General features: G+C 43.9%; 3 protein-coding genes across 8 annotated transcripts; 2 read left to right on the forward strand and 1 right to left on the reverse strand.

Moving 5' to 3' along the window:
• The first annotated feature begins 756 nt into the window (after positions 1–756).
• LOC109907548 (triosephosphate isomerase A) lies at positions 757–19,012 on the forward strand. The gene is made up of 6 exons (XM_020505571.2): positions 757–1,394; positions 7,984–8,107; positions 10,791–11,008; positions 11,323–11,408; positions 17,887–17,974; positions 18,344–19,012. The coding sequence occupies exons 1-6, from the start codon at positions 1,154–1,156 to the stop codon at positions 18,460–18,462; spliced, it is 876 nt and encodes a 291-aa protein (XP_020361160.2). The 5' UTR covers positions 757–1,153; the 3' UTR covers positions 18,463–19,012.
• Positions 19,013–20,224: 1,212 nt separating this feature from the next.
• LOC109907549 (gamma-enolase-like) lies at positions 20,225–42,967 on the reverse strand. 4 transcript variants are annotated; one of them, XR_004203599.1, is made up of 13 exons: positions 42,859–42,967; positions 38,836–39,019; positions 31,959–32,044; positions 31,664–31,759; positions 31,498–31,556; positions 31,047–31,116; positions 30,753–30,886; positions 30,300–30,522; positions 27,168–27,365; positions 26,055–26,256; positions 23,986–24,316; positions 23,776–23,834; positions 20,225–20,891 (listed from the first exon to the last, which is right to left on the reverse strand). XR_004203599.1 is itself a non-coding variant. In XM_020505572.2 (13 exons), the coding sequence occupies exons 1-13, from the start codon at positions 42,866–42,868 to the stop codon at positions 20,822–20,824; spliced, it is 1,500 nt and encodes a 499-aa protein (XP_020361161.1). In that variant the 5' UTR covers positions 42,869–42,967; the 3' UTR covers positions 20,225–20,821. The 4 variants fall into 4 exon arrangements, 3 of the variants coding, with proteins under 3 accessions (XP_020361161.1, XP_020361165.1, XP_020361166.1); XM_020505572.2 differs by having other exon boundaries at positions 23,986–24,094; XM_020505576.2 differs by having other exon boundaries at positions 23,986–24,094; positions 42,744–42,886.
• LOC109907550 (cell division control protein 42 homolog) lies at positions 42,752–60,222 on the forward strand. Of its 3 annotated transcripts, none has more exons than XM_031793646.1 (6): positions 42,752–42,986; positions 44,682–44,786; positions 56,346–56,418; positions 56,826–56,935; positions 58,694–58,891; positions 59,210–60,222. In XM_031793646.1, the coding sequence occupies exons 2-6, from the start codon at positions 44,682–44,684 to the stop codon at positions 59,297–59,299; spliced, it is 576 nt and encodes a 191-aa protein (XP_031649506.1). In that variant the 5' UTR covers positions 42,752–42,986; the 3' UTR covers positions 59,300–60,222. The 3 variants fall into 3 exon arrangements, with proteins under 3 accessions (XP_031649506.1, XP_031649508.1, XP_031649507.1); XM_031793648.1 differs by having other exon boundaries at positions 42,877–42,986; positions 58,694–58,867; XM_031793647.1 differs by having other exon boundaries at positions 42,936–43,082.
• The last annotated feature ends 11,288 nt before the right edge of the window (positions 60,223–71,510 follow it).

Raw genomic sequence — 71,510 nt, forward strand, 5'->3', positions numbered from 1 at the left:
TCGGTAATCCAGGGGGGGAGGAGGGGGGGGGGGGCAAAGGTACAGGTCGGCAGGCAGGCTCAGGCAGAGTGGTCAGGCAGGCGGGCTCGGAGTCAGGACAGGCAAGTGTCATACCAGGTGGTGATGCAACCGGTCAGGATGCTCTCGATGGTGCAGCTGTAGAACTTTAGAACTTTGTAGAACTGAGGACCCATACCAAATCTTTTCAGTCTCCTGAGGGGGAAAAGGTGTTGTCATGCCCTCTTCACAACTGTCTTGTTGTGTTTGGACCATAATAGTTTTTTGGTGATGTGGACTCCAAGGAACTTGAAACTCTCGACCCGCTCCATTACAGCCCCGTCGATGTTAATGGGTGCCTGTTAGGCCTGCCTTTTTCTGTAGCCCGCGATCAGCTCCTTTGTCTTGCTCACATTGAGGGAGAGGTTGTTGTCCTGGCACCACACTGCCAGGCCTCTGACCTCCTGTTGAAGAGAGGGAAAGATTGAACTGTAGGGTCATTGAGGTTGGACGGGGTTGAACAGGGGTTGGAAGGGATTTGGGGGATGGGGGAGGGTCTATTAGAAGTTAGTAGGACTCTTTTTTATTTTCTCAGAAGTACTGAGTTAGAAGTGTTGTCAACCATGATTGACCACACACTCCAGCACATTAGGTGGTGACATGCACCTTTGACGTTTGTTTGCAAAGCCCCATTATATCATAGAAGAAGAAGAAGAAAAAGAAGAAGAAGAAGAAGACGGGGGTAGGGGTGCTCATGTTGCTGGGGTTCCGAAGTGTCCGGTACGAGAGAGGAAGGTTGAAGTGGCAAGAGTCCGAGTAGTGCAGAGGATGTTGAATGCTGATGCAGTGAAGTTGAGGGGTAGTTTCCCATCCTCCCAGGCCGTTGGCATGGTGCAGAAGCAGATAGTGTAAAGGTAATGGAATGGGGGTGGTGGGTTTTAGTGTAGGTGGTAGCTGCAGTGAAATAGGCTACCTGTTTACATGTAAGTATTTTATTGTAGAAGAGGTGATTTGTATTTTTATGAAATAGTGTTATTTAGGTGTAGGGTTAGTTGTTGGTGCAGGTTTTTCCTTTTAGGGACAGGAATAATTAAATTAATTTGACTGGCCTCAAACTTTGGTACAGTAGGTGGCGGTGTATGCACCTTTAAATTGGATGCGATCCGCAAACCAATCCCAAAGAAGAAGAAAAAGACAGCTTCTGTTTGCCCGCTGTTCGTATCAAAAGCATCACCTCCTAGGCCCGTGTCGTCGTTTTTCTAGTATCATCTATCGCCCAGCCATCATGTCGTCCAGAACATTTTTCGTAGGAGGAAACTGGAAGATGAACGGTGACAAGAAAAGCCTGGGCGACCTCATAACGACCCTGAACACCGCAAGCCTCCACGATGAAACCGGTATACAATGTTTTTTTTGTCTCAAAGTATCTTGTCTAGAATTAACCCTAATACGTTGTTTACAGTTCATTCTGACTGATGCCAATATCCAATACTTGCATGTAAAGAGTAAATGTGAAGAAAAAAAATTTACACTATGCGTCAAACGACACCATAACATTGTAGTTTCGTGACATGTATATTTTGACCGCTCCATCCATGCAGGGTTGTTGGCCTAGCGCAAGCTGTGCTCATTGGCCTGAGCATAGTTTATCATATCTGAGTGCATCGATGACACCTGGGCTTTGAATTCCCAATAAGCCTGCTTGTCTCCAATGCCTTTTGACTTGAGAGTGACTGGCTGAACACTGGTCCTGAGTCAATTTTACCACAGTCCTAATCATCTGTCACTTGCAAAGAAACCTTATGCTTGGCCAGTGTTTATGGAATAGGCCAGGGTTCCCCAACTGGTGGGCCGAATTTGGCCCGCGGGTGGTTTTTCATGGGTCCCCATGTTTTCAGATTTAATTTAAAAAATGTATGTCATTGTTGGCCATGAAGACTAAAATCTAGAGGTTGACCGATTTATGATTTTAATGCTGATACCGGTTTGTTGAGGACCAAAAAAAGCCGGTACCGATTAATCTGACTGTTTTTATATATATATTTGTAATAATGACAATTACAACGATACTGAATGAACAAGGAACACTTAAAAAAAACGTAATACAATACATAAATCAAATCTAATTAGTCTCAAATAAATAAGGAAACATGTTCAATTTGGTTTAAATAATGCAAAAACACAGTGTTGAAGAAGAAAGTAAAAGTAAAATGTGCCATGTAAAAAAGATAACGTTTAAGTTCCTTGCTCAGAATGTGAGAGCATATGAAAGCTGGTGGTTCAATATTCCCAGTTCTTCAATATTTCCAGGTAAGAAGTTTTAGGTTGTAGTTATTATAGGAATTATGACGCGTCAACTATTTCTGTCTATACCATTTGTATTTCATATACCTTGACTATTGGATGTTCTTATAGGCACTTTAGTATTGCCAGCCTAATCTCTGGAGTTAATAGGCTTGAAGTCATAAACAGAGCTGTGCTTCAAGCATTGCTAAACGCTGCTGGCAAACGCAGTAAAGTGTTGTTTGAATGAATGCTTACGAGCCTGCTGCTGCCTATCACCGCTCAGACTGCTATCACATATCAAATCATAGACTTAATTATAATATAATAAACACAGAAATACGAGCCTTAGGTCATTAATATGGTCAAATCCGGAAACTATAATTTCGAAAACAAAACGTTTATTCTTTCAGTGAAATACGGAACCGTTACGTATCTTATCGAACGGGTGGCAACCCTAAGTCTAAATATTGCTGTTCAATGTTATGTCATAATTATGTAAAAATCGGGCTAATTAATTACGGTCTTTGTTAGGAAGAAATGGTCGCATATACCCTGACTCTGCTTGCACTGAACGCAAGAGAAGAGACACAATTTCCCTAGTTAATATTGCCTGCTAACATGAATTTCTTAACTAAATATCCAGGTTTAAAAAAACATACTTCTGTGTATTGATTTAAAAAAAGGCATTGATGTTTATGGTAAGGTACATTTGTGCAACGATTGTGCTTTTTTTGCAAATGCGCATTTGTTAAATCATCACCCGTACAGAAGTGGCCATACAGAATATACAGCCTCTGCAGAAGTAAGGGCTTTCATACTACTTAATATATATATATATATATATTTTTTTAACTAGGCAGGTCAGTTAAGAACAAATTCTTATTTACAATGACCGCCTACCAAAAGGCCTCTTTTATCCTATATTTTTTATTTAAAACGCATGACGACAAGAGAGAATGCAACACTACATAAAGAGAGACATTAGGCCGCAACATAGCATGGCAGAAACACATGACAACACAGCATGGTAGCAGCACAACATGGTAGCAGAACAAAACAGACATTGTTGGGCACAGACAAAGGGCAAGAAGGTAGAGACAACAGTACATCACGCAAAGCAGCCACAACTGTCAGTAAGAGTGTCCATGATTGGGTCTTTGAATGAAGAGATTGAGATGAAACTGTCCCGTTTGAGTGTTTGTTGAAACTTGTTCCGGCCACTAGCTGCAGCCAACTGAATAGACAAGCAACCCCGGGATGTGGGTGCTTTGGAGACCTTTTAACAGAACCCACAACCCGGGGTTGCTTGTCTATGTGGAGGATGAGTGCTGCGGTAGATATCTCAGATAGGGGGGAGTGAGGCCTAAGAGGGTTTTATAAATAAGCAACAACCAGTTGGTCTTGTGACGGGTATACAGAGATGACCAGTTTACAGAAGAGTATAGAGTGCAGTGATGTGTCCTATAAGGAGCATTGGTGGCAAATCTGATGGCCAAATGGTAAAGAACATCTAGCCGCTCAAGAGCACCCTTACCTGCCGATCTAGAAATTACGTCTCCATAATCTAGCATGGGTAGGATGGTCATCTGAATCAGGGTTAGTTTTGCAGCTGGGGTTAAAGAGAAGCGATTACGATAGAAGAAACAGTCTAGATTGAACTTTAGGCTGCAGCTTTGATATGTGCTGAGAGAAGGACCGTGCACCGTGTAGCCATACTCCCAAGTATTTGTATGAGGTGACCACCTCAAGCTCTAAACCCTCAGAGGTAGTAATAACACCTGCGGGAAGAGAGGGGCATTCTTCTTACCAAACCACATGACCTTTGTTTTGGAGGTGTTCAGAACAAGGTTAAGGGCAGAGAAACTTGTTGGACACGAAGAAAGCTTTGCAGAGCTGTTGTGAAAGAAGTTGTCTAGGTGAGTTTGTGTTTATACAGGACCTCCCGCCCCCACCTACCGTCAACCAGTCATGTCAATATGAAGCTATAAGGTGCCCTCCGCATAGTCAAAACAACGATGCGGTACGGAGCTCCGTTTGGCCTCCGGAGGCTCTGCGATTGCATCACACTCTCTGTACGCAGCCTACAGATTGCATTTCTGGGGCAAGGATGAATTGGCTTTTACAGTGCCTCTCAACTGATGACTATGTGGGCGATGAAACTATGGAAAGCCCTTCATTTCCAAGCGAAGTGGGCGGAGGACTGTTTGGGCGACGCGAGCATGGGCAAGGGACATGAACTGGGTTGGACCAAAGTTGGGGAAAGCTGAACTTTAGGGTTGCACATTTGTGGAATATTCAGAGGTGGAAACTTTCTATGGGAATAAATGCAAATTAATACCATTTTAAATGTAGATTTATTTTGCATTGGATATATTTACCATATAATAAAGAGACAGAAACATAAACCTTTTACCTTAAGTAGACATAATTGTAAATGTTTAAGTCTTTCCAATATAAATAACAATTTAGTTACGAATTGAACTTTAATTAAATGAGTTGACTCTTCACATGGGATGATTTCACTGAACAACAAAAGAAAGGGAATATTGAATGATCCCCAATGATCCATCACATCTCCCAAAAACGTTTTCAACATACATCTGTAAAATGATAGTCTAGAAACTAAAGCTTTGGTTGTCTTCCTCTCAGGCTTCCATGTGTTCTCCCTGGACCTCCTCAATGTCTACCTCTTGAACATCAGACTCTAAGGCCTCATCTTCACTGTCACTTTCTTTTTCATAAATTTTTCAACCCTTGTATTGGTCAGCCTGTTGCATGCTTTGGTGTGTGTGTGTTCCCAAACAAGGACCAGTTGCACTCTGAGGTGGCTGATATTGGTGGGATTTGGATGATGATGGAGGCAACAGGAGAAAGAGCCTAAGATTCACAAAGGCCCTTCCACCAGGTGGCTGATGAGATATCTTGGCACGACTGCCATATTGCATCTCTATCCCAAAGACCTTGGTTGGAAGTGTACTTCGCCAGACTGCCAAGAAACTTGCCCTCTTCCAGGCCAAGGTGGCGAGACACGGTAGTGATGACACCATAGGTCTTGTTTATCCATGCACCAGACCGGATGCTCTTGCCAGCATTCTTGGGGTCCAACATGTACGCTGCGGCGTGTATGGACTTCAGGCAGAAGTCTTCACGCTTTTTGATGCATTTCAGAACTGCAGTTTTTGCAATAGTCTGCTTTCTCAATGATTTGCTTGATCTTCACTTGAACTCTGCATCCAGTAAATGAGTATATAAAGCATGTCTGATTGGAGTGGTGTATGCTGGGCGAAGAACATTAAGAAATCTCTTCCAATACACATTGCCTGTGAGCATCAGAGGTCAACCAGTTGCATACACAGCTTGAGCAAGACATTCATTAGTATTTATCTGACTACATTCCTCCATTGAGTCAAAAAAAACTTCTGATTTCAGGAGGACCATGAGCTGTTGCTATCGATAAGGTGTCTGATTAATAATTTTCACCTCATAGAAGTAGAGGGACTTTTGTCAGAGGTTACTTGTTGTGAGCGCTGAAGGAACTTTATGCACTTGGCCAGACGATTCTGCATCTTTGTTGCATTCTTCACATATGATTTCGCACAGTATTTGCAAATGTACACAATTTTTTCTTCTACATTGGCTGCAGTGAAATGTCTCCACATATCAGATAGTGCCCGTGGAATTTTCCTGTAAACATTAGTAAAAGAAGTTTAAATATTTACACAATTCTGTGTACAGATAAATAGTTAAGCAGCTAGATTAAACAACTCCTTTGTAAGATAAATGTTTTAAAATGAAAGGGAACACTAAAATAACACATCCTAGATCTGAATGAATGAAATATTCTTATTAAATACTTTTTTCTTTACATAGTTGAATGTACTGACAACAGAATCACACAAAAATTATCAATGGAAATCAAATTTATCAACCCATGGAGGTCTGGATTTGGAGTCACACTCAAAATTAAAGTGGAAAACCACACTACAGACTGATCCAACTTTGATGTAATGTCCTTAAAACAAGTAAAAATGAGGCTCAGTAGTGTGTGTGGCCTCCACGTGCCTGTATGACCTCCCTACAACGCCTGGGCATGCTCCTGATGAGGTGGCGGATGGTCTCCTGAGGGATCTCCTCCCAGACCTGGACTAAAGCATCCTACAACTCCTGGACAGTCTGTGGTGCAACGTGGCATTGGTGGATGGCGCGAGACATGATGTCCCAGATGTGCTCAATTGGATTCAGGTCTGGGGAACGGGCGGGCCAGTCCATAGCATCAATGCCTTCCTCTTGCAGGAACTGCTGACACACTCCAGCCACATGAGGTCTAGCATTGTCTTGCATTAGGAGGAACCCAGGGCCAACCGCACCAGCACATGGTCTCACAAGGGGTCTGAGGATCTCATCTCGGTACCTAATGGCAGTCAGGCTACCTCTGGCGAGCACATGGAGGGCTGTGCGGCCCCCCAAAGAAATGCCACCCCACACCATGACTGACCCACCGCCAAACCGGTCATACTGGAGGATGTTGCAGGCAGCAGAACATTCTCCACGGCGTCTCCAGACTGTCACGTCTGTCACATACCACCCTCATGGAGTCTGTTTCTGACCGTTTGAGCACATTTGACACATGCACATTTGTGGCCTGCTGGAGGTCATTTTGCAGGGCTCTGGCAGTGCTCCTCCTGCTCTTCCTTGCACAAAGGCGGAGGTAGCGGTCCTGCTGCTGGGTTGTTGCCCTCCTACGGCCTCCTCCACGTCTCCTGTTGTACTGGTGGCCTGTCTCCTGGTACCGCCTCCATGCTCTGGACACTACACTGACACTACACTGACAGACACAGCAAACCTTCTTGCCACAGCTCGCATTGATGTGCCATCCTGGATGAGCTGCACTACCTGAGCCACTTGTGTGGGTTGTAGACTCCATCTCATGCTATCACTAGAGTGAAAGCACCGCCAGCATTCAAAAGTGACCAAAACATCAGCCAGGAAGCATAGGAACTGAGAAGTGGTCTGTGGTTATCACCTGCAGAACCACTCCTTTATTGGGGGTGTCTTGCTAATTGCCTATAATTTCCACCTGTTGTCTATGCCATTTGCACAACAGCATGTGAAATTTATTGTCAATCAGTGTTGCTTCCTAAGTGGACAGTTTGACTTCACAGAAGTGTGATTGACTTGGAGTTACATTGTGTTGTTTAAGTGTTCCCTTTATTTTTTTGAGCAGTGTATATTCACCCCACCCAGTATTGTAATCAAACTTACCAGAAAGCATGTGGTCTTTGGCTCAGACAGTGTAGTAGTGTGGGCTCAATAGCATCTCATTAGTGTGCAAGATTTTGAGAATCAGCTGTACATGTGATGGAAGAATGCACTGTGCATGCAGAGGGTTGCAATTCCATTGAATTGGGGATAGTTTAACCAAAATATACCACAAGACCTAGAATTTCCTTAAGTGTATCCCATAAAAAAGGTTCACTTATAAGCAAACTTTTATGAATTTAAGCAAAATACCCGGGCTTAACTTCCCATGGAAAAATTCCAGAAATATACCGGAGAGTTTCCAACCCTTGCAACCCTAGATGTGACACATGCAATTTGATTTGATTTCTTCTGATGTTCTCCTAACTCCTCCTACTGTCTCCCTCTCTTGTCTCCTCACCCCCACCGTTGTCTCCCTCTCCCTCTTATACACTCACACAGAGGTGGTGTGTGGCGCTCCCACCGTCTACCTCGACTTTGCCCGCTCGAACCTGGATGCCAGGATCGGTGTGGCCGCACAGAACTGCTACAAAGTCGCCAAGGGGGCTTTCACTGGCGAGATCAGGTAAGTCTCCACACTTGCGTATGACGACACATCTTCCACTTTGAGACAGAATCTGTGACAGAAAACTTGTTAAAGATGGCCTCCTTATTGGGCGATTTATTTATTTTTCGGTTCTCAGATTGTTCCTGTAAAAGGAACTTCATTGGGGGGAAAAAAAGTATCATAATGAAATTGGCCTATTTAGACCTAACCATGCGTCCTGTAAGATCCTATGTTCTGTGGACCGTACATGATACAGACAACATCTTGGCGTTATTATACTCCTTATAGTTTTAGACATATGGGTATGTCTAGATTCAAAAATACATATTTTCACATTAATATTACTCATTTTCACCCAGCTACTTTTTCCACCAGAGATGCGTTTCCATCAAACAGACTTGCTGCGGATAAAAGGCTGTGCGTGAACACGTAGGGCACATAAACATTTTTCCCGTTAAATTCCCATGTACTGAATGGGAAAAATACCAGTTAAATGGGTTTCTGTGGCATTTTCAACTCTACCGATGGTTTCGTCACAACAGATGTTGCGTTATGTAGCGAATGTGCTCACTCTGGTCTTGATATGTGCTCTCTAGCCAACAGCTGGCCGATACAGTGAGGGTAGGCTACTCTACATGATGACATTTAATTATGGATATGAGCGAGATCATTTTTATTTGTCAAATGCCAGCCAAGCATGGATTATCATGTCACCAGAATAAGACCCTGGATATTTATTGGTAAGGAGCATCGTGCTCATCACCGTTCACTTTCACCACGCTGTGAAGTTGACCACAACTTACTTCATCTGTAACCTAATAAACACTGGTTTTTTTTCCTGAGTCCTAGTGGGAGGAGCTCTTGACTCTAAGTTTACTTCGACATGATGGTTATTACATCAATATTTGCGCATAAAGGCATATCCACCTCCATTTCTCGCAAATTTTATTTAACAGAAACCAGATCCTTCACCATGTCTGTTGGCATTTCTAAAATTGTAACGGCATTTCATGTTTCCATCTGCCCAGTCGTGACTTTTTCCCCCATGCGTCAGGTAATTAATCCACATGAAATGGTTTGCCTGCAACCTGTTTAGTGAATTTGAGGGCTCTACAGTGCGACCATTTATACTCACACTATTAAAAATAGATGTGTGCGAACTGAAAAAGTAAAGTATGAGCACATGTGCGAGTTATGATTTCATAACAACAAAGTATTTCTGCCATTTGTTTCATAAGTGGTAGCTAATCACACAAAGAACCATAGAAATAAGATTGGTTTCTTATTTCTATGTAGGGTCCCATATATCCCACCTGGCGTGCAAGCAACAGTGCCTGGACCGCAGCAACAGTGCCTGGGGTGCTGTGCACACTGAGTGAAGTTGGTTGAATTTACCCAAAAGTCTACTAAAGTGACTTTGTCCTTGTTGCTTGGCTATTTACATTATTTTGTTCATACACTAGGTGGTTATTCATAATTTGAAGAGCAGACATTGTGGCTATCTTATTTACAGTTTTACTGCAAAATATGAATAATCTCAAGAGTAGACAGGTTAAAGGTGCAATATGTAGAAATCGATCTGGCATTTCCTGGCTGCTAGAATCCTAATAGTTTGCCTAATTTCAGTTTGTGACAAAAACAAGCTCTCATTATGCAGAGAATCTTTGTACCATCTAAACCGCTGTGAAATATATTTTCCATAACCCAAAATATTGTATTTTCAGTTTGAAGATGGTGTACAAAACCGCAAGTTAAAGATGCAAAAACTTACGAATGGGAAGCATGGAAATGGCGCACCTAGAACACATCTACCGCTTCTTAGACTTGCTTTCAATGCAAATGACAGATCTATAACTCACATCTTTATGTGAATTTGGTCTGGTTGCCAAAAAAAGTGACATACTGCAGCTTTAAATGTTTTAATGTGCTTTTACTTAGAAAATAGTCCTGATCATATAGGCCTAGACAATATCCAAAATAACTACAAATACACTGAATTCATACATTTCCTGTAATTTAAATGGTAAAGCCATGTCCTTCTACACACAATGCCACAACTGTTTCCAATCTGGATGGTACATTTGATAATGTATTCAATTTTGCGGTGTTTTTCAGATGGAATCGAGGCATTAGAATGTACCAGAGGCCACCAAAATATAGGTCATTTGGCCCGGGAAGGCCTGGCTCACTACTTTTTTTGGGGGGGGCTACACCTGGTGCTAGTGAAACTAATTTCACAGTCCTCCTTTAGGATTGCACATTCAGCAAGTCACCAGCAGAGGGAGTTACCTTTTTGAATCCATTTTCCCATTCACTGTGTTGATGGTGCACATAACATTGATCATACCTTCAGACTTAGCAGAGAGCCCGCACTGGAAATGGGATGTACCTGTAGAGTGTATTGTTCCAAACAATACCTTTAAAATGAACACAATCAAAACAGGTAGTTGACAATTCCTACATTGAACAAATGAATGTGAAAATTTAATTTCAGAATCAAAAATGGCCACTTTCATCATGATTTAAAAAAAATACAAATGGTTTGATACAAATGTAATAAAGCATTTCAAACATCCTTCCTCCCAATGATGTTTGTGAGAATTGCCAGAAAAATATGAGATACCAAAAATGTACTTTGCGCTATTTTCAATTAAATCTACTATTAGTGGATGTATCGAGTCTCCCTCTCTCGCTTCCTCAGCCCTGCGATGATAAAGGACTGTGGCGTGGAGTGGGTGATTCTGGGCCACTCGGAGAGGCGTCATGTGTTCGGGGAGAGCGACGAGCTGATTGGTCAGAAGGTGGCCCACGCCCTGGAGAGTGACCTGGGGGTGATCGCCTGCATCGGAGAGAAGCTGGAGGAGAGGGAGGCTGGAACCACAGAGGAGGTGGTGTACGCCCAGACCCAGGCCATCGCAGGTAACAGCTGGGATCGAACCCTGGGTCTGATGTGCGTCACAGGACTGTTAGTCCTGTGACTAACACGGTAATCTTTCTTGTGATACACCAGCACATGATGTACAGTACAAAGGGTAAATTTGGGGGAATTTTGTGCCTGTTATTCAGGAGGTAGTCAAAGGGGTTGGCAGTAGTTCACTAAACGGTGGTGTTGCATGAATGGAACCCTTGCCTGAGACCTAAAAATTGGTTTACCTACTTTGCCTTATCATTATCTTACCATTATCTACATACAGTGCCGTCCATTATCTTGACAATAAGCTGTTGTGTTGTAGACAACGTGAAGGACTGGAGCAAAGTGGTGCTGGCTTACGAGCCTGTGTGGGCCATCGGTACCGGGAAGACGGCCTCACCCGAGCAGGTACGACTCATCACCGTTTCTTAACAATATTGACTTATTTCCATACATTGTGCATACTTTACTATGTTATTTAATAGTTACAAGCCGCTCTGTGGGGGGATGCATATTGGTTTTGCCCTCCCCACTCAGACCACTCCCAGACAGTCCTAGAAAAATTATTGCTTGAGGAATTGCTCTTTGCTATGAAGACGTTTTTATAATTTGAAAAAAAATTGAAAACAATCACAGTAAAGTACTTAATTGTTAACCAGGAATGATTTGATATTGAGATGGCTGCATTGGACCTTTTCAATCTTTATTTATCCAGGCTAGTCTCAGAGAATCTATTTCTCAAGAGACCTGGTCCAAGAGAGATCTGGTTCAAGTGTGCATGTACCTATTTACTCTACAGTGCATTCAGAAAATATCCATACCCCTTTTACTTTTTCCATATTTTGTTACGTTAGACTTAATCTAAAATTGATTTAAATATTTTTCCCTCAATCTACACATAATACCCCATAATGACGAAGCGAAAACAGGTTTTTAGAAATGTTTGCACATTTATAAAAAAAAAAAGAATGTACACAACTCATTACATTTACATAAGTATTCACACACTTCACTCAGTACTTTGTTGAAGGACCTTTGGCAGCGATTACAGCCTTGAGTCTTCTTGGGTATGACACTACAAGCTTGGCACACCTGTATTTGGGGAGGTTCTCTCTTATCTGCAGATCCTCTCAAGCTCTGTCAGGTTGGATGGGGAGTGTTGCTGCACAGCTATTTTCAGGTCTCTCCAGAGATGATCGATTGGGTTCAAGTCCGGGCTATGGCTGGGCCACTCAAGGATATTGAGACTCGTCCCAAAGCCACTCATGCGTTGCCTTGGCTGTGTGCTTAGGGTCGTTGTTCTGTTGGAAGGTGAACCTTGACCCCAATCTGAGCTCCTGAGTGCTCTGGAGCAGCTTCTCTCTGTACGTTGCTCCGTTCATCTTTCCCTCTCCTGACTAGTCTCCCAGTCCCTGCCACTGAAAAATATCCCCACAGCATGATGCTGCCATCACCATGCTTCACCGTAAGGATGGTGCCAGGTTTCCTCCAGACGTGATGCTTGGCATTCAGGACAGTTGAATCTTGATTTCATCAGACGAGAGAATCTTGTTTCTCATTGTCTGAGAGTCCTTTAGGTGACTTTTTGCAAACTAAGCAGGCTGTTATGTGCCTTTTACCGAGGAGTGGCTTCCGTCTGGCCACTCTACCATTAAGGCATGATTGGTGGTGTGCTGCCGAGATGGTTGTCCTTCTGGAAGGTTCTCATGTCCACAGAGGAACTCTGGAGCTCTGTCAGAGTGACAAAGGTCGTGACCAAGGCTCTTCTCCCCCGATTGCTCAGTTTGGCCGGGCGGCCAGCTCTAGGAAGAGTCTTGGTGGTTCTAAACTTCTTCCATTTAAGAATGTTGACGGCCACTGTTTATTTTATTTTATTTCACCTTTATTTAACCAGGTAGGATAGTTGAGAACAAGTTCTCATTTGCAACTGCGACCTGGCCAAGATAAAGCATAGCAGTGTGAACAGACAACACAGAGTTACACATGGAGTAAACAATTAACAAGTCAATAACACAGTAGAAAAAGGGGAGTCTATATACATTGTGTGCAAAAGGCATGAGGAGGTAGGCGAATAATTACAATTTTGCAGATTAATAACACTGGAGTGATAAATGATCAGATGGTCATGTACAGGTAGAGATATTGGTGTGCAAAAGAGCAGAAAAGTAAACAAATATAAACAGTATGGGGAAGAGGTAGGTAAAAATGGGTGGGCTATTTACCGATAGACTATGTACAGCTGCAGCGATCGGTTAACTGCTCAGATAGCAGATGTTTGAAGTTGGTGAGGGAGATAAAAGTCTCCAACTTCAGCGATTTTTGCAATTCGTTCCAGTCACAGGCAGCAGAGAACTGGAATGAAAGGCGGCCAAATGAGGTGTTGGCTTTAGGAATGATCAGTGAGATACACCTGCTGGAGTGCGTGCTACGGATGGGTGTTGCCATCGTGACCAGTGAACTGAGATAAGGCGGAGCTTTACCTAGCATGGACTTGTAGATGACCTGGAGCCAGTGGGTCTGGCGACGAATATGTAGCGAGGGCCATCCGACTAGAGCATACAAGTCACAGTGGTGGGTGGTATAAGGTGCTTTAGTGACAAAACGGATGGCACTGTGATAAACTGCATCCAGTTTGCTGAGTAGAGTGCTGGAAGCAATTTTGTAGATGACATCGCCGAAGTCGAGGATCGGTAGGATAGTCAGTTTTACTAGGGTAAGTTTGGCGGCGTGAGTGAAGGAGGCTTTGTTGCGGAATAGAAAGCCGATTCTTGATTTGATTTTCGATTGGAGATGTTTGATATGAGTCTGGAAGGAGAGTTTACAGTCTAGCCAGACACCTAGGTACTTATAGATGTCCACATATTCAAGGTCGGAACCATCCAGGGTGGTGATGCTGGTCGGGCGTGCGGGTGCAGGCAGCGAACGGTTGAAAAGCATGCATTTGGTTTTACTAGCGTTTAAGAGCAGTTGGAGGCCACGGAAGGAGTGTTGTACATTGAAGCTCGTTTGGAGGTTAGATAGCACAGTGTCCAAGGACGGGCCGGAAGTATATAGAATGGTGTCGTCTGCGTAGAGGTGGATCAGGGAATCGCCCGCAGCAAGAGCAACGTCATTGATATATACAGAGAAAAGAGTCGGCCCGAGGATTGAACCCTGTGGCACCCCCACAGAGACTGCCAGAGGACCGGACAGCATGCCCTCCGATTTGACACACTGAACTCTGTCTGCAAAGTAATTGGTGAACCAGGCAAGGCAGTCATCCGAAAAACCGAGGCTACTGAGTCTGCCGATAAGAATATGGTGATTGACAGAGTCGAAAGCCTTGGCAAGGTCGATGAAGACGGCTGCACAGTACTGTCTTTTATCGATGGCGGTTATGATATCGTTTAGTACCTTGAGCATGGCTGAGGTGCACCCGTGACCGGCTCGGAAACCCGATTGCACAGCGGAGAAGGTACGGTGGGATTCGAGATGGTCAGTGACCTGTTTGTTGACTTGGCTTTCGAAGACCTTAGATAGGCAGGGCAGGATGGATATAGGTCTGTAACAGTTTGGGTCCAGGGTGTCTCCCCCTTTGAAGAGGGGGATGACTGCGGCAGCTTTCCAATCCTTGGGGATCTCAGACGATATGAAAGAGAGGTTGAACAGGCTGGTAATAGGGGTTGCGACAATGGCGGTGGATAGTTTCAGATATAGGGTCCAGATTGTCAAGCCCAGCTGATTTGTACGGGTCCAGGTTTTGCAGCTCTTTCAGAACATCTGCTATCTGGATTTGGGTAAAGGAGAACCTGGAGAGGCTTGGGCGAGTAGCTGCGGGGGGGGCGGAGCTGTTGGCTGAGGTTGGAGTAGCCAGGCGGAAGGCATGGCCAGCTGTTGAGAAATGCTTGTTGAAGTTTTCGATAATCATGGATTTATCGGTGGTGACAGTGTTACCTAGCCTCAGTGCAGTGGGCAGCTGGGAGGAGGTGCTCTTGTTCTCCATGGACTTCAGTGTCCCAGAACTTTTTGGAGTTGGAGCTACAGGATGCAGACTTCTGCCTGAAGAAGCTGGCCTTAGCTTTCCTGACTGACTGCGTGTATTGGTTCCTGACTTCCCTGAACAGTTGCATATCGCGGGGACTATTCGATGCTATTGCAGTCCGCCACAGGATATTTTTGTGCTGGTCGAGGGCAGTCAGGTCTGGAGTGAACCAAGGGCTGTATCTGTTCTTAGTTCTGCATTTTTTGAACGGAGCATGCTTATCTAAAATGGTGAGGAAGTTACTTTTAAAGAATGACCAGGCATCCTCAACTGACGGGATGAGGTCAATGTCCTTCCAGGATACCCGGGCCAGGTCGATTAGAAAGGCCTGCTCACAGAAGTGTTTTAGGGAGCGTTTGACAGTGATGAGGGGTGGTCGTTTGACTGCGGCTCCGTAGCGGATGCAGGCAATGAGGCAGTGATCGCTGATATCCTGGTTGAAGACAGCAGAGGTGTATTTGGAGGGCCAGTTGGTCAGGTTGACGTCTATGAGGGTGCCCTTGTTTACAGATTTAAGGTTGTACCTGGTGGGTTCCTTGATGATTTGTGTGAGATTGAGGGCATCTAGCTTAGATTGTAGGACTGCCGAGGTGTTAAGCATATCCCAGTTTAGGTCACCTAACAGAACAAACTCTGAAGATAGATGGGGGGCGATCAATTCACAAATGGTGTCCAGGGCACAGCTGGGAGCTGAGGGGGGTTGGTAAGCAGGCGGCAACAGTGAGACTTATTTCTGGAGAGAGTAATTTTCTAAATTAGTAGTTTGAACCGTTTGGGTATGGACCTGGAAAGTATGACATTACTTTGCAGGCTATCTCTGCAGTAAACTGCAACTCCTTCCCCTTTGGCAGTTCTATCTTGACGGAAAATGTTATAGTTGGGTATGGAAATCTCAGAATATTTGGTGGCCTTCCTGAGCCAGGATTCAGACACGGCAAGGACATCAGGGTTAGCAGAGTGTGCAAAAGCAGTGAGTAAAACAAACTTAGGGAGGAGGCTTCTGATGTTGACATGCATGAAACCAAGGCTTTTTCGATCACAGAAGTCAACAAATGAGGGTGCCTGGGGACATGCAGGGCCTGGGTTTACCTCCACATCACCCGTGGAACAGAGGAGTAGAATGAGGGTGCGGCTAAAGGCTATCAAAACTGGTCGCCTAGAGCGTTGGGGACAGAGAATAAAAGGAGCAGATTTCTGGGCATGGTAGAATATATTCAGGGCATAATGCGCAGACAGGGGTATGGTGGGGTGCGGGTACAGCGGAGGTAAGCCCAGGCACTGGGTGATGATGAGAGAGGTTGTATCTCTGGACATGCTGGTTGTAATGGGTGAGGTCACTGCATGTGTGGGAGGTGGGACAAAGGAGGTATCAGGGGTATGAAGAGTGGAACTAGGGGCTCCATTGTAAACTAAAACAATGATAACTAACCTGAACAACAGTATACAAGGCATATTGACATTTGAGAGAGACATACAGCGAGGCATACAGTAATCACAGGTGTTGAATTGGGAGAGCTAGCTAAAACAGTAGCTAAAACGGTAGGTGAGACAACAGCTAATCAGCTAGCACAACAACAGCAGGTAAAATGGCGATGACTAGGCAGGGAGGGTCGGATTAACTACACACAGAGCCTGAGTGCAGCTGGGGCCGACAGATAAAACATAAACAAGCAGAATGGAGTACCGTGATTAATGGACAATCCAGCATGCATCAGCTATGTAGCCAAGTGATCAGTGTCCAGCGGTGGATGGGGCAGGGAAGCTGGACTGGCGAGTATTATCCAGGTAAGGTAAAAGCCGCTAGCAGTGGCTAACAATGACTAAATAGCTTGTAGCTAGTTAGCTTCTGGAGGTTCTTGAGTGTGTTCTAAAAATTACAAATAATAGCGATTCCGTATCACATTGGGTGAGGCAGGTTACCGGAAGGTATAAAGAAATTCAAAATCGAAAAGAGATTGAAAGTAAATATGGGTCCAGTGAGTGTTTGGGACGCGGCGATTCAGACGGTTAGCAGGCCTGTGCTAACAAGCTAACAGTTAGTAGGCCGGGGCTAAACAAGGTAGCAGTTAGCAGACCGGGGCTAAACAAGCTAGCAGTTAGCAGGCCGAATTAGCAAGCAAGGAGATAGCAAGGGCTAGAAAGTTAGCCTTTGGGGGGCGTCGCGATGGGGTGAGTCTGTTTATGCCTCTTCATGCGGTGACATTGATAGACCGGTCGTGGGTCCGGATATTGTAGCCCAGGAGTATGCTTCGGTGGTAGCACAGGAGCTCTGGCCGGGCTAGCTTCAAGCTAAGTGGGTGGAAACGCTAGCCAGGAGTAATCATCCGGGGTTGCGGTTAGCTGTGTTCTTGGGGACCTTCAATACTGCATTCATTTTTTTGGTACCTTCCCCAGATCGGTGCCTCGACACAATCCTGTCTCGGAGCTCTACAGACAATTCCTTCAACCTCATGGCTTGGTTTTTGCTCTGACATGGACTGTCAACTGTAGGACCTTTTTATATAGACAGGTGTGTGTCTTTCCAAATCATGTCCAATCAATTGAACCAATGAAGTTGTAGAAACATCTCAAGGATGATCAATAGAAACGGGACGCACCTGAGCTTAATTTCAAGTCTCATAACAAAGGGTCTGAATTCTTATGTAAATAGGTTATTTGTTTGTTATGTTTAATAAATGTGCAAACATTTCTAAACCAGTTTTTTTGCTTTTGCTTCGTCATTGAGGTATTGTGTGTAGATTGATGAGGAAAAACATTTCATAATAAGAATGTAACGTAACAAAATGTGGAAAAGGTCCAGGGGTCTGAATACTTTCCAAAAACACTGTACATTTGTGTGTGTGTGTACTTCTCGTCTCGCGCCAGGCCCAGGAGGTGCATGAGAAACTGAGGGAGTGGATCAGAGCCAACGTCTCTGAGGCCGTGGCCGACTCTGTCCGCATCATCTACGGAGGTCAGTATGGGACACCCTGTACCCAGCGCTGGGAACCTTATCTTATCAGAGGGTCTCTTCCATTCTCTACAAGGCTGCTGATAGCTAAGAGATAATCCCCAGAGACACTGTTCCTAATGGAAATGTAAAGTATGTATTAGGCTGAGTAGAGATGGGGACAATTAACACTGACAATCAAATGGAGTTTAGAGCATGTATAACGTATAACATTACTTTGGTAGGTATGTACATTGGTATCTTGAGAATGATATTAATTAGTGTTCCTAAACCTTTGATATGCACGAATTTCATAAGTTTTTTATAATATATGTACAGACACATGCTTGTGAAGTTATTTTGTTTATCCAAAGTCCCTCCCTTCTCCTCCAGGCTCAGTTACAGGGGCCAACTGCAAAGAGCTGGGCTCCCAAAACGACGTGGACGGCTTCCTGGTTGGCGGAGCCTCCCTCAAGCCAGAGTTTGTTGACATCATCAACGCGCGTGCCTAGAGCGCACAAGAGCAACCTAACCTGCTGCTAGTAGTGTCCTGTGACTGTCCCTCTTCCCAGAGTCTCTGTGTGACAATGTCTTACCTGTGTTTTTGTGTCTGTTAACAAGGGACTATTTGACTCACTTTGTACTACACAGTAGTTTAGGCCCGCCACAGTAAAAGTCTCCATTGGTTGATGCAGATGGTATTCTATGTGTTGAGGATGGGACTTTTTACATTGGAACGGCCCTTTGGATGCAAGTTCCTAACAACTGCTATATCAGTATACATTCTAAAATATATTCTTCTGATATATTAATAAGCACTGCACTTGATGTTCCACACTGGATATGTGTTCACTCACAACTGTAGAGGGACCAGTACTTAGTGTATTGCTAGTGACTGTACAAGTTGCTAGAAGCACAGTCATGCACGCGCTTGGTTTAGTCCTGCCCTTTCTCTCCTATTGGTTGAAGCACATGTCAATAATTTTTTCCAGCAAAAGACTGTCAAGACAAACCCACAAGGCGGAAGACTACTTGAATAAATGGTTTAGTCTGTGCTGTGAACTTGCCTGTGTTCTCCCTCCTTTGAGTCTGTCCTCCGTTTCTGTGGCTTTTTATTGTCATGTTGTCGACCTTGAGGCATTGCATCATTTATTAGAGCCAACTGAAGTCTCTCCAGTTACTGCATGACTCTAGTAGAAATGACTCCTTCCATCCACCAAAAGCACACTGGATAATCCTTTCATATAAACAAAACAATTGAAAAGGAAAAGGTGGAACAATCACTCACTATTAAGATGTATTTCTGTTGTTTAAACTATTTAAAAGCTTGATGTTTCAGCCATCAAAGGCCTCCATCAGAACCTTTACAATGATTGTGTTTTGTCTGCACCTCTACTCACCTGGTTGAGCACCCTCCACTTCTTTCCATTCTAAACAATCAGGATTTTACTGTTTCCCCTATATTCATTTAGCAGCAGTGTGCTGCTTATAAGATCAGAGTAACAAGTTAAATATCTTCCTCAGAGAAACCTCCAAGGTAACTAGCAAGTTGTCTTGTAATCCTGAAAGTGTATTCAACCCAATTTAAAGGGATACTTTGAGAATTTCGTCTACTTCCCCAGAGAGGTGGATACCATTTTTATGTCTCTGCGTTCAGATTGAAGGAAGCTGCTAACTAGTGTAGCACAAATGCTTACTAGGGTTAGCGCAATGACTGGAAGTCTTTGGGGAACCACTAGCTGTTCCTGTAGACTTCCAGTCATTGCGTTAACACTAGTTAGCATTGGCTCATGAAACTACCTCCAATGGCTGCGTTTACACAGGCAGCCCAAACTCCCTTCAAAGGGCTTCATTGCCAACATTCTGAAATATCCCTTGATATTTTCGAATTGTTAGCTAAGATACAGTAACTTTACACTAGCTAAATAGTTTACAAAATGGTATAATCAATTCACTTGCCAAACATCAGGAAGTGTTTGTCATCTGTTCTGTATTTACATGGGAATGTTGTGTGTGTGGGATAGTGGGAGCATACTGTGGCATCCAGCGCCGTAAATTGGGAACTACACGTACAGCACACAGATGTGCATTGGTTGTAGAACCAGAAAAGGTTTTAACATCAGTAATTTACATTGCTGTGTAAGTAATGATGTAGGAAGAGATTGCCCCCAAATGCTGATCTGTCATTTTTGTATAACAAAAGCTGGGTGGGGGTTGTAAGCCGATCCTAGATTTGTTAAACACTTTGATATTAATACAAAAAAAGAGACTGTGTGGTTGAAACTGTAAATTACCATTTTATTTCACATATGTCCTTTCATGACAGGCGTTCTGTCTTTCAACACAGCAATTCTATTGCCAGGGTAACCAAAGGAAAGAGGAAACGGGGACAAGCATGGAGGAACAGGCCAATTCCTGCAAACATAGCAACACCAGGAGAGCCTTTTGAAGTAACCAAGAAACAACAACAAAAACGAGGGATGACTGCAGAGCCGGGAAAGGAAAGTGGAGAAGAGGACGAAGGAGGGAGAGCGCCGTTTTGGGTCGTCATGGGTGAATGAGAGCAAACAACTGCAAAATACAACGTGTGTTCTTTTTATTCTCAGTCAGCCTGTAGTTAGTGTGTCCTTGTCAGCCATCAGTCGGAGTGTTGCTTTTTTTTGTATACAGCGCTGTGTGTTTCATTTTCTCTTTGACGCTCATACCTGTCTTTCTTAGGTGCCCTTCAGGCTTCATATCTACACTTGTGTGTCTCTATGTGCACGTTTGTGTGTGTCGGTCGGTCTCTTTATATCTTGATCTGTCCATCTGTCTTTGTGTCTCCAAGTAACTGTGCATCTGGTTGGCGGCGATGTGTCTGTCTGTCTGGTCTCACAGGGCAGTGGGGTTTCTGAAGTTATAGCCTGCAAAGCGAGCTTGATCCCCCAACTCCTCCTCGATCCTAAAGAGACCAACAGAATGGACAAGGAGGGAAAAGAAAAAAACAGGTAAATGCATGTGAACAGAATTTGAATCTGACATCCATTTGCTCAAGGTAAAAGCCCGGGCAATCTGATCCTAGATCTGTGGTTAGGTTAGGGGGTGACTTCTACCTGCAGCTATAAACCCAGTGATCAGGGAGTTATAGTAGCTGTTAATGCTGCTGTGGGTGGGCAATCAGATCCTAGATCTGTGGTTACATACACCTCCACCCGCAACTATTAACCCTGTGATCATCATGGGAGCTGTTATTAGGGTGTCATGCAATCTGATTCTAGATCTGTAACTCCTAACTGGAACCATTAACCCAGTGGTCAGGGTGTTATAATGGCTGCTAATGGTGCTGTGATTGGGTAAGAGGCCCTCCCTCCCCTGTCCTGCTAAGAGCCCAATGGGATTACACTGAGCGGATCCCAGGTGCTCTCCGTGCTCTGACTGGCTCTCACACATGGGGTGACACCGGCGTGTCGTTAGCATGCGCGTCACAGCAATTAGCTTGGCGACGCTTGTTTAGAATGGGATAGGTGGGAATATGCTCTTGGCTACGCTCTGGGCTACGGTCTTATATGTAGATACAGGACTAGATTCAGTTTACTGTAACTGAGTACTAACCTTGAACCATTGAGGGTGGAAGGTGAAACTGACCTTAGATCAGTGTCTTGGGGCAATCCTATTCTTCCTTTTAGGGATTGTTGACCAGGAGCTTGTTGGTCTCTACATAGTCCAGCTATAGGTATATGTTTATGCATGCTTGTGTAGCACGTGGGGATGTGTGAAACCTACTCCTCAGTCTGAACTGTCCTGCTTGCGCCGCCTCATTTGAGACGCTGGAGGGAGGACGGTCACGTGTGTTTATGGGCCGAATCGGGAGGAAGGGGTACTCGCGAAGCAAGCAGCGTGACGTCCTTTACACTTACAGTTGAAGTCTGAAGTTTACATACACTTAGGTTGGAGTCCTTAAAACTAGTTTCTCAACCACTCCACAAATTTCTTGTTAACAAACTATAGTTTTGGCAAGTCGGTTAGGACATCTACTTTATGCATGACAAGTCATTTTTCCAACAATTGTTTACAGACAGATTATTTCACTTCACTGTATCACAATTCCAGTGTTTCAGAAGTTTACATACACTAAGTTGACTGTACCTTTAAACAGCTTGGAAAATTCCAGAAAATTATGTAATGGCTTTAGAAGCTTCTGAAAGGCTAATTGACATCATTTGAGTCAATTGGAGGTGTACCTATGGATGTATTTCAAGGTCTACCTTCAAACTCAGTGCCTCTTTGCTTGACATCACAGGAAAATCTAAAGAAATCAGCCAAGATCTCCAAAAAATTGTAGACCTCCACACATCTGGTTCATCCTTGGGAGCAATTTCCAAATGCCTGAAGGTACCATGTTCATCTGTACAAACAATAGTACGCAAATATAAACACCATGGGACCAAGCAGGCCATCATACCACTCAGGAAGGAGATGCGTTCTGTCTCCTAGAGATGAACGTACTTTGGTGCAGAAAATGCAAATCAATCCCAGAACAACAGCAAAGGATCTTGTGAAGATGCTGGAGGAAACAGGTACAAAAGTATCTGTATCCACAGTAAAACGAGTCCTATATCAACATAACCTGAAAGTCCGCTCAGCAAGGAAGAAGCCACTGCTCTAAAACCGCCATAAAAAAGACAGACTATGGTTTGCAACTGCACATGGGGACAAAGTACTTTTTGGAGAAATGTCCTCTGGTCTGATGAAACAAAAATAGAATGGTTTGCCCATAATGACCATCGTTATATTTGGAGGAAAAAGGAGGCGAAGAACATCATCCCAACCGTGAAGCACAGGGGTGACAGCATCATGTTGTGGGGTGCTTTGCTGCAGGAGGGACTGGGGCACTTCACAAAATAGATGGCATCATGAGGAAAGGAAACTATGTGGATATATTGAAGTAACATCTCAAGATCCCATTCTATGGTTTTTACTAGTTTTTCATGTTGTTTGTCTGTCATTTTTGTAATGACTTGGTGCTACCTATCTTGGCCAGGACGCTCTTGAAAAAGAGATTTGAAATCTCAATTAGCCCTTCCTGGTTAAATAAAGGTTAAATAAAACATTTAAATTTAAAAAGTCATCAGTCAGGAAGTTAAAGCTTGGTCGCAAATGGGTCTTCCAAATGGACATTGACCCCAAGCATACTTCCAAAAGTTGTGGCAAAATGGCTTAAGGACAACAAAGTCAAGGTATTGGAGTGGCCATCACAAAGCCCTGACCTCAATCCCATAGACAATTTATGGGCAGAACTTAAAAAGCATGTGTGAGCAAGGAGGCCTACAAACCTGACTCAGTTACACCAGCTCTGTCATGAGGAATGGGCCAAAATTCACCCAACTTGTGAGAAGCTTGTGGAAAGCTACCTGAAAATTTAAAAGCAATGATACTAAATACTAATTGTATATGTAAACTTCTTACCCACTGGGAATGTGATGAAAGAAATAAAAGATTAAATAAATAATTCTCTCTACTATTATTCTGACATTTCACATTCTTAAAATAAAGTGGTGATCCTAACTGACCTAAGACAGCAAATTTTTACTAGGATTAAATGTCAGGAATTGTGAAAAACCGAGTTCAAATGTATTTGGCTAAGGTGTATGTAAACTTCCGACTTCAACTGTACATGCAAAAATACACATACACAAGTATATTATCATTCCTTTCCGATGCAGTATTTATTATGGAAATATGATGATTTATGGTTTTGAGGTGCAGTATGCTTTCACAAGAAGCAATAGAAGCCACTGAGTACAATTTGGAGGGATAGCTAATGAGGATCATGTTTGACCACTGACCTCATGAGCTGGTTGTACTTGGCCAGCCTTTCAGATCTACATGGGGCTCCTGTCTTAATCTGAGAGAGAGAGAGAGAGAGAGAGAGAGAGACATAATTAGAACAGATTTAGTGAAAGCAATACAATGTTGTGGTCAGATTTGTATAATGGTTGGGGTCTTCTGTATGGGATGCTCTGCATATCTTTTTGAGTGAGCGAGTGAGTGTGTACCTGTCCAGTGCAGAGCCCCACCACCAGGTCAGCGATGAAAGTGTCCTCTGTCTCTCCTGAACGGTGACTGACCATCACCCCCCAGCCATTGGCCTGGGCTAGCTTACACCTGTGAGTGTGTGTGTGTGTGAGAGAGAGAGAGAGAAAGGTGGGGGCTCGGAGACAAAAGAGAGGGAGAGTAAGAGTAGAATAAGCATGAGGGTACTAAAAGGAGATTAAAGTAAATGTATGAATGATGGCTATATTAATACATTTTAATTGAACGACTTTGAATGACTGTTGGCTGTACTTACGGCCAAGATTGATGACAACAGTTATAGATGATGGATAGCTGTAAAATGTCAATGATTGTTGGCTATGAGTGTTGTAACATTTGACAAGTATATACAGTGGGGCAAAAAAGTATTTAGTCAGCCACCAATTGTGCAAGTTCTCCCTCTCAAAAAGATGAGGCCTGTAATTTGAATCATAGGTACACTTCAACTATGACAGACAAAATGAGAATAAAAATCCTGAAAATCACATTGTAGGATTTTTTATGAATTTATTTGCAAATTATGGTGGAAAATAAGTATTTGGTCAATAACAAAAGTTTATCTCAATACCCTTTGTTGGCAATGACAGAGGTCAAACGTTTTCTGTAAGTCTTCACAAGGTTTTCACACACTGTTGCTGGTATTTTGGCCCATTCCTCAATGCAGATCTCCTCTAGAGCAGTGATGTTTGGGGGCTGTTGCTGGGCAACACGGACTTTCAACTCCCTCCAAAGATTTTCTATGGGGTTGAGATCTGGAGACTGGCTAGGCCACTCCAGGACCTTGAAAAGCTTCTTACGAAGCCACTCCTTCGTTGCCTGGGCGGTGTGTTTGGGATCATTGTCATGCTGAAAGACCCAGCCACGTTTCATCTTCAATGCCCCTGCTGATGGTAGGCTTTGTTACTTTGGTCCCAGCACTCTGCAGGTCATTCACTAGGTCCCCCCGTGTGGTTCTGAGATTTTTGCTCACAGTTCTTGTGATCATTTTGACCCCACGGGGTGAGATCTTGCGTGGAGCCTCGGATCGAAGGAGATTATCAGTGGTCTTGTATGTCGTCCATTTCCTAATAATTGCTCCCACAGTTGATTTCTTCAAACCAAGCTGCTTACCTATTGCAGATTCAGTCTTCCCAGCCTGGTGCAGGTCTACAATTTTGTTTCTGGTGTCCTTTGACATCTCTTTGGTCTTGGCCATAGTGGAGTTTGGAGTGTGACTGTTTGAGGTTGTGGACAGGTGTCTTTTATACTGATAACAAGTTCAAACAGTGCCATTAATACAGGTAACGAGTGGAGGACAGAGGAGCCTCTTAAAGAAGAAGTTACAGGACTGTGAGAACCAGAAATCTTGCTTGTTTGTAGGTGACCAAATACTTATTTTTTTGTTCAGTGTACATACAGTGGGGCAAAAAAGTACTTATTATACTTATTTTCCACCATAATTTGCAAATAAATTCATTAAAAATCCTACAATGTGATTTTCTGGATTTTTTTTTCATTTTGTCTGTCATAGTTGAAGTGTACCTATGACTAAAATTACAGGCCTCTCTCATCTTTTTAAGTGGGAGAACTTGCACAATTGGTGGCTGACTAAATACTTTTTTGCCCCACTGTAGATGGAAGTAAAGTGTTGGCTATATTCAATATGGCTGATTGATGATCATACGAATGTAAAAATAAAGCTCATTATTTTCTTAATTCAATTATCTTTTATTTAAGTAGGTAACTGCCATTGAGATTGGCATCTCTTTTTCAAGGACTCCCAACCTGGCCAAGAGACAGACTTGATGACTGACGGCTACATAAATGTGCATGACTGACGTCACACTTTACTTGAACCCTACCTACGTCATAAGGACTACATAACCTTGTTATAGATCATCGTAGTGTTTCTCCTATATATTCCCAGGTAATCTCTTTTTCAAGGACAACTTAGCCTGGCCTAGTGACTGAGATTGACTGATTGACATCTATATATCAAAGTGATTTATTGACCGGTCATGTGACGTGGGGTCATGTGACGTGGGTCACTTACGCCTGGATGGCTTCAGTGACAGAGCCGATCTGGTTGACTTTGAGCAGTAGGCAGTTGCAGGCCCGCTTCTCGGCAGCCTTCTCTATCCTCTTGGGATTGGTCACCGTCAGGTCGTCCCCGACAACCTGAATGCCCACGGAAGCCGTGAGGCGGGACCAGGCGGCCCAGTCATCCTGATCAAACGGGTCCTCGATGGACACCACTACAAAGAGGACAAGGGGAGAAGGGTTTAGTGGAGTGCACACTCAGTTAGGACATGTACTCAGTCGTGGTTTGGAACGGAGGTTTTTCTATAGGGAGCAAAGTCGTAGACAGCCATAGAGGAAATGTGTCGTGGGATCTTTCAACGTGAAGGTAGATATAACCTTGAACTTCTCTTTTGAATGTAAATGTAGGATCAGCCTGTTGCCTCTATAATTTAATTTACATTTTTTTCCCATAAATAGTGGGTATATTGTCCATATACCTGCTCACAGCCCACACTGGTGAGTGTAGGCTATACGCAGGTATAAACCATACACCCACCCCCTTTTTCTCCCTAATTTCGTAGTATCCAATTATTAGTAGTTACTATCTTGTCTCATCGCTACAACTCCCGTACGGGCTCGGGAGAGACGAAGGTCGAAAGTCACGCGTCCTCCGAAACACAAACCAACCAAGCCGCACTGCTTCTTAACACAGTGCGCATTCAACCCGGAAGCCAGCCGCACCAATGTGTCAGAGGAAACACTGTGCACCTGGCGACCTTGGTTAGCGTGCACTGCGCCCGGTCCGCCACAGGAATCGCTGGTGCGCGATGAGACAAGGATATCCCTACCGGCCTAACCCGGACGACGCTAGGCCAATTGTGCGTCACCCCACGGACCTCCCAGTCGCGGCCGGCTGACAGAGTTGCCTCTATAATTGAATTGAATTGAATGGATTTGAATTTAAACAAATTCATTGAATCAGTCGAGGGACCCCATTTACTTTTTTTTGTGGTATCCCTGTCTAGTTTTAAAAAATGATGCATTCTGTGTATTTTTTTGTATCTCAAATAAAATGAATCAATAAATCAAATTCATGTCAGATTGAATTAGGAATCCAATAGGTGTCAAGTGACTGTTTGCCTACCTGGGTAGTCGTTAACGAAGCCTTGGTAGATGTCTGACAGCTCCTCTCCGCTGATGTGCCTGTCAGCGTCCGGAGGAGACTTGAAGTCCAGGTCGTACTTCCCCTCGCGGTAGAACTCGGACGCCGCCACATCCATCCCGATCACCACCTTATCCGTGAAGCCCGCTTTCTCGATGGCTGTCTTTATCAGCTCCAACGCTGAGGGGAGGGGAGGGGAGAGATGGGAGGAAAGAAAGATGATAAGTGTTGGGCGGAGGTAGAGAACGAGAGAGGAAGGCTGTAAGGGTAGACTCTACCTAGCCTGTGAACCACTCGCAGAAATAGTCAAGTATCCAGGCTAGAATGTTGGTCGAGAGTGAGTCAGAAAGGTTGCAAGACTACACACACCATTCTGTTCTCGATGCTTGAGAGATACTACAGAGCAAAATCTATTCTAAGAGCCTACAGCTGACAGACCTTTAGGCTTTTCACACTTCTTTTTGATCTTGCCAGTGTTTCGACTTCCTGTCACACCTAGCTACTTCTTCAATAGAGGGATCGCGGCATCACTTTTTCCCCAAGGCCCAGGGTTATCTCGCTCGCTCACTCACACGCTCGCTCACTCACACGCTCGCTCACACGCTCGCTCACTCACACGCTCGCTCACTCACTCACACGCTCACTCACTCACACGCTCACTCACACGCTCACTCACTCACACGCTCACTCACTCACACGCTCACTCACTCACACGCTCACTCACTCACACGCTCACTCACTCACTCACACGCTCACTCACACGTACACACACACACGCACACACACACACACACACACACACACACACACACACACACACACACACACACACTTAGTTCAAAGATCAGCTGATACACATTGCCTTGGCTGTTGGGAAATGTGAGAGAAGAAAGCCTTGAGGAGGACACGTTGTGACAAACATACAGATGGGCAGACACTGTACCAGAGGCAGGTTGGAAACTCATTAAAGCATACCACCTTGGATATATGATTTTATCTCTAACACTATTTTAGATTTATGGCTGCTGTTGTCCCATAGACATCACAGCAAAGACTAGATTGTGGGTGAAACGATTTGTCTATTGGTGTAAATGCCCATACAAGAATGTGGGCAACCAAAATATTAATATTGGTACAGTCCACTATTTTCAGTACCCCCAACTATGGCTGTGGTGGCCACGGAATTTCGTCAGCCGGTGATTGTCAAGGAAATAACTGTCGGTCTCGCGGTAATTGACTGTGAATTAACATAAACACATTTAGCATCTCCTGGCTTCCACACACAGCCTACAAGCCACTGATACAGACCTTTGGAACATCTACATTTTAAAAAGTATAATAAATCCATGTAATATAGCCTACACCTTCACAATAAACCCATTATTTATTTTAGACAGGTCTAAAAAAGCATGATATGAAGACAAGAACAGAAGAACAGAATAGCATAGCAGTTGTCCTTATGTTAGCTCCTCATCTGGCTAAGCCAAATGACTGTGGGCTACATTAGTTCATTTAGCAGCCAATATTTTCTTCGAATTCCATGGCATTATGTTATGGAATGAAGAATACAATTGAACAAAGCTGAATAAAAGAGGAAGATATTTTCCCCAAACGATTTGAGGGAGTGCGCAAATGCGACTATTCTTTGTTGAGCGGTTAACAAAGAAATAGGTACTCCTATATGCTTAATTTAGAGTTATTAATGTAACTTTAGTTGTTCTACAAACGTTTTGATTTGTAATACATTGTAAGACTGCATGATGAGACTCTTAATTATGATTAGAAAAATCATCCGGCCGTGATTGGGAGTCCCATAGGGCAGGGCACAATTGGCCCAGCGTCGTCCTGGTTTGGACTGGATAGGCCGTCATTGTAAATAAGAATTTGTTCTTATCTGAGTTGCCTAGTTAAATAAAGGTTAAATAAAATAAAAACGTTTGGCTATTTCTTCACATTATAAGCGCAGCAATGTGTACACGACAGTAGGCTATAAGCATTAGCGGGAAAACAGCATTATCAAAATGTGATTATGCTTGTAATGCTTTTATTATAAAGGATGCTTTTTTATGGTGAAAATTATCTTCCCCAAACTTGAAACTCACGTGCTGCTTATGTGTATGCCAGTTAGGCTCTACACCCCTTATAAAGCAGATCAATGTGCTTCATTTTAAGAAGTTATTTGGCCACTTTAGTTGTGATACAAACCTTGTCAAAACATATAGGCTAGGTTAGAAGAGGTGTACAACTATGATTCTAAAAAGATGCACAAAAAAGGGCATTGTCTCTTGCCTTACGCTGGGCATCATTCACAAGTGATAATATATAATTATCACAGTAATTCGCATGTGATAGGCTAATATCACCCATCAGTCTATTATTGATATAATCTTGTCTTTACATATTCTAAATAATATATATGTGAATTTAGTTAAATAGCAAATGGAGGACTGCTTTTGCCTTGATTCATTTTCATGCCATCTAGGTAGGCTATACTCCTGTTGTAAAGATAAGCAATGGTGCTTAGTATTAGGAAAGTTGAGAAATAAACATAGTAGGCCTAGCTGATTGGATTCTCCTCTTTTTAATAGAGGCCATTACTAACGCAATTGCATAGTCTATAGAAATGTTGAGCAACATGAGCTCTCATTAAGTGTTTGATTAGATAGTCGATGGCATTTGCATTGATGTCAGAGTGATTAGAGGGACAGTAGAGTGCTGAGTACCAGACAGTTTGGTGGGCTACTAATGACCATCAACAGCATTAGAGCTTGGAGAAGCCTAATTACCGTGACTAAACGGTGCAACAGTCCTACCCCCAAGAGCATGTATCATTTAAACCCTGGTTAAATTGTTACCAGAGTCGTGTTCAATGGGGCACACAGCAAAATGTTTTGAAACCGAAAAAACTAAAACGGAGTAGTCCATACTGCTTTCTTATGTTTGGTACGTAATGAACATGACCCAAGATAGAGGTAAAGTGCCATGGATATCCTATGGTTGTATTTGTACCGGAGATGTCTTGCTCGGGTAATCCAACGTTTTAACCATTAAATCAACTATAAAATCCCTGTAGACAGAGGGTGACAACTGCGCTTACAACTCTGCTGCACTTACCCTCACTGTTCTCCAGGATATTGGGGGCAAACCCCCCCTCGTCGCCCACGTTGGTAGCGTCCTGGCCGTACTTCTCCTGGATCACCCCCCTGAGCGTGTGGTACAGCTCGGAGCCCACCCGAAGCGCGTCCCTGAAAGACTCCGCCCCGACAGGAAGTACCATGAACTCCTGCATGGCTAGCTTGTTGCCCGCGTGGGAGCCTCCGTTGATCACGTTGAACGCCTGGGAAAGAGATAAGGGGAATTAGCAGTTAGGCCAATACCCATGTTCAGCAGATACTGGTACAGTTTCTAATTTCCTATATATTTTTCATATACAGTATCTGTTCTTTTTTATCTAACATACCATTATGGTAAAACCATTCACACAATGACTGTTTCAGTGTTGAATCATCGTTATTATGCTTCTGCTACACCTTCTCTGGTATAACCGTTATATAAGTAGTATCTTACTGGAACTGGCAGCACCAGCTCTGTGTTTCCTGCCAGGTCAGCGATGTGACGGTACAGGGGGACCTCTTTTTCTGCTGCACCAGCCTTGCAAATGGCCAGGGAGACTCCCAGGATAGCATTAGCACCAAACTGAGCTGTCGACGAGGAAGGAAATGTGACAAATTTCAAAAAGGTCTACCAAAATCCAGGTTCAGACAAAAGCCCATTCTCTCAGTTGATGGTGGACCTGAATTGATTGGGGGATACATCTTGACACATCTGATCTGTTTGTTTGGTAGGAACCGGGAGACTCACACTTGTTCTCTGTGCCGTCCATTTCAATCATCGTGTTGTCTAGTTGCTCCTGCTCCACAACACTGATACCCTATGGGACGTCATTTTTACACAACTCATTTATAAGCATATTAAAACGTTCATTATATTGGTAAGTCATCGGGGACCAATTCTCTAATTCAACAAATGGATGGATGACCCGCGACATATCTGCACACAAGAAATATCTCATATTTGCAGCCACCTATGAGCCAAACCCTCAAAAGTACATATCATAGATATAACCGATTGGATTGTATAGAATCAGAGGTACAACATCATTGAGTTGCAAGATGTTCAGCTTATTTCTATATCTACGTTCTACAGCCGCAGCCCAATGTCTCTCTCATCTGCAAATCAATATGCACTCACACGAAAACATGACTGTCACCCTAGCTGACAAAACACGTCCAAATCACAGTCCCCAACTCACCGATGCTATGAGAGCAGGAGCCAGAGTGTCATTGATGTGGCCCACTGCCTTGAGCACACCTAGAGCAGAGAAAGAAGGCAGATGGGAGAGAAGATGGGGAGGGAGGGACAAACATCATTCTGTTTACTCCAGCATTAGATGCACGTGCGCACACACACAAACAAACCTTTGCCCCTGTAGCGGCTCTTGTCTCCATCCCTCAGCTCTAGAGCCTCATAGATGCCTGTGGACGCTCCACTGGGCACTGCAGCCCTGAAAAGACCTGAGAGAGACAGAGGGAGAGGGAGGGAGGTGTAAGAGATGGCAACAGAGAGAGTGACGTTAGAGGGGAATGATCCGGGAAATCGTACGAGGCCTTGGACGGCGACGCTCTTAAGAATTTTATTGTAGCTTTTGGCTAATCTTAAGGCTCTTTGTACAGTGCGATACTACGCTTTATAGACAGTCTTGAGAGGGGTCACCTTTCTCTGTGCACAGGTCCACCTCCACAGTGGGGTTTCCCCGGGAGTCTAGGATCTCCCTCGCAACGATGCTGACAATCGACATCCTGTGAAAGAGAGAAAGGGAGGGGGGGGGGGGGGAGAGAAAGCAAGAGAGATCAAGTGCCTCTATTTTTACCATTGCATTTGTACATACAGTAAGGAAGTGCATTATGGGAGTGCAAACGAAGTGTGCAGAGAGTGACATTACGGTTGCTGTAAACCATCATGATTTATGAAAGAGTTTCCCCATGTGAAGTTGGAATTGAATAGATTTTACAATGCTTCATGTACCAGGAGGTCAGATGGAGCTATTACCACGATAAAAGGACCAGACTAAAATCTATTCTAAGTCCCATGATGCTAAAACATGGCTCACTCAGACACTATGTCGCTATCAGGTGTGGAATCTGTGGACGGTCGGTGACTCGAGCGAAACGACGACATGGTTCCTAGTCACTTGGCCCACGACTCCACGAGACACAGGGAATCCGTCACCGCCATTGGTCAAGATTGGACTGTCGGCGCCCACCATGTCAAGCATTACCCAGAAATCCACAGGCTAAAAGGCTAGGATTTATGTGTTGGTATGGATGTGGGTACACAGACCCGCGACTCCTCATGACGAGTGCCCATCCCTGCCCTATGCTGTACCATATGATGCCACAATATGCATAAATCCCTATCCACTTTCAGCCAATCAGCCCCATCCATTATCGTGGCTCATATATATGAATGCAGCTGTAAATTATATAATCCCTCCCTCCCAGCAGTGTGCAGCATGAGGACACCCATGTCCACACCGCACTTCCTGAAGATTGCAGCGCTCAGCACAAATACCCAGGGACAGCGTGATAAGAGGGGGGGAGGGAGGGAGGGGTGAGGCGATGGGGAGAAAAAGAGATCAATCATTAAATCCCTCCTTTTGGCTGAGGAAGAGAGAAGATTCAGAGATGGAGGGATGGAGGAGGAGAGAGGGAAGGAAGAGAGAGAGGGAAGCAGAAGGATCATTTTCGCAGGAGTGGCACCGATTGCGTGTGTTGGCATGTGTGCATGGAGAGCAGTCTATAACGCATGGCACACACACACACACACTTTTGCAGACGTTGACACTATCCCTCTTCCTCTCTCTCACACATTCACTGTACATATATACACACACATTTGTACACATACTGATACAGACATTCAAGGTTCTCTCCCTCCCCTTCACCGTCTCTCGGGCACACATACAGACGTGTAGAGCTTCTCCTTTCCTCTCCCTGCCTCTCACACTCTAGCTCAAACACAATCACATTTTCTCCATACACACACACACAGATCATGCACTGAGGCAACTTCATAGAACCCAGACACAAATGCTCTAATACAAAACTGACACACACTCACAGTGAATCAATATAACACCTCGAACCCAGAGCCAGGCAGGGCTGGCACATTAGTTAGCATACACAACCATAATGCCTCACATACAAAACTAAGCAAGCAGCATCATCACCATCATCATCACCGCCACCTACTTCAATCCAGCACATCTCTGCTACTGGGAGGCAATCAATACAAGATGCAGGAATAATAAAACAGGGGATGACAGCCTGGAGAATGAAGAAAAGAGAGTGGAAGAGGGAGAGAAGAGAATGAGGATGTTCCATCGTTACCTGCCGTTTGTGTGTTTCCGCCTAATAGGGAAAGCCAGAAAATACTGGAGAGACGGATGAGAGAGGGAGAGAAACAGAGAGAGGGAGGGGGAGAAAGAGAGAGGGGGAGAGCAGAGGAGGAAAACAGAGGGTGGGGGTCAAATGTGTGACAGAAGGGGGAGGGGATGACTCACAAAAAGACGCTGAGAAAAGAGGAGTGAAAGAGGGAAGAGAGTGGGGAGGGTTGATTCATTAGACAGAAAGAGGGAAGAGTGGGGAGGGTTGATTCATTAGACAGAAAGAGGGAAGAGAGTGGGGAGGGTTGATTCATTAGACAGAAAGAGGGAAGAGAGTGGGGAGGGTCGATTCATTAGACAGAAATAGGGAAGAGAGTGGGGAGGGTCGATTCATTAGACAGAAAGAGGGAAGAGAGTGGAGAGGGTCGATTCATTAGACAGAAAGAGTGGGGAGGGTCGATTCATTAGACAGAAAGAGGGAAGAGTGGGGAGGGTTGATTCATTAGACAGAAAGAGGGAAGAGAGTGGGGAGGGTCGATTCATTAGACAGAAAGAGGGAAGAGAGTGGGGAGGGTCGATTCATTAGACAGAAAGAGGGAAGAGAATGGGGAGGGTCGATTCATTAGACAGAAAGAGGGAAGAGAGTGGAGAGGGTCGATTCATTAGACAGAAAGAGTGGGGAGGGTCGATTCATTAGACAGAAAGAGGGAAGAGTGGGGAGGGTTGATTCATTAGACAGAAAGAGGGAAGAGAGTGGGGAGGGTTGATTCATTAGACAGAAAGAGGGACGGAGGAGAGGTGGATTGGAGAGAAAAAGATGGGGTGCTGCCTTTTGAACTGCAAATCAGCTGTAAAAGATAGAGTGGAAGGAAGAAGTGGTCTGTCTACCCCCTTCTCGCTCTCTCTCATCTCTTTCCCGCTCTCATCTCTCTTTCGCTCTAATCTCACCCATATCTCTCTTTCCCTCTCATCTTTCTTTCCCTCTGTCATCTCATCTCTCTTTCCCTCTCACCTCTCTCTCTCTCATCTCTCGTTACCTCTCATCTGTCTCTTTCTTTCATGATGCTGTAAAGGCTGTGTAGTCGGTATACAAGGCACCGTTCATATACTGTACACCATTGCATCATCTATACTAAACACTGGCTCAGCAATGATGCACCTACAGCGTATACCACTTCTTATATATGACTAACTGTATAGGCACTAAACAGTGAACGGTAATGTTGCACTGTTACAGCATCAAAGTGGATTTGGAAACATTGAATGTATTCCCCATTCTATTGTATATATCGAAATGACTACTATTATCTTGCTGTTTGAAATTTTTTTGTAAACTGTAAGAGAACAATTACACGTAAGAAATACCAACGCATTTCAAATGTATTTTGCTTTAAGATGTGCCTATACTCAAAACTATCCATGAAAAGTAATGCCCTTCAAAATGGCAATTTGTTGAGTACTGGAAGAGTTGAATGTGTTAGGACTGCATGATGGTTATACAGACAGGCGGTGTGGGTGAAACAGCGTGTGTGTGTTTGTGTGCACATTTATTTATTTTGACTCTTTAAAAAAAATAATCTAACCTTTACTTAACAAGCCAAGTCAGTTATTAAGAACAAATTCTTATTTACAATGGCAGCCTACCCCGGCCAGACTTGGCCAATTGTCCGTCGCCCTATGGGACTCCCAATCCCAGCCGGATGTGATACAGCCTGGAATCGAACCAGGGACTGTAGTGATGCCTATTGCACTGAGATGCAGAGCCTTAGACCGCTGCGCCACTAGGGAGCACGTGTGTGTATGTGCATTTGTGTGTGTGTGCATTCCTGTGTATGTGCATTTGTGTGTGTGTGTGCATTCCTGTGCATGCATGTACGTGGTGTGGTGTGGGTGTGTGGTGTGGTGTGGGTGTGTATGCCTAGACAGAGGAGAGTGAGAGACATATAATTCTATAATTAATGGCCAAGTAAAAATGGGATTATCTTTGTAATACAACAACAACAATGTCCTTGACACCCATCTCACTCGGAAAGAGAGAGAACTGTACGGGGAAAGTGTCTCTATCCAACTGCTATTTTAATCATGGTTGATTGACAACATTTCCTCCACCCTCTGGTCACACCTCTGGTTCTTCAACCTCTGTTTCAGTCCACACAGCTGTTCCTGTCCCATCCTCCTTCCTCTCATTTCCTATTGCAATGTTTGTGTGGGGAGTGTGAATGTGAGGGTGGGGTTGTTCTGTATGTGTGTGTGTCTGTCATTTGTGAGGAGAGAGGGAGCCAGAGTAGGTGCAGATGTCAGGTGAGGCACAGGGATGTATGGGAGACCAGTGGACAGAGTGCCAGTGTGTCAGTGAGGGGAGTCTGCATGGACTCCTCTCCTAGGGCATTGTGTGTGTGTGTGTGTGTGTGTGTGTGTAATGCATTGGCGTTAACGCTCTAGCTTCTAACCATCCTCTATCGTTTCCAGATTCATGTCGAGATTCACAGACACATTACTTTCTATAGGTGGATTCTGGATGACGAGAGGGGTGTGCCAACAGCTGTTCAGTGTGTAGGCCTATGCATGGGTAGATTTGTTTGCAGGTGTATCGAAAAATGTCTGGACTGCAGAATTCCTATACTACCTCATTTATCAGATACACTACACTAGCTCCACATTGTCCAGATGTCTTATGTCCTTCTCGTTTGTTTTCTGCCTTGAACTGTGCCTTCATATCAGGGGTCTAAAGCGGCTTCCTGCTCCTCCTGTCTCTGTATCCTTCGTTGTGATCTGGAAATTGGATTGATAAAAGCAACATGGTGGATGTGGTCTATGAGCCAATGGCTGTCGCTTGTCTAGTTCTTTTAAATCAGTTCCGATATACTGTGCCTTCGGGAAAGTATTCAGACCCCTTGACTTTTTCCACATTTTGTTACGTTACAGCCTTATTCTAGAATTGATTGAATAGTTTTTTCCCCCACATCAATCTAAATCAAATCAAAGTTTATCTGTCGCATGCGCCGAATACAACAGGTGTAAACCTTACAGTGAAATGCTTACTTACGAGCCCCTTAACCAACAGTGCAGTTAAGAAAAATATGTGTTCAGTAAAAAAATAGGTAAGTAAAAAATAAAAGTAACAAATAATTAAAGAGCAGCAGTAAAATAACAGTAGTGAGGCTATAAACAGGGGGTCATAAACAGAGAGTAGCAGCAGTGTAAAAGGGGGGAGGGGCAATACAAATAGTCTGGGTAGCCATTTGTTTAGCTGTTCAGCAGTCTTATGGCTTGGGGTAGAAGCTGTTAAGAAGCCTTTTGGACCTAGACTTGGCACTCTGGTACCGCTTGCCGTGCGGTAGCAGAGAGAACAGTCTATGACTTGGGTGGCTGGAGTCTTTGACCATTTTTAGGGCCTTCCTCTGACACCGCCTGGTATAGAGGTCCTGGATGGCAGGAAGCTTGGCCCCAGTGAAGTACTGGGCCGTACGCACTACCCTCTGTAGTGCCTTGCGGTCGGAGGCCGAGCAGTTGCCATAACAGGCAGTGATGCAACCAGGATGCTCTCGATGGTGCAGCTGTACAACTTTACAAGGATAGGCTTTGTTGAAAGCTTCACAACTGTCTTGGTGTGTTTGTCTACACACAATACCCCATAATGACAAAGCAAGCACTACAGGTTTAGAAATTTTTGCTAATTTATTAAAAATAAAAAACTGAAATATCACGTTTGCATAAGTATTCAGACCCTTTACTCAGTACTTTGTTGAAGCACCTTTGGCAACAATTACAGCCTTGAGTCTTCTTGGGTATGACGCTACAAGCTTAGCACACCTGTATTTGGGGAGTTTCTCCCATTCCTCTCTGCAGATCCTCTCAAGCTCTGTCAAGTTGGATGGGGAGCGTTGCTGCACAGCTATTTTCAGGTCTCTCCAGTGATGTTCGATCAGGCTCAAGTCCGGGCTCTGGCTGGGCCACTCAAGGACATTCAGAGACTTGTCCCGAAGCAACTCCTGCATTGTCTTGGCTGCGTACTTAGGGTCGTTGTCCTGTTGGAAGGTGAATCTTCGGCCCAGTCTGAGGTCCTGAGTGCTCTGGTTTTCATCAAGGATCTCTCTGTACTTTGCTCCGTTCATCTTTCAAGTCCATGCAGCTAAAAAACATCCCCACAGCATGATGCTGCCACCACCATGCTTCACCGTAGGGATGGTGCCAGGTTTCCTCCAGATGTGACGCTTGGCATTCAGGCCAAAGAGTTCAATCTTGGTTTCATCAGACCAGAGAATCTTGTTGTTTGAATGTGGTATCTCATGGTCAGAGTCCTGTAGGTGCTTTTTGGCAATCTCCAAGCGGGCTGTCATGTGGCTTTTACTGAAGAGTGGCTTCCATCTGGCCACTCTACCATAAAGGCCTGATTGTTGGAGTGCTGTAGAGATGGTTGTCCTTCTGGAAGGTTCTCCCATCTCCACAGAGGAACTCTGGAGCTCTGTCAGAGTGACCATCGGGTTCTTGGTCACCTCCCTGACCGAGGCCCTTCTTCCCCGATTGTTCAGTTTGGCCGGGCGGACAGCTCTAGGAAGAGTCTTGGTGGTTTCAAACTTTTTCCATTTAATAACGATGGAGGCCACTGTGTCCTTGGGGACCTTCAATGCTGCAGAAAGGTTTTGGTGCCCTTCCCCAGATCTGTGTCTTGACACAATCCTGTCTCGGGGTGCTACGGACAATTCCTTCAACATAATGGCTTGGTTTTTGCTCTGACATAGACTGTCAACCGTGGGACCTTATATAGACTGGTGTGTGCCTTTCCAAATCATGTCCAATCAATTGAATTTACCACAGGTGGACTCCAATCAAGTTGTAGAAACAACTCAAGGGTGATCAATGGAAACAGGACGCACCTGAGCTCAATTTCAAGTCTCATAGCAAATGGTCCTAATACTTTTGTAAATAAGGTATTTATATTTTTTATTTGTAATACATTTGCAAAAAAGTTCTATACTTATTTTCACTTCGTCATAATGGGGTATTGTGTGTAGATTGCTAAGGATTTTTTTATTTGACCAATTTTAGAATAAAGCTGTAACGTAACAACATGTGGAAAAGGACAAGGAGTCTGAATACTTTCCGAAGGCACTGTAGGAAAGGTGACAAGGAGAGCTTAGGACACCACTTTAGAGACTATTGACTATTGGACAGAGTGTGTAGTCTGGAGACTGTTGTACCCACCCTTTGCTGCTACCACACAGCTTCCCACACTTCAGTGCCCTCTTGTGGTCATCTTCCCATTGCTGCCTGAGAGAGTCCAACCTAATGTAGCGTCCCTGTATGTCAGCAATCCTGTATGGGTTGGCATGGGTAGCCTCAAGCTTAGAAAGTCGGGCCAGTACCCGAAGGCTTGCCGGTTTGAATCCTAGGGCAGACAAGAAAAAAAGTGGAGAGAGAGAGAGAGATGGCATTTAGACCTCAGGTGCCACCTACTGCCATTGTGCCCTTGAGAAAATGCACAATAAAGATCTATTCTATAATGCATCAAGAGGTCTGAATGTTATGGTAGGTACAGGACAGGTATCAGGCTTGTCTTGTAGCTGCAGGTTCATGCCCCATCCCTGCTAATTCTCCTGATGACTCACACTAAATTTGTTCACTACATACTTTAGTCAGAGACTGCCATCGTTGAAATTGTTGGTGGTGAGAAAGGGAACGAAGGGTGTTGTAAGAAAACAAAGTCATCAGAGATTGGATTGTCTCTAACCAATCAGAGTATCAAAGCCTTTGACAAATTTTCTTTACCCGGTTTCCACTAGATAGCACAGCCACAAAGTCCCAAAATGGGCTATATCTCAGTAATTCATGAAAACAAAAATGTGCTTTATGATCTTAATTTAAGGTTGGGGTTAGGCAAAAGGTTAGCAGTGTGGTTAAGTTTAGGGTAAGGTTTAAAATCACATTCTAAAGCTGCAATATGTAACTTTTTGGGTGCGACCAACCAAATACACGTAGATATGTGAGTTATAGATCTGTTATTCTCATTGAAAGCAAGTTTAAGATGCGGTAGAGCTGTTCTATGTGCACTATTTCTATGCTTCCTGTGCTTGAGATTCAATTTTGTCATCTTCAAACAGCTGGAAATACAATATTTTTGGTTACTGAAAAGATATTTTTAGAACGGTTTAGATGGTACAATGACTGTCTACACATTGGTTGTTTTGTCACAAACTGAAATTAGGCAAACTTAGAATTTTAGCCACCAGGAAACGGCGAATGCACCTTTAAGATAAATTGTAGAAATAGGCGGGGTATAGGAAAAAAACATGTTGTTGATCAAATTCGACACTCTCGTCAACTGCAATACAAAAACTCCTTGCATGGTGAGCGAGAAAGAAAAAAAACACCTGCTGGAGAAGACCAACAAAAGACAGATTTTGGGTCCATTTATCCCTCTCACTTCACCTCTTCCTCTCTGGTGAAGTGTTGGGGGTTACCATAGAGAATGATAGAGGCCTCTAGTAGCCAAAAATCTATTTTAGTAAGAGCAGCGCCATTGAGGGCTTCCACCATTTTAATGTAGTCAACTGAGTGGGACTTCTAGCTTCATTGGCTGATCCCTCCAGATGACCCGGTTGGAATCATGTCCAATCGGGTCATCATGCTCAAGATGGCGCTGACAGAGAGGGCTGCCTTGCTTCTAGTACTTTGCAGTATTTTGCTTTTTTTAATGTGTTATTTACGTATGTGGCAGGGTCTACAGACAATCACAGACTACAAAAGGAAAACCAGCCACGTCATTGACACCGACATCTTGCTTCCAGACAAACTAAACACCTTCTTTGCCCGCTTTGAGGATAATACAGTGCCACCAGCGCGGCCCGCTACCAAGGACTGTGGGCTCTCTTTCTCCGTGGCCGACATGAGTAAGACATTTAAACGTGTTAACCCTCACAAGGCTGCCGGCCCAGATGGCATCCCTAGCCGCGTCCTCAGAGCATGCGCAGACCAGCTGGCTGGTGTGTTTACAGACATATTCAATCTCTCCCTATCCCAGTCTGTTGTCCCCACATGCTTCAAGATGGCCACCATTGTTCCTGTACCCAAGAATGCAAAGGTAACTGAACTAAATGACTATCGCCCAGTAGCACTCACTTCTGTCATCATTTAGTGCTTTTAGAGACTAGTCAAGGATCATATCACCTCCACCTTACCTGTCACCCTAGACCCACTTCAATTTGCTTACCACCCCAATAGGTCCACAGACTTTGCAATCGCCACCACACTACACACTGCCCTATCCCATCTGGACAATAGGAATACCTATGTAAGAATGCTGTTCATTGCATAGCTCAGAATTCAACACCATAGTACCCTTCAAGCTCATCATTAAGTTTGAGGCCCTGGGTCTCAACCCCACCCTGTGCAATTGGGTCCTGGACTTTCTGATGGGCCGCCCCCCAGGTGGTTAAGGTAGGAAACAACATCTCCACCTCGCTTGATCCTCGACACTGGGGCCCCACAAGGGTGTGTGCTCAGCCCACTCCTGTACTCCCTCTTCACCCATGACTACGTGGCCATGCACACCTCCAACTCAATCATCAAGTTTGCAGATGACACAACAGTAGTAGGCTTGATTACCAACAACGACGAGTCAGCCTACAGGGAGGTGGTGGAGGCTCTCGGAGTATGGTGTCAGGAAAATAACCTCTCACTTAATGTCAACAAAACAAAGGAGATGATCGTGGATTTCAGGAAACAGCAGAGGAACCACCCCCCCTATCCACACCGATGGGACAGCAGTGGAGAAGGTGGAAAGTTAAGTTCCTCTGCGTACACATCACAGACAAACTGAAATGGTCCACCCACACAGACAGTGTGGTGAAGAAGGCGCAACAGCACCTCTTCATCCTCAGGAGGCTGAAAAAATGTGGCTTGTCACCTAAAACCCTCACAAACTTTTACAGATGCACAATGAGAGCATCCTGTCAGGCTGTATCACCGCTAGGTATGTCAACTGCACCACCCACAACCGCAGGGCTCTCCCGAGTGTGGTGCGGTCTGCACAACGCATCACCAGGGGCAAACTACTTGCCCTCCAGGACACCTACTGCACCCGATGTCACAGGAAGGCCAAAAAGATCATCAAGGACAACAACCACCCGAGCCTCTGCCTATTAACCCCGCTACCATCCAGAAGGCGAGGTCAGTACAGGTGCATCACAGTTGGGACCGAGAGACTGAAAAACAGCTTCTATCTCAAGGCCATCAGACTGATAAACAGCCATCACTAAACACAGAGATGCTGCTGCCTACATACAGATTTGAAATCATTGGCCACTTTAATAAATGGAACACTAGTAACTTCAATAATGCCACTTTAATAATGTTTACTTATCTTGCATTATTCATCTCATAAGTATATACTGTATTATATTACATCTTAGCCTATGTCGCTCTATCATTGCTCATCCATATATTTATATATTCTTATTCCATTCCTTTACTTAGATTTGTTGTGTTATTGTTAGATATTACTTATTAGATGTTACTGCACTGTCGGAACTAGAAGCAGAAGCATTTCGCTACACTCGCAATAACATCTGCTAATCATGTGTATGTGACCAATAAGATTTGATTTGATGGTCCAATAGTTAAGAAGAAAAATAACTACTTTAAAATGGAGATGTGACAGCCCATGCTGTCACAGATGATATAATGTCACAGATACAAAAATGTGTCCTCTATCTATCTCTATGAACTATCTCTATGGGAGATCCAAACTACTTGTGTGGGTGTGGCCTAGCATTTGGCCGGAACAAGGAATCTGGATTGCCAGGCAAGCGATCCTCCCCAAAATTCACTATGCTCACAAGTAACCCACTGTTTAAAAAAATGCGTTATTCACTCCTGCTAGAATAACATTCAGTCGTGCTTACTCGCCTCACCTAGCTCAAATCTCCTGTGGCATGACTCAGTTCCGGGCTTGCTCTGAACCTGAACGTTTAGACTCTCAATGTGCACTGATCAGTAAATCAATACCGCAGATTGATTAATTATGTTTAGTGAAAAACGTTTTGCCAATGTCAATCCCTCTCCATTGAAGATCACCTACCTGCCCTAATAAAATATTTTCAAGGTTGTCTCACCACTTGCCAAGGACAATGTATGTAGTCTCTTTGGAGGACGTCTCTCTCTTTGGCTCTCTAGATTTTCTTATATAACTAAACGGGAGGGTAGATAAAATGTAGAAGATATACTCACTAAATGCCATATGATGAGCCACAGATGAACCTCAAGAATATTGGAGGCTGTGTTGAATGAAACGCCTCCTTTACAGTGATCATGTGTATGAATCCCGGATGTGACAACGCCTGTGTTGGATTGATACGGTAGCGAAACTTTTGCAATCTATGTCTGATTTGAGATAAATCGCGAAATGTATATTATGTAGAAAGAGTACATATTTACATTTGGAACAACTTAGTGTATGTATTTATTTTTAAACAACGGCATTAGCAGTTGACACCTAGCTAACCAGCTTGCTAAAGTTAGCTGCTAAGAACGTTAGCTATCTTTTGTTTGTTGTTTTTAACCAGTTAACGTTACGTGCTATGTGTCTACATAGCAGCTTGGGAAAATAGCATATCGTTTTTGTTTACTTTACTTCATTGTTTTTTTTAAAATGACATGGCACTGAAAATGATTGAGGCGAAACGGTTTTACAGGCCTCGTCTGGGATTTAGCTCGCTAACAAGCTAACGTTAGCCTAGCGACCTATGATGGGTAACGTTAGCCAGATATAAAACGCTCTGTTTAGTCGGTTTGGCAAGCTCTAGTTGAGATTTAGTATGATTCAAAACTTTACATGTGTTTTCCCCCCCTTTTTTTATTGGCTAGTTCGCTTGCTACCATCACCTTACCTCGAACATTGTATGCGGAAGTGACAGCCAGTAACCTTAACGTTAGCTAGCTAACAGTAGCTAGTAAGCAACAATGTAGCAATTGGCAAGGTTTGAAAGTGCTACAAAAAAGTTGGTTAGTAAGCTAGCTATAATTGTGCCCATATTATCCATGCATGTTATGGTACAGTAAATAACGTTTTTTTTAGGGAAATAACTTGCTTCTTTAACGTTAGAGGTTGGCTAGCCTATTCCCCAGTGTTTGCTTGCCTGCAATCCTCGTGTGATAGTTAACGTTAAGTCTGATACATTGTCACATTTTTTGTTTTGTTTCGTATGTTTTTGTTGGAAAGCATTTAGGACTAGCATTGATGTTAATTACTTATGTCATACTCCCAACCCACAACCGTCAAAATAATCACAAGACCCTCATTGATGAAATGGTGATGTAAATAAGAGATACTCTATATAATGACGAGATGGTCTTGTCTCTGCTCTAAGAGACAATTTATGCTTGTCCTGAAAGTGTGGTCGGCGGAGCCGTATGGGTGGTGTGACGTAATTCCTGGGCCTCTGGAGGCACTCTGTTCCGCATCGCCTTGGCCTCTCAAATTGTGTAACAATGCGGAGGGCTCGGTATTGCTCCGCATTGACATGATTATGTGAGGGCGGGAGGTCCTGTATCAATACAAAGTCACTTCCTTGACAACAGCGCGTCATGGAGCAGCGCAAAAAAAACATGTTTGGCCTGACTTCTGCGGAGGCCGCATTAAAGTAAAGGCAATACGGCCATTGCAGAAAGCTTATTGACCATGTAGCGCATTTAACAATATGAGTCGTTGCTCAGCAACATACTGGTCACAGGGCCTTGTGCTGTGAACGGTGTCTGACAGCCTATTGTGTGCACTTGAGCGATCTAGATGGTTGGAATTCTTACCACTTGTTATTCACAAACACACTGTTGGGTCTGTGGCCAATGAGTCATACAATGGTTGTGTCTGCCCTCTCAATATATTTTATACTTAGTGAGATAAACCAATGACACATACCTCTAATCTAAATTATGACTACAGCTACCAAAAAGACATTTGCAGATTTTATGTCTTCCCCGATTGGTTTGAAGTTTCACCAGCATCAATCAGTACATTCAACCCTGTTTCTGTCTGTCTGTCTGTCTCCATCCAGATGCAGACCATAAAGTGTGTGGTAGTGGGTGACGGTGCAGTGGGAAAGACCTGCCTGTTGATCTCCTACACCACCAACAAGTTCCCCTCGGAATACGTCCCCACGGTGAGTGGCATTGATTGGAGTGTTGTCAAGAAAGGTCTTTGAGCGGGGCATGGCCAAGTGTCGGGGTTTGTCAAGTGTCTAGACTAGGGGGGTGTGCAACAGGAGCCGCTGCAGTTTGTGCCGTTTGTTCCAGACCATTTTCTAACACATTTCTGTTTCAACTAATCAAATTTAAACCGCTATTGAATGAATCCAGTGTGTGTAGTGCTGGGCGGGAGCAAAAGCCTCCACACACTGTCTGTAATTTTTGATCTGTGCAGAATCTCACATATAGAATGGGTTTTGATAAGAGAAGGTATTTGTTTTGTAGCTGAAAAGTAGCTCTTTGATGAAGAGCCAGACTCTTATGGAAGTGGTTATGGACTAAAAAGCAGTCGGGCTACAAGCCTTTTCACCTTTATTTTAGCTTTATTTAACTAGGCATGTCCGTTAAGAACAAATTTGTATTTTCAATGATGGCCTAGGAACAGTGGTTCAACTGCCTTGTTCAGGGGCAGAACGACAGATTTGTACCATGTCAGCTCGGGGATTCAAACTTGCAACCAGGTAGCTGGCCGCTAAACTGACTTAGTAATCGAAAACATTTTAGTCAGTCAATTAGCACATATCAGCTATCAGTGACCCCAGCACTGTACTGGGGTGCTGCAGACAGTGTGTGATGAGTAGCTATTTCTATCAAGCCCATCTCTCTGGCAGTAATCAGCACAGTGATGTACCAGAGCCTGGCAGAGAGAGTCTGTCGACTCAGTCCTCTATGTCCAGTCAGGTGTGTTCATGTTGGCCTGTAAAACAGACCCAATTGTCTCCGTGACATTTCTCTGTCCTTCTATACTCACTACAGTGCACTCTTCTCATAAGAATCACGTGGCAATTTAAGTTATTAAAAGTTATAAGCAGATGACTCAACATACTCAAACAATGCTACTGGTTGATTTGGTAGGTATTCAAATACTCTTACATGTACAGAAATAGGCTGAGATGACCTACAATGGCCTAGTGTATTCTTATATTAGATGCATGTAGTGCATTCTTAGAACCTTTCATTTATTGGTGAATACAGTCCTTGTACTACTGCATTTGGGAGTTGAAACATCTGAATATGGCTGTAGTGTGGACAGTCACCCTTGGAGAGGCAGTTACTTTTTTTTACCCACCATTCTCTATGGTGTTAGGCCTGGCTCTGTCCAAACACATTATCGTCATGGTGATCAGAGATGTGTTTCTGACTTTGCTTGGTTGCTCTTCAATGTGTGCTGCCTGCCGCGCCTTTCCACTGCATGCCCCAACGCCTCACTGTTTTTATGTCTAAACTTGAACTTCCCGTTAAAAGCGCGGCCTCCCATGGTTTCTCAACCCAATAACGGATAAGCAGACCAATGGTGTGTGAGGGTCGAAAGGGGCCTCCTCGCTTTCGTCTTTCAGCGCTGGTGTATAAAAACACATGAGAGGTGAAATAAATAAGCCTATGATAGATTGCTTTCACCTCTCCAATTCTTTCATATTCAGGCAGTATTCAATAGTGTTGTCACGATACCAGAAATTTGACTTCGATTCCAGGTTCAGTATCAGGATAATCAATACCATCACGATACTCGATACCACAGCAAAAAGAGACGGCATATTAGCCAAAGTGCACAGATGGAAAAACAATCTGTTTTCTTTCCATTTGGGACTTATTTTATTGTACTTATCAACAACATTGGCATAAAAGAAGCAATCTCTTATTTTATCAAAGTGTGCTCTTTAAGACCTAATGACATCATTCACACACACAGTGAGAGAGACGTGACTGAGGCGAGGAAGACGAAGTGAATGGGTAAATAGTTTTTTTATTTTATTTTTTTAACTTCGTCCGGTGCCCTGGCTCGGCAAGCTTTGCTCTTTTCGACCATCCCATTGATCCTGAGGAGAAATCTTCACCAACCCGGGGTACCGGGCCATGCAAAACAAACTTGCCCAATGAATAAAGTTTTTGGGATATGACTGTATGGTTTTTGGTGACAATCAGCTTTGAAATAAGCATATTGTGTGTTATGGTTTGCGTATTATCACAAACAAAGTTCTAGGGTAGTGAATTGATGTGAGCTTCAGCTGGAAGCTAGCAAGAAAAGTTGCTCTGAATAGCTGGAAGCTACCGGTATCTTCTTGCATTGTGACGTGTTCTAGCCTGGGATGAACTTTGTTTTGCGAACAGTAATTAACAGTTGCAAGATTTCTACATGCCGTGTTGCTTTATTGAAGTGTGTTAGCTCCACACACTTGCTGCACAGATGTTAACATGATGCAGCCCAGACTCCCAGCGAGTGCAGGGATTCCTCAGGACAGGCTAGAGCTAGCAATGACTAAGTGGAGCAGACACGGTGCGCTCGCGCTAGAAGGTGACATCAGCTTCGCTGATAGACAGACTTGATCCTCTCTCAATCAGTAGAACCTCTTTTCATGTTCTAGTATCAAAAAAGTACAAAGGTTTCGGTATACAGTGTAGCACTAGTGTTCAATCATATTCAGTGCAGTTAAAGGAAAGGTGACAAGGAGAGGAAGACATAATATTCAGTGCAGTTAAAGGAAAGGTGACAAGGAGAGGAAGACATATTAGACCATTGAGATGCAACCCAACTCTAGCAAGCATGACTTGTGGGTAGGGCTGTAAGGGTACACATTCCAACCGAACCGTTCAGTACCGGGACCTCTGTTCGGTATGCACTGTGAACCCGAATTAATGCATTCTAATTTAACATTTAAAAAAATTAAACTCTAGGTTATGCCTATGCTGCGTTGTATGCCATTGACTTGTGAGTAAATCTGAGTGGGAAAAATGTATGGAATTCCATTAAAACAACTACAGCCTATGCGCATGTTGTAATTAAAATTTGAATCTTAATTTAAACTAACCTCTGAGGTGTAGCCGGGAACTCTGTAGATGGTGAGTGGTGGGAACGATTAACCAGAATTTAAATCTGCAGTTTAGGAACATTTTGGCTTTACAGTCAACTACAATGGCGATGGACAGAGAGTTGTGGATAAAAAGCTAATATTATGTTCTCCACTGCTCAACGAGAATAGCCTATGCAGAGTGGGGCGTGTAGCTTGCTTTTGTCGGCCAATCACAAGTCATCAAAGCGCCAAGTCATCAAAGCGCCAAGTCATAGAGCCTCCGTGTGTGGCAAAGCAAGTTAGGAGATGATCTAATCAATGAAAGATGGAATTAGTTTAAATGAGAAGTATATGCTATGTGTTATTTGTAACTAACTGTAGGACAGGAAGAAAGTGCATGCAGACTCAATTAGCCTAGCTAGCTCTTAGCTAGCTATTTTAGCCAACTAGCTTCTCTTGGTTTGATGCAGTCGAGAGGTAGCTAGCTATTTTAGCCAACTAGCTTCTCTCGGTTTGATGCAGTCGAGAGGTACTACGTAATTATATTGGATGATAAATAACCTAGCTATGACAAGTTGGTCTACTCGCGCAAGTTGGCTCGGTTGGTTGCTGCCTGTCCCGCCTTCCTTGCTCCCGTTTCACTTCCTTGCTCCCGATCACAGGACACACGCCGCATGGTCTGTCCTCCGCCTACTCTCCTTCACGCTGTATCAGCTCTGGTTAATAAAATAGCTTACAAGTGGACTTTTCTGCTGCTTCCCTCACTCTGATCCGACCACGTCTATACAGAACTGGTCACCCTCGGGTCTGTTCGGAAAAGATCTCTGTATTGAAAAATATATTTATGCACATTTGTCTTGGTGGGAATGCCCCAGGTCCATTTCGGAATGTGTCCAACTTTTTAGACCTCTACTTGATGGCTAAAAGGCAATGCCAGGAACATTGTGAATGATGTCACAGAAACTGTGCCACAAATAGGGTGCTTTTGAATTTTGCTAACTAAAGTAACTGTTGGAATTTTATTTTTCTGCTGTACCGAAAACTGAACCGTGACCCCAAAACAGCAACAGGTGGGTTTGGTGAACCATTACACCCCTACTTGTGGGTGCATCTCAATGGTCTGAAATAGCTTCCTCTCCTTGTCGCCTGGGGAGGCTCAAACTCAAGTGTAAGAATGGACTAGGATGAGGCCTGAGGTGAAACAGGGAGTGGACAGCCAGGGAAGAAGGTAAATTGGTGGTTTCGTGACTACACAAGGCAGGAATGTCAGGAATCTCCCACCCAAATTGAGGGAATGACCCTCAAGCTCCACACTACAAAGACAAACATGTACAATAAAGTAATAGTAGTTAACACTGTTATTAATTCCCAGGTGACAGCCATAAGACTCCTTTCAAATAGAACACCTAAAAATGGCAGCAGTGATTTAGTGTTTCACGCTAGTCTACATTTTCCCAAAGCAACGTCAAGAACTCCCTACAGCAATTTGTCACTTTCTGGAACCCACCTATGTAATGGTGGGAGAAACACCGGTTGGTTTAAAGAGATGATGTGTTTTGAGCACAGGGTTACAATTTTCCTTCAAAGTTTTCTGACCTACACAAAAAGCTTGAAAATGATACCGCCCGTGAACCTGCCCTTCGGTAGTCACTGTCTACGCAGTATTGTGCGACGGAGACAAAAAAAAACGAGAAATGGCAATGCAATTCAGCACGAAGCACAGTGGTTTCATCAGCACATTATAGATGAGCTGAGTCAAACAGTTCCTAATTTTTACTGAACAGTATGTGGCTTCTTTGTCTATACAGGGAGTCCCCTAAAGAGGAACAAGAACGCTGTGAAACATTCTGATACCCTACGTACGCAACACAAGCACGCTACGCAAAATGGCATTATTGCGTCAAGTTATGAATGACTGGGCTGCACGAGTCTACGTAGTTTCTCTACCCAATACCATTTTGTGTAGCTACTTGTAGTTCTTCCATGCGTACATGTGGTATAAATCAGGGTTTACTTAGTTGACGACATGGTTCCCTTTGACCACCTACCACTGTAAGTACCATACACTGTTCTGTCAAGGGAACCAAAGTGAGGGGTTTTCATGTGTATGTATGTACATACAGTTGATGTCGGAAGTTTACATACACCTTAGCCAAATACATTTAAACTCAGTTTTTCACAATTCCTAACATTTAATCCTAGTAAAAAATTCCCTGTCTTAGGTCAGTTAGGATCACCACTTTATTTTAAGAATGTGAAATGTCAGAGTAATAGTAGAGAGAATGATTTATTTTATCTTTCATTTCTTTCATCACATTCCCAGTGAGTCAGAAGTTTACATACACTTAATTAGTATTTGGTGGCATTGCCTTTTAAATTGTTTAACTTGGGTCAAAAGTTTCAGGTAGCCTTCCACAAGCTTCCCACAATAAGTTTGGTGAATTTTGGCCCATTCCTCCTGACAGAGCTGGTGTAACTGAGTCGTCAGGTTTGTAGGCCTCCTTGAATGCACACACTTTTTCAGTTCTGCCCACAAATTGTCTATGGGATTGAGGTCAGGGCTTTGTAATGGCCACCCCAATACCTTGACTTTGTTGTCCTTAAGCCATTTTGCCACAACTTTGGAAGTATGCTTGGGGTCATTGTCCATTTGGAAGACCCATTTGCGTACAAGCTGACTGATGTCTTGAGATGTTGCTTCAATATATCCACATAATTGTCCTTCCTCATGATGCCGTCTCTTTAGTGAAGTGCCCCAGTCTCTCCTGCAGCAAAGCACCCCCACGATATGGGATGGTGTTCTTCAGCTTGGAAGCCTCCCCCTTTTTCCTCCAAACATAACAATGGTCATTATGGCCAAACAGTTCTATTTTTGTTTCATCAGACCAGAGGACATGGGTGGGTGGGATATAAGTTATGAAAATAGGTTATGAAACCGCATAACCATATTCCTGTATCCACACCTGTACCATATAGATTCAGTAGTTGTAAAGATGGGGAGAGGTCTGTCCGTAATAAAGAGGTGCTCTGCTTTTTTGACACTACACTCCAAAAAGCAAGTCCAGTTATTGTTATTGTCCAGTCATATGGTCAAGTGCAACAAAGAAAGACATAGTTAAGCTCCAGCTGGCCCAGAACGTGTTGTCTTCATTGTAATCAGAGGGTTAATCTAAATACTACGCATGCCAGTCTCTCTTGGTTGAGAGTTGAGGAAAGACTGACTGCGTGACTTCCTGGTTTTTATAAGAAACATACATGTGTTGGAAATTCCTAATTGTTTGCATAGTCAACTTACACACAGCACTAACTCACACACTTACCCCACCAGACATGCCACCAGGGGTCTTTTCAAAGTCCCCAGTCCCAGAACAAATTCAAGGAAACGTACAGTATTTTAAGTGAACTGCAAACCTGTTTTTAAAAAGAAACAAATAAAGTAACACCTCACGGCACAACGCCTCTCCCCCATGTGACCTACTTGTGTGTATGTATTTGTAACTGATGGATGCACACACACACATCGCTCATCCATATATTATATTCTTATTCATTATTTTACACACACGTGTGTGTGTGTGTGTGTGTGTGTGTGTAAGGTAGTTGTTGTGAAATTGTTAGATTACTTGTTAGATATTACTGCTCGGTCGGAACTAGAAGCACAAGCATTTTGCTACACTCGCATTAACATCTACTAACTATGTGTATGTGACCAATAAAATTTGATTTGATGTAAACCAAACCAACACACACACATACATACACACTACATGTAAATGTATTTCAATTGTAAAGTCTTTTGTCTGTATTCAAATTGAAATGGTCACACACATGTGTTTAGCAGATGTTATTGCGGGTGTAGCGAAATGCTTGTGTATATCTCCAACAGTGCAGTAATATCTAACAATTTCACAAAAGCACACACATCTAAAGTACAGGGATGGTAATGTATTTTTCGTTATGTGTCGGACCCCATTGAGACTAGCTGTCACCATTGGAGTCAGCTAATGGAGATCCTAATCAATGAATTGATGTAGGCCTACTGTGAGTCCAACCATCTGACAGGTGTGGCATATCAAGAAGCTGATTTAAAACAGCATGATCATTACACAGGTGCACCTTGTCCTGGGGACAATAGAAAGCCACTATAAAATTAGCAGTTTTGTCACACAACACAATTCCACAGATGTCTCAAGCTTTGAGGGAGTGTGCAATTGGCATGCTGACTACAGGAATGTCCACCAGAGCTGTTGCCAGATAATTTAATGTTCATTTCTCTACCATAAGCCACCTTCAACGTCTTTTTAGAGAATTTGGAAGTACGTCCAACCGGCCCTCACAACCGCAGACCATGTCTAACCATGCCAGCCTAGGACCTCCACATCCGGCTTCTTCACCTGCGGGATCGTCTGAGACCAGCCACCCGGACAGCTGATGAAACTATGGGTTTGCACAACCGATGAATTTTGGCACAAACTATCAGAAACCGTCTTAGGGAAGCTCATCTGCGTGCTCATTGTCTTGACCTGACTGCAGTTCGACGTCGTAACCAACTTCAGTGGGCAAATGCTCACCTTCGATGGCCACTGGCACGCTGGAGAGTTGTGCTCTTTAATTTAAGTCTCTATGGGGGTGCCATAGGGTTCAATCCTCGGGCCGACTCTTCTCTGTATACATCAATGATGTCACTCTTGCTGCAGGTGATTCTCTGATCCACCTCTACACAGACAACACCAGTCTGTACACTTCTGGCCCTTTTTTGGACACTGTGTTAACTAACCTCCAGACGAGCTTCAATGCCATACAACTCTCTTTTTCTGTGACCTCCAACTGCTCTTAAATGCAAGTTAAACTAAATGCATGCTCTTCAACCGATCGCTGTCCAGCATCACTACTCTGGACTGTTCTGACTTAGAATATGTGGACAACTACAAATACCTAGGTGTCTGGTTAGACTGTAAGCTCTCCTTCCAGACTGACATTAAGCATCTCCAATACAAAATTAAATCTAGAATCGGCTTCCTATTTCGCAACAAAGCCTCCACTCATGCTGCCAAACATACCCTTGTAAAACTGACTATCCTACCGATCCACTCTACCCAGCAAATTGGATGCAGTCTATCAAAGTCCCATCTGTTTTGTCACCAAAGCCCCATATCCTACCCACCACTGCGACCTGTATGCTCTCGTTGGCTGGCCCTCGCTTCATATCCGTTACCAAACCCACTGGCTCCAGGTCATGAATAAGTTGTTTCTAGGTAAAGCCCTGCCTTATCTCAGCTCACTGGTCACCATAGCAGCACCCACTCGTAGCACGTGCTCCAGCAGGTATATCTCACTGGTCACCCCCAAAGCCAATTCCTCCTTTGGCCACCTTCCTTCCAATACTCTGCTGCCAATGACTGGAACGACCTGCAAAAATCACTGAAACTGGAGACTCATATCTCCCTCACTAGCTGTAAGCACCAGCTGTCAGAGCAGCTCACAGATCACTGCACATAGCTCATCTGTAAATAGCCCATCCAACTACCTCATCCTCATACTGTTATTATTTTGCTCCTTTGCACCCCAGTATCTCTACTTGCACACATCTATCACTCCAGTGTTTAATTGCTATAATTAGTTTGCCACTATGGCCTATTTATTGCCTTACCTCCCTTATCCTACCTCATTTGCACACACTGTATATAGACTTTTTCTATTGTATTATTGACTGTATGTTTGTTTATTCCATGTGTAACTCTGGTGTTGTTTGTCGCACTGCTTTGCTTTATCTTGGCAAGGTCGCAGTTGTAAAGGAGAACTTGTTCTCAACTAGCCTACCTGGTTAAATAAAGGTGAAATAAAGAAATTGAGTAAAGGGTCTGAATACTTATGTAAATGTGATATTTTTTTACTTGTATCAAATTTGCTAAAATGTATCTACTGTTTTTGCTTAGTCATTATGGGGTATTGTGTTTTGATTGAGGGGGTAAATGATTTAATACATTTTAGAATAAGGTTGAACGTAACAAAATGTGGAAAAGGTGAAGGGGTCTGAATACTTTCCGAATGCACTGTAGGCCTAGGCAGAGCTCTCCGCCTAGGCTACCTAATGGTCATCATGGCAACCAAATAACTATCTGATGAATATGGAGGCAGTGCTTAAAAGCCAAAGGCCTGTATTTTGTTCAGGTGTCTCCAGAGATGTTCGATGGGATTCAACTCCGGGCTCTGGCTTGGCCACTCAAGGACATTCATGGACTTATATTTTGCTCCGTTCATCTTTCGCTCAAACCTGACTAGTGTCCCCAGTCACTGCCGCTGAAAAACATCCCCACAGCATGATCCTGCCACCACCATGCTTCACCGTAGGGATGGTGCCATGTTTCCTCCAGACATGACGCTTAACATTCAGGCCAAAGAGTTCAATCTTGGTTTCATCAGACCAGAGAATCTTGTTACTCATGGTCTGAGCGTCTTTAGGTGCCTTTTGGCAAACTCCAAGCAGGCTGTTGTGCCTTTTACTGAAGAGAGGCTTCCGTCTGGCCACTACCATAAAGGCTTGATTGGTAGAGTGCTGCAGAGATGGTTGTCCTTCTGGAAGGTTCTTCCATCTCCACAGAGGAACTCTGGAGCTCTGTCAGTGACTATCGGGTTCTTGGTCACCTCTCTGACCAAGGCCCTTCTCCCCCATTGCTCAGTTTAGCCTGGCAGTCAGCTCTAGGAAGAGTCTTGGTGGTTCCAAACTTCATCCATTTAAGAATGATGGAGGCCACTATGTTTTTTGTGGGACCTTCAATGCTACAGAAATGTTTTGGTACCCTTCCCCAGATCTGTGCCTCGACACAATCCTGTCTCGGAGCTCTAAGGACAATTCCTTCAACCTCATGGCTTGGTTTTTGCTCTGAACATGCACTGTCAACTCAAGTGTGCACCTTTCCAAATCATGTCCAATGCTTTTTTTGAATAAGGCTGTAACGTAACAAAATGTGGGAAAGTCCAGGGGTCTGAATACTTTCCGAATGCACCGTATGTAGCTGGCTATTTGGTTTGAAGTAATGCAGCACGTTTTTTGATTTTTTTAATCTGCTTGGAATTGACGACAACAACTGCATGCAATGTCCAGGGATGGCAGAGAAGGCTAAAGGACTGGTTCCTAACTACTATCCGTGTGGAGTCTTCCTTGAGCGCTTTTTCAGCAGCCGTGGCATTACCCAGTTGCCACATTTTCGGCAATGGAGGACCAGTACCTGCAGAGAAGTGGCTGCTACGGATGAACTGAAGGTCAGAGAAACCCGTGTTGGTGCCCTGACGAAACGCTCCGGGCCTGTATTTGTTTCTCCCTGGATGTACCGACGATGCCCTCCACTCAAGCTATACTGCCTTTCCAGCCCACTGCCTCAACTCCCTTACCATTATCCAGAACCGATTTACTAGAGAGACTTTTCAATCGCCATTTAAAAATATACACATTTCCATTGTCGTCCCTAAAAATATATATAAGTCGGACTTTTTTGTGATATCCCTGTCACTTAAAAAAAAAAAGTATGCTGTGTATGATTTAAAAAAATATTTTTTACTGGAAAATAAATACTAAAATAAATAAATACTAAAATACCGTAATTGCTGGACTATTAAGCGCACCTGAATATAAACCGCACCCACTGAATTATTAAAAAATATGTATTTTGTACATAAATAAGCCGCACATGTCTATAAGCCGCAGGTGCCTACCGGTACATTGAAACAAATGAACTTTACACAGCCTTTAAACGAAACACGGCTTGTAACAAAAATAAATAGGCTTTAACGAAACACGGCTTGTAACAAAAATTAAAACAGTAGCCTACCAAGCCTCCTCCTGTGCACTGAAACCACTGAAGTCATCTCATTCGGTGTCGGAGTTGAATAGCCTCAGAATTGCTTCATCCGATGTTGGATCGTTTTCATTGTCGCTCTCCTCACTTTCATCCGGAGGCAAATAACCCGCTGAGCTCATGCTGCCCCTTCAACACGCAGCAGTCCAGCCTTTCGAAACCCGTTGACGATAGTGGATTTTTTGACAATGCTCCACGCTGTCAGGACCCACTGGCAGACTTGACCATAAGTTGCTCTTCGCATGCGGCCCGTTTTAGTGAAGGATTTCTCCCCACTTGTCATCCAAGCCTCCCACTGAACACGGAGCGCCACCTTAAATGCACGATTTACACTGATGTTGAGTGGCTGCAAATACTTTGGGCCATCTGCTTTTCTTCCCTCTGAAAGGTTTGTTGTCTTTTTGCACGCTGCTGTTTACAAAGTCTTATAATCGACTCATTAAGGCCAAGCTCCCATGCAGCAGCTCTATTTCCTTTTCTAACAGCCAGATCGATCGCTTTCAACTTGAAAGCTGCATCATATGCATTTCTCCGTGTCTTTGCCATGATGAGGGTGACAAAATTACTACCGTAATCAGAATGATGGGAAGTTTGAGCGCCCTCGATTTACGTCACATTATGTGACGGTGCTCAGTTTTTTGGCGGCGGCATGAATCTTGCGAAAGCGGGAAAAATCCATAAATTAGCCGCGTCATTGTATAAACCGCGAGGTTCAACGTGTGGGAATAAAGTAGCGGCTTATAGTCCGGAAATTATGGTAAATATAAAATCAAACCTCTACATGTTATGAAATCCCTAATGATTGATCCTCTATCTGTCTCTTCCTCAGGTGTTTGATAACTATGCAGTGACAGTGATGATCGGAGGGGAGCCCTACACTCTGGGGCTGTTCGATACAGCAGGTAAAACAAAATGGCCGCTCTCTGTCTCTCTCTCTCTCTCTCTCTCTCTCTCTCTCTACGTGAGTGCTTCCTAACTACAGTGTCTTGAGCCTCGACTTGTAATACCATGGTCTGCCTGTTTTACTTTCACACGGTGCTTACGGATCCTGTTTCTCTCAAGGCATCTAAGCATTTAACATTGCATGGGTAACTAGCCTATGTAGTTATAGCATTTACCATCGTGTATAAACAAGTTTTTGTGTTTGTGGGTTAGTCTGCTTGTGTTAGTCCACCAAGCTCAAATATAAACTAGATCATGTAGAGTCCATTGTGTAGTTGTGTTATTTAGACTTTTCCTTGCATATGAAAGGTATCCTTGACGTAAAATCCCAAAAAATGTTGCTGTCTCTCTCTGTCGCCCTCCCCAGGTCAGGAGGACTATGACAGACTGCGACCACTCAGCTACCCTCAGACAGATGTCTTCCTGGTGTGCTTCTCTGTTGTATCACCTTCCTCTTTTGAGAACGTCCGTGAGAAGGTGTGTGTGTGGAATACAACTTTATTGTCCATTTGCTAGAACATAAATTTGTTTTCTGCCCTTCCCAAAACACAACACACACGTGTGACTTGTGTTTTCAAGCCCATGTCTTTACACCTAGGTTTCTCTGTAAACATAGCATTGTGTGTGTTTTGTTAGTTGGGGTTAATGTTCTTTTTCTCCCCTTTGCCATGATGACAGCTTTGTGCACTCTTGGCATTCTCTCAACCAGCTTCATGAGGTAGTCACCTGGAATGCTTTTCTAACAGTCTTGAAGGAGTTCCCATATATGCTTAGTATTTGTTGGCTGCTTTTCCTTCACTCTTCAGTCCAACTCATCCCAAACCATCTCAATTGGGTTGAGGTCGGGTGATTGTGGAAGCCAGGTCATCTGATGCAGCACTCCATCAGTCCCTTTGGTCAAATAGCCCTTACACAGCCTGGAGGTGTGTTGTGTCATTGTCCTGTTGAAAAACAAATGATAGTCCCACTAAGCGCAAACCAGATGGGATGGCGTATCGCTGCAGAATGCTGTGGTAGCCATACTGGTTAAGTGTGCCTTGAATTCTAAATAAATCATTGACTGTGTCACCAGCAAAGCACCATCACATCACCTCCTCCATGCTTCAAGGTGGGAATCACACATGCGGAGATCATCCGTTCACCAACTCCGCGTCTCACAAAGACACAGCGGGTCTTTGCAGCAATTCGAAGGCCTGATTCACGCAGTCTCCTCGGAACAGTTGATGTTTATATGTCTTTTACTTGAACTATGTGAAGCATTTATTTATTTGGGCTGCAATAATTGCCGATTTCTAAGGCTGGTAACTCTAATGAACTTATCCTCTGCAGCAAACTCTGGGTCTTCCTTTCCTGTGGCTGTCCTCATGAGAGCCACTTTCATCAGTGCTTGATGGTTTTTGCGACTGTACTTGAAGAAACTTGAAGTTCTTGACATTTTCTCGATTGACTGACCTTCATGTGTCATGCTGTAATTTTTCTTGGTTTTATTTGAGCTGCTCCATACAAGATCTCACCCCGTGGGGTCAAAATGATCACAAGAACGGTGAGCAAAAATCCCAGAACCACACGGGGGGACCTATTGAATGACCTGCAGAGAGCTGGGACCAAAGTAACAAAGCCTACCATCAGCAAGGGCATTGAAGATGAAACGTGGCTGGGTCTTTCTTCATGACAATGATCCCAAACACACCGCCCGGGCAACGAAGGAGTGGCTTCGTAAGAAGCATTTGAAGGTCCTGGAGTGGCCTAGCCAGTCTCCAGATCTCAACCCCATAGAAAATCTTTGGAGGGAGTTTAAAGTCTGTGTTGCAACAGTCCCAAAACATCACTGCTCTAGAGGAGATCTGCATGGAGGAATGGGCCAAAATACCAGCAACAGTGTGTGAAAACCTTGTGAAGACTTACAGAAAACGTTTGACCTCTGTCATTGCCAACAAAGGGTATATAACAAAGTATTGAGATAAACTTTTGTTTTTGACCAAATACTTATTTTCCACCATCATTTGCAAATAAATTCATTAAAAATCCTAATGTAATTTTCTGGATTTCTTTTTTTCTTCTCATTTTGTCTGTCATAGTTGAAGTGTACCTATGATGAAAATTACAGGCCTCCATCTTTTTAAGTGGGAGAACTTGCACAATTGGTGGCTGACTAAATACTTTTTTGCCCCACTGTATTACCCAGGATCAAAACCTGGGTGTGATCCTAATATACCCCCCCCCCCTCTCCCACAGTGGGTCCCAGAGATCTCCCACCATTGTCCGCGTACACCCTTCCTGCTGGTGGGCACCCAGATGGACCTGAGGGACGACAGCAACACAGTGGAGAAGCTGGCTAAGAACAAGCAGCGGCCCCTGGCCCCTGAGAGCGGAGACAAACTGTGCCGGGACCTCCGGGCCGTCAAATACGTTGAGTGCTCCGCCCTCACCCAGGTGTGTGTGTGTGTGTGTGTGTGTGTGTGTACACGTGGGCAAGAGACACAATATCTATCTACTAAGTCTCTGGCCCTCATTCAGGTAAAACAGGAAATGGTGGGTGTAAGTGACTTGAATGGTTTCTGAAAAGTAACTTCCTCTTACTCTGTCGACCTCTGTCCTTCGTTGTCTTGATGTCATACTTTCTCACTAGGAACTACTAGCGGATGATGGCGAATGTCGACAGCCTTTCATAGTGCAACTGTGGACATTGTGAAACTAGAATAGTGGATCAATGAGTAAATTTACTTCTCTCTCTCTCTCTCTCTCTCTCAGCGAGGTCTGAAGAACGTGTTTGATGAGGCCATCTTGGCCGCGCTGGAGCCGCCAGAGACCAAGCCCAAGAAACGCTGCGCACTCTTATAAGAAATGTTTAATTGGGCCTAAGAGCCAGGGGAAAGACCAGACGGGGGGAGACAGGCAGACACGGAGAACAGACAAAGCTGGGAGGGGTGTAAAGGGAGGGAGAAAGAGAGGACGAGTGAGACATTTGTTTAATAGTGCCTTCAGCGATACAGGTGGGGAGGGGCGACGTTGCGTGGATAGGTAACAGAGACCTAGAAATACATCCTAATATGTAATAGAATGTATATCTATGTTTCTTGTAACAAGCTGATCAATTCTCTTCCAGACCAGAAAAGTCCTTCTTAAAAGGAGACCGACAGAGCAATATAGGGAAGAGACAAGGTTTTGAAACCTCTATTGCCTTAAAGTTACAGTACAAACAAAATAAGTTAGACAAAAGGAGGAAGAGACTGTGTGGAGTTTATTTTGTGTTTGATGATACTTAAAAACTGACTGGAAAAATGTGCTTAATCTGTGCAATCTAGACGCACACAGGCGCCAGTGCTTTACTCCCTTCAACCCACAACTGAACTCTTCTTCTTCACCCACTATCTGACATCACTGCTCCCATGGAAACTACAAGTGCTTTTTATTCCTCTTGGGATTTCACTGCCCCCTAACATGAACTGAATTTCCACTTGCTTTTTTTTTTTTACATTTATTGTTTTAGAGATGATGGTATATTAATGACGATAATAAGAGTATTTTTTTGCCCCTTTATTTCCGTGTTTTTATTTGTATTTTTTATGGTTGTGTGCCAATGTGTTGAGTGTCACTGGTTTCATTTGACATAACAATCATAATATGCCTCTAATGACTACGTAGCTGGTTGTGATGTCAGTAGTAATAACAGCAAATAGCAATAATGGTTATGAGTAACAGTAATAGCTGTATTGACGCATCATCCAGTTGTTTGAAATAAATAAAAAATAACTTGAAAATGGTCTCTAACTTTGAACTCTTCTCAATTTCCCCATAAAGCATACTATAATTAAACAATAAGGCCCGGGGGGGTGTGGTATATGGCCAATATACCACGGCTAAGAGCTGTTCTTATGCACGACGCAACACAGAGTGCTAGGACACAGCCCTTAGCTGTGGTATATTGGCCATACATCACAATACCCAGAGGTGCCTTATTGCTATTCTAAGCTGGTTACCAATGTAATTAGAGCAGTAAAAATAAATGTTTTGTCATACCCATGATATACAGTCTGATATACCACGGCTTCCAGCCAATCAGCTTTCAGGGCTCGACCCCACCCAGTTTATAATAGAATATTTTGTACAGTGCCTTTTGAATGTATTCAGACCCCTTGACTTTTCCACATTTTGTTACGTTACAGCCTTATTCTAAAATTGATGAAATATTTAAAATATCTGCAATCTACACACAATACCCCATAATGACAGCAAAAACAGGTTTTTAGACATTCTTGCAAATGTATTAGAAATAGTAAACGGATACCTTATTTACATCAGTATTCAGATCCTTTGCTATGAGACTCGAAATTGAGCTCAGGTGCATCCTGTTTCCATGGATCATCATTGATGTTTCTACAACTTCATTGGAGTCTACTTGTTGTAAATGCAATTGATTGGACATGATTTCGAAAGGCACACCTGTCTATATAAGGTCCCAGAATTGACAGTGCATGTCAGAGCAAAAACCAAGCCATGAGGTCGAAGGAATTGTCCGTAGAGCTCCGAGACAGGATTGTTTCGAGCCACAAGTCTGGGGAAGGGTACTAACAAATTTCTGCAGCATTGAAGGTCCCAAAGAACACAGTGGCCTCCATCATTCTTAAATGGAATAAGTTTGGAATCAGGAAGACTCTTCCTAGAGCTGGCTGCCTGGCCAAACTGAGAAATTGGGGAGAAGGGCCTTGGTCATGGAGGTGACCAAGAACCCATTGGTCACTCTGACAAATCTCCAGAGTTCCTCTGTGGAGATGGAAGAAGGTTCCAGAAGGACAACAGTCTCTGCAGCACTCCACCAATCTGGCCTTTATTGTAGAGTGGCCAGACAAAAGCCACTACCCAGTAAAAGGCACATGACATCCCGCTTGGAGTTTGCCAAAAGGCACCTAAAGGACTTTCAGACAATGAGAAACAACATTCTCTGGTCTGATGAAACCAAGATTGAACTCTTTGGCCTGAATGCCAAGCGTCACATCTGGAGGAAACCTGGCACCATACCTATGGTGAAGCATGGGGGTAGCAGCCTCAAGCTGTGGGGATGTTTTTCAGCGGCAGGGACTGGGAGACTAGTCAGGATCGAGGGAAAGATGAACGGAGCAAATTACAGAGAGATCCTTGATGAAAACTGGCTCTATAACGCTCAGGACCTCAGACTGTGGTGAAGTTCACCTTCCAACAGGACAACGACCCTAAGTTCTCTGGATGTCCTTGAGTGGCCCAGCCAGAGCCCGGACTTGACCCCGATCGAACATCTCTGGAGAGACCTGAAAATAGCTGTGCAGCGACGCTCCCCTCCAACCTGACAGCGCTTGAGAGGATCTTCAGAGAAGAATGGGAGAAACTCCCCAAATACATGTGTGCCAAGCTTTTACCGTCATACCCAAGAAGACTCCAAGCTGTAATTGTTGCCAAAGGTGCTTCAACAAAGTTCAAATCAAATCAAATTTATTTATTTATATAGCCCTTCGTACATCAGCTGATATCCCAAAGTGCTGTACAGAAACCCAGCCTAAAACCCCAAACAGCAAGCAATGCAGGTGTAGAAGCACGGTGGCTAGGAAAAACTCCCTAGAAAGGCCAATACCTAGGAAGAAACCTAGAGAGGAACCAGGCTATGTGGGGTGGCCAGTCCTCTTCTGGCTGTGCCGGGTGGAGATTATAACAGAACATGGTCAAGATGTTCAATGTTCATAAATGACCAGCATGGTCGAATAATAATAAGGCAGAACAGTTGAAACTAGAGCAGCAGCACAGTCAGGTGGAAGTTGAAACTGGAGCAGCAGCATGGCCAGGTAGACTGGGGACAGCAAGGAGTCATCATGTCAGGTAGTCCTGGGGCATGGTCCTAGGGCTCAGGTCAGTTGAAACTGGAACAGCAGCATGGCCAGGTGGACTGGGGACAGCAAGGAGTCATCATGTCAGGTAGTCCTGGGGCATGGTCCTAGGGCTCAGGTCCTCCGAGAGAGAGAAAGAAAGAGAGAAGGAGAGAATTAGAGAACGCACACTTAGATTCACACAGGACACCGAATAGGACAGGAGAAGTACTCCAGATATAACAAACTGACCCCAGCCCCCCGACACATAAACTACTGCAGCATAAATACTGGAGGCTGAGACAGGAGGGGTCAGGAGACACTGTGGCCCCATCCGAGGACACCCCCGGACAGGGCCAAACAGGAAGGATATAACCCCACCCACTTTGCCAAAGCACAGCCCCCACACCACTAGAGGGATATCTTCAACCACCAACTTACCATCCTGAGACAAGGCTGAGTATAGCCCACAAAGATCTCCGCCACGGCACAACCCAAGGGGGGGGGGCGCCAACCCAGACAGGATGACCACAACAGTGAATCAACCCACTCAGGTGACGCACCCCCTCCAGGGACGGCATGAGAGAGCCCCAGCAAGCCAGTGACTCAGCCCCTGTAATAGGGTTAGAGGCAGAGAATCCCAGTGGAAAGAGGGGAACCGGCCAGGCAGAGACAGCAAGGGCGGTTCGTTGCTCCAGAGCCTTTCCGTTCACCTTCCCACTCCTGGGCCAGACTACACTCAATCATATGACCCACTGAAGAGATGAGTCTTCAGTAAAGACTTAAAGGTTGAGACCGAGTTTGCGTCTCTGACATGGGTAGGCAGACCGTTCCATAAAAATGGAGCTCTATAGGAGAAAGCCCTGCCTCCAGCTGTTTGCTTAGAAATTCTAGGGACAATTAGGAGGCCTGCGTCTTGTGACCGTAGCGTACGTATAGGTATGTACGGCAGGACCAAATCAGAGAGATAGGTAGGAGCAAGCCCATGTAATGCTTTGTAGGTTAGCAGTAAAACCTTGAAATCAGCCCTTGCTTTGACAGGAAGCCAGTGTAGAGAGGCTAGCACTGGAGTAATATTCTGTTCTGAGTAAAGGGTCTGAATACTTATGTAAATGTGATTTTTCAGTTTCTTCTTTTTTATAAATTTGCAAAAAATATCTAAAAAGCTGTTTGTGTTTTGTCATTATGGGGTATTGTGTGTAGATTGAAAACCATTTAATCAATTTTAGAATAAGGCTGTAACGTATCAAAATGTGGAAAAAGTCAAGGGGTCTAGATACTTTCCGAATGCACTGTATATACACTACTTTTGTCCTTCTAGACAGAGTTCTTCTGTCCGGTGTCTGTTTTTTCCCATCTTAATCTTTTCTTTTTATTGGCCAGTCTGAGATATGGCTTTTTTTTGCAACTCTGCCTAGAAGGCCAGGATCCCGGAGTCGCCTCTTCACTGTTGACGTTGAGACTGGTGTTTTGCGGGTACTATTTAATGAAGGTGCCAGTTGAGGACTTGTGAGGCGTCTGTTTCTCAAACTAGACACTCTAATGTACTTGTCCTCTTGCTCAGCTGTGCACTGGGGCCTCCCACTCCTCTTTCTATTCTGGTTAGGGCCAGTTTGTGCTGTTCTGTGAAGGGAGTAGTACACAGCGTTGTACTAGATCTTCAGTTTCTTGGCAATTTCTCGCATGGAATAGCCTTCATTTCTCAGAACAAGAATAGACTGACTTGTTTCAGAAGAAAGCTCTTGTTTCTGGCCATTTTGAGCCTGTAATCAAATCAAAGTTTATTTGTCACGTGCGCCGAATACTTACAGTGAAATGCTTACTTACAGGCTCTGACCAATAGTGCGGAAAAAAGGTGTGTGCGTAGGTAAGTAAAGAAATAAAACAATAGTAAAAAGACATTTGAAAATAAGAGTAGAAGGGCTATATACAGACACTGGTTCGTCAGGCTTATTGAGGTAGTCTGTACATGTAGGTATGGTTAAAGTGACTATGCATATATGATGAACAAAGAGCAGCAGTAGCGTATAAAGAGGGGTTGGCGTGTGGTGGGACACAATGCAGATAGCCCACAAATGTGTGGCGGGAGGTAGGATGTATAGTCTCAAGATGGACAGTTGCATTGCTAATTTAAATCAGGACAACAGTTTTCAGCTGTGCTAACATAATTGCAAAAGGGTTTTCTAATGATCAATTAGCCTTTTAAAATGATAAACTTGGATTAGCTAACACAAAGTGCCATTGGAACACTGGAGTGATGGTTGCTGATAATGGGCCTCTGTACGCCTATGTAGATATTCCATGTAAAATCTGCCGATTCCAGCTAAAATTAGTCATTTACAACATTAGCAATGTCTACACTGTATTTCTGATCAATTTGATGTTATTTTAATGGGCAAAAAATGTGCTTTTCTTTCAAAAACAAGGACATTTCTTAGTGACCCCAAACTTTTGAACAGTAGTGTATGCATGTGTGTGTATATACAGTTGAAGTCGGAAGTTTACATACACTTAGGTTGGAGTCATTAAAACTCGTTTTTCAACCACTCCACAAATTTCTTGGCAACAAACTATCATTTTGGCAAATCGGTTAGGACATCTACTTTGTGCATGACACAAGTAATTTTTCCAACAACTGTTTACAGACAGATTATTTCACTTATAATTCATTGTATCACAATTCCAGTGGGTCAGAAGTTTACATACACTAAGTTGATTGTGCCTTTTAAACAGCTTGGAAAATTCCAGAAGATGATTTGAGTCAATTGGAGGTGTACCTGTGGATGTATTTCAAGGTCTACCTTCAAACTCAGTGCCTCTTTGCTTGACATCATGGAAAAATCAAAAGAAATCAGCCTCAGACCTCAGAAAAATATTGCGGACCTCCACAAGTCTGGTTCATCCTTGGGAGCAATTTCCAAATGCCTGGAGGTACCACATTCATCTGTACAAACAATGGTAGGCAAGTATAAACACCATGGGACCATGCAGCCGTCATACCGCTCAGGAAGGAGACCTGTTCTGTCTCCTAGAGATGAACGTACTTTGCTGCGAAAAGTACAAATCAATCCCAGAACAACAGCAAAGGACCTTGTGAAGATGCTGGAGGAAACGGGTACAAAAGTATCTATATCTACAGTAAAACGAGTCCTATATCGACATAACCTGAAAGGGCGCTCGGCAAGGAAGAAGCCACTGCTCCAAAATCGCCATAAAAAAAGCCAGACTACGGTTTGCAACTGCACATGGGGACAAAGATAGTACTTTTTGGAGAAATGTCCTCTGGTCTGATGAAACAAAAATAGAACGCTTTGGCTATAATGACCATCGTTAAACCTGACTCAGTTACACCAGCTCTGTCAGGAGGAATGGGCCAAAATTCACCCAACTTATTGTGGGAAGCTTGTGGAAGGCTACCTCAAACTTCTGACCCAAGTTATTAAACAATTTAAAGGCAATGCTACCAAATACTAATTGAGTGTATGTAAACTTTTGACTCACTGGGAATGTGATGAAAGAAAGAAATCATTCTCTCCACTATTATTCTGATATTTCACATTCGTAAAATAAAGTGGTGATCCTAACTGTCCTAAAACAGGGAATTTTTACTAGGATTAAATGTCAGGAATTGTGAAAAACTGAGTTTAAATGTATTTGGCGAAGGTGTACGTTAACTTCTGACTTCAACTGTATCTATGTATGTATACTGGAGGGAAGGCAGGGGACTATTTCTGTCTTTAATAAAGCCCTTTTGTGGGGAAAAACTCATTCTTATTTTCTGGGCCTGGCTCCCCAGTGGTTGTGCCTGGCTCACAAGTGGGTAGGCCTATGTCCTCCCAGGGCCACCCCTGCCGAGTAATGTGAAATCAATAAATTAGGGCCTAATGAATTCATTTCAATTGACTGATTTCCTTATATGAACTGTAACTCAATAAAATCTTTGAAATTGGTGCATGTTGTGTTTATATGTTTGCTCAGTGTGTATGTACAGTGCATTCGTTAAGTGTTCAGACCTCTTGACTTTTTCCACATTTTATTCTAAAATGGCTTAAATGGTATTTTTCCTACAGCAATCTACACACAATACCCCATAATGACAAAAGCAATAACAGGTTCTTTGAAATTTTGTCAAGAAAGAAAATATGTACATAACTATTCAGACCCTTTACTCAGTACTTTGTTGAAGCACCTTTGGCAGCGGTTACAGTCTTGAGTCTTCTTGGGTATGACGCTATGAGCTTGGCACACCTGTATTCGGGGAGTTTCTCGAACTCTTCTCTGCAGGTCCTCTCAAGCTCTGTCAGGTTGGATGGTGACCGTTGCTGCACAGCTATTTTCAGGTCTCTCCAGAGATGATCGACCGGCCTCAGGCTGGACTACTCAAGTACATTCAGGGACTTGTCCCAAAGCCACTCATGCGTTGTCTTTGCTGTGTGCGTTGTCCATTATAACTATCCTTGTTTTGCAGACTTTAACCACACGCATCAAACAACTATTTGACTTCATCTATTTGTCACTCGGTTAGTGCCTCTGTATTAAACCATGGAGCTCCATGAGGTTGAGTTTTTAAACTGAGGCAGTAACTGTATAATCTGCTTGTTATATGTTTCAGGCAAGTCCCTTCTCTTGAAATAGTTGGGGAAAGTGTCCAGAGAGGAATATCAAAACTAGACGCAATACCAAAGTTGGAAACATGCTGTCAGAAAGACAAGTGGTGAAGGAACAAAGTGGCTGCTTTGAAACTACAGTCTGCTTTTGAGTAAATAGTGTTTAAATCCACGCTATCTCTTGGCATGGTGAAAATGCTAAATATAACTACTTGGTTAGTGATGGGTGAAGTTCCTAGTTTTCTTAATGTCATGTCCCGTACTATTTATTTAACTTTCACTGAATCCTGAGCAAGCAATTGCAAACACTTCTGAGAAACAGAAGATGTATCGAAAAACAAACATGCAATGTCCTTCAATACGTTTATCTACTTTGTTACATCTTATTGCCACTAGAGGGAGGTATGCCATCTGTTTTGAGCGGAGCTCATCACTCAAGTCCCATTTTGATTGGTGATCTAAAATGGATCTCGTTTCAATGAAACGAAGTGATGAAATGAAGAACCACTGGCTTTAGAGTCTCCATGTGGGAAACAGTAGTGGAGAGATTTGAGCAGAGCAAAATGGGAGTGTGTTGGTTTGTGTGATTGTGATTTAAGTGAAAAGAATAGTTCTTCGAGTGAGTTTCCCTGAAACAAAGATCATCTTTAGCGTTAAAGATCACTGTTCATCCATTGCATAGTGCATACCAATGGAATGATCTTACTGGTAAATATGATCTTTAGGTTTTTGGCGAAACTCAACCCTGGATGGCAAATACATCGGGGAACCTAACTCCGCGAGTAATTGAGTAAGCAAAGAGCCACAAATGGCCTCCACTGACAAACGAAGGTCCCAGTTCACCTCCATATCTTCAACAGAATGATGTGTAGTGCTATCTTATGTCACAGTCAATGTGTATCAGTCTGACATACTGGTCTCTAGTCTCTTTCACCGCACCTCCCTCCCAGACGGGTTTCCCTCCATTACTAAGCTAAACTAGAGCCCCTGTACTTTATTTGACATGTTCTTCTCTTTTGTGAATTGAACGTCTTCTAACGTCACAATAGGGCCATTGAAGGTAAAGTCTCTTGTGTTTTTTAAAATGTTTTTAAAATTTATTTAACTAGGCAAGTCATTTAAGAACAAATTCTAATTTGCAATGAGGAGCCTACCTCTGGCCAAACCATCCCCTAACCCGGACGACGCTGGGCCAATTGTGCGCCGCCCTATGGGACACCCGAGCACAGCCTGATGTGAGATACAGCCGGTCCTCACAAGTGAGGCTACACTCAAGATCTCTGTCCTAACGTAAGCCTCTTAACAGCCTGCACCCACTCCTACTGTGGGCCTACGTGTAAATCGTTGGGAATGCAAAGTGCTCAATATAATCACATCCTGTCATCAGTGTGTGTAGAACCTATACTCTTACCAACCCTGTATCTTCAGTTGGTGCATTTCTAAAACATCGCTCGTGATTACTGTGTCTCTGTTATCCAGAGACAACGGTCCGGAGAGTCACTCGCCACACAGCCCAAGTGTCTTGATGTGGTTGTGTCTGGTCCACTTAGTGAATGCTCCCATGGGCTACTTCACCTACAAAACATGTATTGATAGTGGCCTTTCTGTGACTTGTGTGGGACAACCAACTACCTGTCAAATACAATCCAGAGAAGTACAGATGTCAGCTCCCTTTTATAACTAAGTCGATGAGCCTGATGTCAAGGATTCAAGAAGGGTCTGGTGAAATAAGGGTTCCTGAGCTATCCACAGAGAAATTAGACGTGTCAGCCTTCTTGTGTGGTCATGTGGGTGGAGTTAGCCGGTGTCACATTGTCTGCTGTGTGTCCCACACTGCCCGAGTCAGATTGGTTAGCGCATATTATGGGATGGCAATTTGACCTCATTATAAGAATGTTGTCAGGGGAAACAGTGGGTGGGGTGGGGGGGGGCATAAGAGAGGAATTATGGGATAGAAACCTGACCTCTCGGTTTGCCTAAACAAAAGGTACATCCCAAAAATATTGGGAAATTGAAATGGCATATCTCTCTTGCATCCGAAGGACAGTATCTGTTTACATCGGTGATATATATACAATATTCACGTTCATAAAAACATACATGGAGACATTTACACATACACGGTTAACAATAGCATATACATTTCACCTATGGTAAATACTCATTGTTTACAGTCTGTATGTGAACTGCCTAAAGGCTCATGCGTTGGTTTGTATGTCGAAAGTACAGTCAAGCGTCACAGTCCCTCTATCTCTGACATAACCGGTTACCATGCATACTGTGACGGCGAGGCGGCCCAACGGTGATATTATGGGATGTTCTTTGTTTTGTCACTACGATGGTGGGGGAAGGGAGGGGGGGGGGGGTAGAGATAATGGTGATGTGTGTAAGGCCTCTTGAGTGAAACTGGGAGCAAAGAGAAAGCAACCTTTCTCTGGATGTAAGGACTCAGTCAGATCTCCATGGCATTCTTATAATAGGGCCCATTACACCATTTACCCATTCAGCCCCTATGACCGTTGCCCATCTCCCTTAGGTGACTCTCAGGTTGACACAGCCCCCAAATATCACAAATAACCTGAGGAAATCACACAGATTGCGACGTGCGAATGGTACACCTATGCCAACGCTTTGAAAATGGGGCCCGATGTAGCCTATAGCCGTGGTGTGTGCATACATTCAACCATACTGTGGTTGTATAAAGGCTGCCAAGAGAAAGATACAATAATAAGAGAGAAGAACCCTTGAGCATGATGAAGTTCGTTGCAGACGTCACGGGCAGCACGCAGTGTATTTTGAGCTCTGGGGCTCCTGTGTGCCCCAAGCTTCAGTAACAAAAAAAGGAAGACTCTGTAAGGAGTGCGTATGAGACAGTAGTGAGACAGAGCTGGGGAAGGCGAATTAACACTCTGATTATTATGGAGTGGCAGCGGATATGGGGGAGGGGGAAGGGAGGGAGGGATGGTGGGCAGCAGCTCTGCATATTATGGTGTGCCGGGCGTTGTTAGGCGGGGGGAGGGGTGGGGGCGGGAACTAAGGCAGGGGGGTGAGAGGGGGGAGGCGGGGTGGTGTGAAAGGGAAGAGGGAAGTGGGATTAGGGAGGGAGGGGGTGGTTGGTTGAATATTATGGTCTGGCCTAGGCCTGTTTTTGAGTGTTGTGCTGTAGGCCTCCCTCCTCCCTGCCTGAGAATGTGTCGGTGTTACCAAGGGAGCCCTGAGTAGGCATCTAGATCAAGGCTCCACTACATGTTGCGTATTATGGGATGTTTATCCTCAGGTGTGGGTTGAATAAAAAAGGAGACAGACCTGAGAGACAGAGAGGGACTAAGACGAGAGACATTTGTCTGTCTGGGAAACTCAGTCTGGGCTTGTGGGAAGAAATCTGCCAAAGTACGTCTTCTGCTCATACTGTCTCACTATTCTTCACATAGACCTTGAGCAAAGGTTGGAGATCTTTTCTCTATGAAACCAGGATGTATATATTCATACATTCGCCCCATTGATAAGAACAAAGGAAAAATGTTAACAAGCCAATGAAATGCAATGTACAATAGCAGGGTGAAACCTTGACACTGAATTCCAGAAGTTACATTGACCAGAAAGAGACATCATCATTGCACTGGTTCAGAGTTCTTGTACCACAGGTGAAATTGAACTTGACATCAACGGTATTCTATTCCTTGGCTATCTGTCTCTGCTATTGTCCTATCTCCATAGATTCATTCAGATGAATTACATCCGTCCTATTTTTGAAGACACATACAGCTCAGGATGTTGGAAATGAATGATCATAATGGCTATGCAAATAGGTAGGCTATACCTATTTTTGTCCGTCAAACAGGGCATATTGTTCTGTTTTCATAATGCAGTATGTGCATAGTATGTGCAGTATGTGCATTGACGTTAGCAAGCCAATACCTCCTGTGTGCACGCCATCACGTGTGTCTACCTGTCCAACTGTCCGTCAAGCGGTTGCTTTCTTATCTGTCTGCCGGTGTGCTTTCTGCTTATATCAGTGGGTGTGTATGATCATATCCATATGAACTCCTTTGCCTAGTGACAGTGTAACATTAAAGGATCTCTGGAATGGAGAGGGTGTGGAGGGAGGGGGGACTGGTGGGGGGTGAAGGAGTATTATGGTCTGTATTTTGGCTTACGTGGTAATCTGACCCCGCCTGTAAACCCCACCCCCTCGCGGGTGCTTATCTCCATAGCGACAACTGGGACAGGAAGGAATATTATGGTCTGTACTTTCTTTTTACTCTGAAATTATATTATGGGATGTTTAGTGGTGCGTCCCCCGGTGTGGGGGAGGGGCAGGCTGCATGCGGGTATCCTTGACAACCACCCCATATCCTTATGATTGGTGATTATGGGATGTTACCCCCACCGCCCCCTCCCTGCACACACAAACACTGTGTCCACAGTGAAGGAGAGGAAGGGGGAGGGGAGGAAAGAGAGAGAGCAAGTAAGATAGAAGAGATAGAGAATGTGCTTGTGCTTCATTTCCGCTGTTCTTTGTGCCGGCACTCTGCCTCACCATGAGAGAGAGAGAGAGAGAGAGAGAGAGAGAGAGAGAGCAAGAAACCAGGAAGAAGTGGGGGAGAGAGA

The sequence above is a fragment of the Oncorhynchus kisutch genome, linkage group LG17 (assembly GCF_002021735.2).
Source record: "Oncorhynchus kisutch isolate 150728-3 linkage group LG17, Okis_V2, whole genome shotgun sequence".
Lineage (NCBI taxonomy): Eukaryota > Metazoa > Chordata > Actinopteri > Salmoniformes > Salmonidae > Oncorhynchus > Oncorhynchus kisutch.

Bases quoted from the DNA above. Each gene is read 5' to 3' on its own strand.
- LOC109907548 (XM_020505571.2), top strand. From the start codon at position 1,154: ATGCGATCCGCAAACCAATCCCAAAGAAGAAGAAAAAGACAGCTTCTG. The intron at 11,409-17,886 runs GTACGACTCATC...GTCTCGCGCCAG, and splicing joins AGACGGCCTCACCCGAGCAG to GCCCAGGAGGTGCATGAGAA. The intron at 17,975-18,343 runs GTCAGTATGGGA...CTTCTCCTCCAG, and splicing joins TGTCCGCATCATCTACGGAG to GCTCAGTTACAGGGGCCAAC.
- LOC109907549 (XM_020505572.2), bottom strand. The intron at 30,523-30,752 runs GTAAGATACTAC...TCTCTTTCCCAG, and splicing joins AGCTGGTGCTGCCAGTTCCA to GCGTTCAACGTGATCAACGG. The intron at 23,835-23,985 runs GTACACACTCAC...TCTCTCTCTCAG, and splicing joins TGGGGCTCTGCACTGGACAG to ATTAAGACAGGAGCCCCATG.
- LOC109907550 (XM_031793646.1), top strand. From the start codon at position 44,682: ATGCAGACCATAAAGTGTGTGGTAGTGGGTGACGGTGCAGTGGGAAAG. The intron at 44,787-56,345 runs GTGAGTGGCATT...TCTCTTCCTCAG, and splicing joins CCTCGGAATACGTCCCCACG to GTGTTTGATAACTATGCAGT. The intron at 56,419-56,825 runs GTAAAACAAAAT...CGCCCTCCCCAG, and splicing joins GGGGCTGTTCGATACAGCAG to GTCAGGAGGACTATGACAGA.